Below are 71,798 nucleotides of genomic sequence, written 5' to 3' on the forward strand. Positions count from 1 at the left end.
TCTCAATTTTTCTTAATTTCCCTAGTGATTTCTTCTTGGACTCACCGGTTGCTTAAGAGTATGGTATTTAATTTCCAGGTTGAGTTTCCTTTTATTATTCATTTCTGGCTTTACTCCATTGTGGTCAAAGAAGATACTTCGTAAAATTTCTATTTTTTTCAATTTATTGAGAGTTGAGTTCGGCCTAACATGTGGTCTACCCTGATGAATGTTCCATGTGCAATTGAGAATAATGTATATTTTGCTGTTGTTGAGCAGGGAAAGGATAATCAGTTGCTTTTAAAAACTTTCAGGACACTACTGAGGAAATTCTTTGGCTCTTGAGCATTGAAACAGTGGTCCCTCTGTGAATTGCCAGATAGTTCAGATCACACAATTGTGATTTTTCTGAGATATGCTGCTTGTTGTCCACCTAGCACTAGCAAAGCTGCACCAGGATCATGAGCCACCATCCCTATGGCCGCCTTTTGTGGAGATGGGAGTTAATGAATGGTAACAGCTACCAGTATGCAAAATGCCAAAATTAACCACAAGTTAACAGCCTTACTTCATCAACTACTCCCATGGATGCTACAAGAGTGTCATTAGACTCCATAGTTCTAAAATGGTTTATTCAGACTTCATGTGCCAAGTCAATAATGTTTCGGTATTGGGACTGATTCCTGGATTTTCTTACTTTGCCATCTTTCATGTCAGTCACCTTTGTGTTTTTATTTCAGGTAGTTATAATCTTTTGAAAATTACAAATTTGTAATCTGCCTCATATAACATGTTTAGTGTTACTGTGTATATTCACCTAATGTTTTTTTGAAGATTTTAATGATTTATTTGAGAGAGCAAGCAAGCATGAGAGGAGCAGAGGGAAAAGCAGGCTCCCCGCTGAACAGGGAGCCTGGTGTGGGCTCAGTCAAGCCCTGAGATCATGACCTGAGCCAAAGGCAAATGCTTAACTGACTGAGCTACCCAGGCGCCCCTTAAATTTCTTTTATTTTTTTTCTTTTTTTTTCTTTTTTTTTTATCAGAGAGAGAGAGGGGGAGAGAGAGCGAACACAGGCAGACAGAATAGCAGGCAGAGGGAGAAGCAGGTTCCCTGCCGAGCAAGGAGCCCGATATGGGACTCAATCCCAGGACGCTGGGATCATGACCTGAGCCGAAGGCAGCCGCTTAACCAACTGAGCCACCCAGGCGTCCCTAAATTTCTTTTTTTTAAATGGGGCTTAAACTCACAACTGTGACCCGGAGTTACATGCTCTACCAAATGAGCCAGCCAGGCACCCCTATATTTACTCAACTCTTTTTTTTTTTTTTTTTTTTTTTTTAAGATTTTATTTATTTATTTGACAGAGAGAGATTACAAGCAGGCAGAGAGGCAGGCAGAAGAGGGCAGGGAAGCGGGCTCCCCGCTGAGCAGAGAGCCCGATGCGGGGCTCAATCCCAGGACCCTGAGATCATGATCTGAGCTGAAGGCAGAGGCCCAACCCACTGAGCCACCCAGGCACCCCTTTACTTAACTTTTTGATATGACAAATAATACATCTATTTTGAAGGAAGAAAAAAGACCAGAGTTGTAGAATTCTAAATTTTTTTTTTAATTGCATCCAATAAATCATATTCTTTTGGTGAATTTGAGTCTCTTTAAGACTGGCCCCTTTCTTTAAGTTCCTCTACGCCGTTACTTGCCTGGTAACTTCCAAACATCTCAGAAGGACAAATAATATAGAATGGTGGTTTCCAGAGCCTAGGGGTAGGGAAAATGAACAGTCATAGTTCTGCGCGTTTAAAGTCTCAGTTAAGCAAGATGATAAAGTTCTAGATTTCTACACATTTTGCTATACAAATACTGTACTATACTGCTTAAAAGAAATTCAGGAGGGTTAATCTTACATGTTCTTACCACAATATTTTTTTTAAAGATTTTATTTATTTATTTGACAGAGAGAGATCACAAGTAGGCAAAGAGGCAGGCAGAGAGAGAGAGAGGAGGAAGCAGGCTCCCTGCTGAGCAGAGAGCCTGATGCGGGACTCGATCCCAGGACCCTGAGATCATGACCCGAGCCAAAGGAAGTGGCCTAACCCACTGAGCCACCCAGGCACCCTCTTACCACAATTTTTAATTAAAATGATAGCATTAACAAAAATCCTGGTAGTGAGTTATGCCTAATAAAGTCAGCTTCAAAGAAAAATTGAAGAAGATATAAGACTTGAGGCTTTTTGCTGGAAACAAGGAAAGAGTGCATCAAGATCAGGGAGAACCATGCAACAAGTACTTTTAAGACTAATTATGTAGCCAGTCGAGCCAAGGGAAAACTTGGTGTGAGTGGGAATCATATACTAGGTTTCCGTGGTTTGCTGTGTTTAGCTTCTGTTACCTCCAAGTGCAAAAATTAAATAACAAAAGAAATTGGGGATGAACCAGTGTGATTTCTCACTATATTGATAATTCCTTCACTTAACATTTGCATATAAACTAATTCATGTGTTGAAATGTGTTGTAGCTGAACAATAGTAGTGATTTTCTACCTTTTCTGTGCTTATCATGCCTTTCTTTGCACTCTCAAGCCCAGGTCATTTGTATTATCTTCAGCCATGTGTGCCTTTCTGATCTCTGTTAATTTTTTCTTTATAATGGTATAAGACTTATCTATTGGAAATATTAAATGTGATCAAACTAGTATTATTTTTAGAGTATGGTTCTCCTACTCTTGGTGTATATAGTTCATTCTCCATGGTCTCTGTTTTCATACTTTTTCATTATCCTTTTATTGTATGATACAAGTTTTCTTCACACCACATTTTGGAAAATATGTCCTTAATTTTGTTTTGTTTTAAGATTTTATTTATTTATTTGACAGACAGAGATCACAAGTAGCAGAGAGGCAGGCAGAGAGCGGGGAAGCAGGCTCCCTGCTGAGCCGGATGTGGGACTCGATCCCAGGACCCTGGGATCATGACCTGAGCTGAAGGCAAAGGCTTAACCCACTGAGCCACCCGGAGGCCTCTATGTCCTTAGTTTTAAACTCTAATGTTGGTTACCTTTAGGTCCTCAAATAACCAAATTTAAAGCCTATACATACTAATTTACCAACTTCCCAAAAAATTTAATCAAGTGATTCTATGCTATAACAGATGAGATTTTCAATTTATGTATTTCCCTTAGTGTTTTCCTCTATTTCCACTCATCTTCATCTTCCAGTATTTGTTAGAATACTATGTGGTGGGGCACCTGGGTGGCTCAGTGGGTTAAAGCGTCTCCCGGGGTCATGGGATCAAGCCCCACATCAGGCTCTGTTCTCAGTGGGGAGCCTGCTTCCCTTCCTTTCTCTCTGCCTGCTTCTCTGCCTACTTGTGATCTCTGTCAAATAAATAAATAAAATCTTAAAAAATAATAATAAAATACTATGTGGTAAACCATCCTGACTTTTGTCAGTATGTAATTTAGTAGCTTTTTTCAGAACTATTAAGCTTACATTCTGTTCTAAGACCATAGTAAATTGTCATACATATTTGTGTGTTTAAATGAATTCTTTATCTCTTATTTATTTAAATTCAGCTAATTAACATATAGTTTATTATTAGTTTCATAGACAGAGTTTAGTGATTCATCAGTGCATATAACACCAGTGTTCATTATGTTAAGTGCCCTTCTTAAATGCCCATCACCCAGTTACGTCATCCCTCCAGCCACCTCCCCTCCAGCAGCCCTGTTTGTTCCCTAGAGTTAAGAAGAGTCTTTTATGGTAAGAGTCTCTCTTATGGTTTGTCTCCCTTTCTGATGTCATCTTACTTTATTTTTCCCTCCCTTCCCCTATGTTCCTCTGTTTTGTTTCTTAAATTCCACATGAGTAAAAATCATATAATTTTCTTTCTCTGATTGACTCACTTCACTTAGCATAATACCCTCTAGTTCCATCCACATTGTTGCGGATGTATTCATCTTTCTTTTTTTTGAATGAGTTAAAAGTTTAATTCTGAACCATTTTTATAACTGCATTTTCTCTTGAAGTGTTGTATCACAGCAGGTTATAACAACTTTGGGATAAAAGGCAAATGGTAAACTGTCCAAAACAGGTTCCAAATAACACCTCTTACTGATTTACCCTACCCACATCATCTTTTATCTTTTATTTGATACCACATAAGTCCTTGCTGTACAAAAACCACCGACAAGCTCCATTAGGTTTTCCAAGGCCTAAAAAAACCATTCAGGGGCGCCTGTGTGGCTCAGTGGGTTAAGCCGCTGCCTTCGGCTCAGGTCATGATCTCGGGGTCCTGGGATCGAGTCCCACGTCGGGCTCTCTGCTCAGTGGGGAGCCTGCTTCCCTCTCTCTCTCTCTGCCTGCCTCTCCCATCTACTTGTGATTTCTCTCTGTCAAATAAATAAATAAAATCTTAAAAAAAAAATTTTTTTTAAACCATTCAAACTATACCCATGTATTCACTATACAGACAAAAAAACCATTCAAGATTAATATTTATCACAGGAAATGGAAGAAAATTTCAAAAAGAACTCTCTACCTTCTTGAGAAAAATAAAAATCTTATGATCAAAATGACATTGAAAAGAAAAGGTAGCATACAGAACTAAGGAAAGAGAACAGACAAGACAAATATAACAACAGAGTAACTATATTAGTACAACAGTTAAAGCAGAAAAACCAAGTCATTAATAGGGAACAATTTTGAGGAAAAGCAAGTAAAATGTAAAGAAAAAGTACAGCAATAAAATGGCTGAATACAATGTTATGCAGATTTAGACAAGAGAATAAGAGAAAATATATTAAAGATACAACAGAAATTTCCTGACATGAGGACCTAAATTTGATCAAAAAGTTTCACTGTATTTCCAGAAAAAAGATTTAGTGCACTATAAAGCTATAGAGATTTACCCTTTGCTTTATCAGATTAAAGAACTCCCAGAACAGTGGCATCAAGCAAAAGATAAAGTATCATAAGTAATGGACTTTGTAGCATAAAGGAGGGAGGCATTATTTAAAATGAAATGATAACATATATTTAATCTAACCCCAAATCAAGTGTGGGAAAAAACGTACATTCAAAACATTACACATTCTTAAGGGGTTTACTCCCTCTGGGACACTCTTAAATGGATAATACATGATCATTCAAACTTTCTTATTTGAAACTTCTGTATGGATGCAGACATTTTCAGAAATCTAAGACAGTGAGCCTGAAACTTTAATGTTCATAAGAAACTTGTGAAGAATTGGTTTAAAATCCAGGTATCTGGACCCTCTTCTCAGAAAGTCTGATTCAGTGGATTTGAATAGGATCCCAGAAACCTTTTTAGCCAGCTTATCCTGGTGTAGGTGGTCTGCGGTTTAACTTTGAGTAATGCTATCTTAAGTGTTGAAATAATCAGATTTAATTATGAGATAGATATTTTAGGTAACTAGGGCATTTCAAGCTGTCCCCTGGGTTGAATACCTGACAGCTGCATGGCTCAGCTTCTAGAGGACCTACTACTCCCTGAGATAGATGTTCCCTTCATTGTCTTCTCTTAACCCAAAAGCTTAGTTTCCCAAACTTTGGTATTTTGTGGATGGGGAAATATTCATTTGGCCATTCCACCCCCCAACAAGAAATCTCACATAGGTTTGCCAATTTTTTATTTTGCTGAATTATACTAAAAATAAGGCACAATGAAAGAGGACATTTATAACACCTCCTCTCACCACAACCACCAAAGATATAAATAAATTAAAATATAGGAAGAACATGACCTCATAATACAGATTGTTTTTTAAATTGAGTATATTTAGCTCTAGGCAGAAACCCTCTATTTTCCTTTTTTTTTTTAAACAAAATTTCTTTAGCTACAGACTAATGAATATTTGAATATTTTCTTACAGATGACATTTAAGAACTGCTGTTTATTTGTATTTGGAAGAGTGCATTTCTAAGAATCACCACCTGAATATGATGAGTAAACATACATCTCTAATCCTCTGTTTTCTCAACAGTTCGGTCCTTTGGTACAGAAGACAGACCAACAGATCGTCCCATACCACCTCGAGATGAAGTCTTTGAATACATCATATTCCGTGGGAGTGATATTAAAGACCTCACTGTTTGTGAGCCACCAAAACCACAGTGTTCTTTGCCTCAGGACCCAGCTATCGTTCAGGTAACTGATAGTAAATTTGTTGTGGAGTGCAAGAAAACTTGAAGTATGTAGCTAGTCTTGGCTTTTCTCTCTCTTGCATTTTGGGTTTGGGGTGGGGTGTTTGTTTTTTTTTCTTTCTCTCCCTCAGTTGAATGTTCGTTTGCTTATCATTTCCTGGTTACCTAGATACCTGAAATACCCAGATAATGTCTTCATCTAGGTTTTTTTCTTTAGATCATAAGTTGGGACTCAATAAAGTAAGAAATAGCAGAGGTTTGTTGTTTTATTTTACTATAAAATATTTTCTAATTTTAGCAAATTAAAATAGCTTACATTTATTGAGGTCTAACTGAATGACCAGCACTATTCAAACTACTGCAGATAGAATAAGTCGATCCTTACAATACTCTCTGAGCTTGATACTATAATTATAATATAGCTATATAATTCTCATTTTTACAAGCGAGTAAATTAAAGTAGAGCCATAATTTGGACACAGCCAGAAAGTCTGGCTATGGAATATAGGATCCATGTCACTTACACTATTATCCATATTTGGTTCATACTACAAACCAGGGTGGTAATGGCCATTCTTAGGTAAGATTATTAGGTTCAGTGAAAAAAAGGAATAAATCATATTGGTATCATATTCATACACACACAACATATAATATGCATGCAATGTTGTATAATAAGATAACACAAACATAAAAGGATTTTAACATACACAGGTATGTTGCTCTGTTCTCTAAATAAGGTATAAAAAGGGACCCCTGGGTGGCTCAGTCTTTTGAGCATCTGCCTTCGGCTTAGGTCATGATCCCAGCGTCCTGGGATCCAGTCCCACATCGGGCTCCTTGCTCAGCAGGAAGCCTGCTTCTCTCTCTGCCTGTTCTGCCTGCTGATTTCTTCCTGTGCTCTCTCTCTTATAAAATCTTTAAAAAATATATTTATAATAAGGTATGAAAAAAGAAGACCCAGGGGTGCCTGGGTAACTCCGTGGGTTAAAGCCTCTGCCTTCGGCTCAGGTCATGATCCCAGCGTCCTGGGATCGAGCCCTACATTGAGCTCTCTGCTAAGCAGGGAGCCTGCTTCCCCCTCTCTCTCTGCCTGCCTCTCTGCCTAATTGTATTCTCTATCAAATAAATAAAATCTTTAAAAAAAAATTTAAAAAAGAAAAAAGACCCTAAGTATTCTTAGTAAAAGAAATTAAAAATTTATATTTTATTAAAAACAAATACATGATTCCTAAAAGATTATAAATTATGAACCAAGGAGGGTATTCATTACAGTGCTTGTTTACATGATAATTGGAAATATATAGAAACTGCCTGAATTTTAGTTACAACAACAGAGGAAGCAGATTGACATAGGAGTGTATGCATTTTAGGGCATGGCTGATTAAAAACATATGGCCCCCATGATTTTCTTCTTGGATCTGTTTTCTTCTCAACCCATTTTCTTGTCAGTCTTTGGTTATTTGCACCAAAATACGCTTACTGATTTTTTTTTCTTTAAAGTAATGTAATACTTTCAGATTTTTTAAAAGTAACTTTCCCTATTTTACGCTGTGATAAAATCTTAGTTTTCCACAAAACAGATTCTTAGAGTATATATTATCTTGCATAAGATTTGTCTTCCAGGGCGCCTGGGTGGCTCAGTGGGTTAAGCCACTGCCTTCGGCTCAGGTCATGATCTCAGGGTCCTGGGATTGAGTCCCGCATCGGGCTCTCTGCTCAGTGGGGAGCCTGCTTCCTCCTCTCTCTCTCTGCCTGCCTCTCTGCCTACTTGTGATCTCTCTCTGTCAAATAAATAAATAAAATCTTTTTTTTTTTTTTAAATCATTTAAAAAAAAAAAAGATTTGTCTTCCAATGTTAAAATACCTTATGAACTAAAAAAAAAAAAAATTAAAAAAAAAATTAAATACCTAATGAACTCTTCTAAAGAAATAAATAGGGGTATATAAAATTAAAATGGAAAAAAAAAGAGGGGTGCCTGACTGGCTCAATTAGTGGGGTGTGCAACTATTGATTTCAGAGTTACAGGTTTGAGCCCATGTTGGGTATAGAAATTACTTTAAAATAATTTTTTTTTAAGATTTTATTTATTTAAGAAAACATGAGCACAAGTGGGGAGTAGAGGCAGTGGGAGAGGGAGAAGCAGACTCCCTCCTGAGCAGGGAGCCCTCTACAGGACTCGATCGTAGGACTCTAGGATCATGACCTGAGCTGAAGACCAACGCTTAACCAGCTGAGCCACCCAGATGCCCTAAAAATAAAATCTTTTTTAAAAATGAGGAAAAAAGGAAAGTGCCTTTTGACATTTATTTAATAACTTTCTTGAATATAAGGTTTTTAGTAAGAAATGATTAGATTTATTCTTAGAACATAAACTGGAGAAATTCTCTCCTCTTCTTTCCCCTCATTCCATGTTAAGACTTAACTTTTAAGGAAGTAAGTCTGAATGAGTCCTGAGAAAATGTGAATTTTCTTAAAGGGAGGGAGAAGAAACACATTTTAATAGAGATAGCCTATACCAAGGAGTAGTGTTAGCTGAATGTCTTATATAAATCTTCTGATAATTCTCCTGGGAAATTGTTATTTAAGTTATCAGCTTTATGGAATCAGAAGAACCAAGAAAACATAAGTCAGACTGGTGTTGAATAACTTCTAGTCACCATAAATTTTGACTTTCGACCTTTTGATTCATACAACCAGTAGTATTTATTGAACACCTGCCATGTACACACAGGGTCCTACCATCAGTGAGCTTATATCCTTGGTCAGTAGTACACTTCATATTTGTATTATGAGATATTTTATATTAAGATAAATGAATATATAGTATGCATATTTATGTTCTATAATTTTAGGTTTAGTAAGTTAAAATTTTTGTAAAATGTTCTTTTTTTATTTTTTTAAAGATTTTTTATTTATTTGACAGACAGAGATCACAAGTAGGCAGAGAGGCAGGCAGAGAGACAGTGGGGTAAGCAGGCTCCCTGCTGAGCAGAGAGCCTGATGCACGGTTCCATCCCAGGACCCTGAGATCATGACCTGAGCTGAAGGCAGAGGCTTAACCACTGAGCCACCCAGGTGCCCCTAAAGTGTTCTTTTTTTGAAGACTTCTTAAATTTTATTTATTTGACAGAGAGAGACACAGCAAGAGAGGGAACACAAGCAGAGGGAGTGGGAGAGGGAGAAGCAGGCTTCCCGCTGAGCAGGGAGCCTGATGCAAGGCTCAGTCCCAGGACCCTAGGATCAGGGCCTGAGCCAAAGGCAGACGCTTTACCACTGAGCCACCCAGGTGCCCCTATAAAATGTTCTTTAATTTAATGATACATATATTTAAAGATGTAAATGGTCTTGGGGCTCAGTTGGTTTAGCATCTGACTCTTGATCTCGGCTCAGGCCTTGATTTCAGGTTATGAGTTCATGCTGAACATGGAGCCTAGTTAAAAAAATAAATAGATGAAAAATAAAAATGTAAATGGTCTTATGTGGGGTAGTTTGTTTTTGCATCTCTTTCCTGTAAATTTAATAGCACACCTCAGATGATTGAAATCACAAGTGAGATACCTTGTTTTTGTCAGCACCAGACCTAAAACTCAGCATAACCAAATGTAATTTTTCCCCATATTTTTTCTTCAAACAAAGTTACTTTATTTATTCAAGTAACTTTTCTTTGTAAGTAATCTTTGCAAGTAATCTTTCCTAAGCCTGCTATAAAGGTCTTAACTCTACTTAACTGTAGAAAAATGCATTTATAAGTCACATCAAGTATAATTAGCATGTATATACAAATATTGAAATCAGGAGGTTGTTAAACTGTTTTGATAGTAAATGTATGTTGTAGGTTATTATAATTGCTTTTGTATCTAGTAGTTATAATTTAAGGTTTTCTTTAAAAATGCAAATATTCTAATTTTTTCATTATATAAATGTTGTGTAGAGCCTGGAAAAATAACCCATGATCTTTCTTCAGTCTTCACTAGGCTCATCTACTTCTTCATTCCAGTCAGTGGGTTCCTATGGACCTTTTGGCAGGATGTCAACATACAGTCAGTTCAGTCCAAGTTCATTAGTCGGGCAGCAGTTTGGTGCTGTCGGTGTTGGTATGTTATGCTTTTTTCTTTTTCTTTTCTCTTCCTTTTTTAAAATTTACCTGTCTTTACCATAAATTTACAGACATGTTTGGTGTTCCTTTTGTGTAACATTAATTTAAAGGCTTTATTCAATGTCTTCAGTAAAGGGTAGTTCTACAAAATCTTCTCTCAGAATAGTCACATTTTTCTTTAGTCACATTTTTTTAAAAATCTAGATCTCTTCAGTTGCCAAATATCATTGAGTTTTATTTTAAATTTACATAAGATTTATCCATTTAAAATAAGCATTTATTTTCTGCGGTACATGGCTGACTCAGTTGGGAGAGCATATAACTCTTAATCTCTGGGTCATGAGTTCAAACCCCACATTGGGTGTAGAGATTACTTAAAAAAATAAAATAATCTAAAAAAAATCCTAAAATAAGCGTTTTTCCCCAATAGGATGGGTTTTCAAAAAGAGGATTGGAGATAATGCTAATATTAAAGAAAAATAATGCCATTAAGGGATATTTATATTAGGTAGAATGTGAAAAGATAATCATATATAACATGTTTGGGGGCATGATGCTTCATTTAACAGTGTTTTAGAAACATTAACACTATAAGGAGAAAGCTAGATATAATCAGATCAGCTCGGTGTTGTGTTGTTTTCATAGCTATGCATTTTAGCTCTGCAGTATACCTTTACTGAAATTTTCATACTGAAGAGTACGCTTTAAAATCTCAAATTCTAGCCCTTTATCTTTTTTAATTCAATTGAAATAACAATTTATCAGTTTACCTTGTTTCTCTGCATCACAAATCCGGTTTCAACAAATTTTATTAAAATTAATTCTTTTTTTTTTTTTTTTTTAAGATTTTATTTATTTATTTGAGAAAGAGAGAGAGTATGAGAGGGGAGAGGGTTAGAGGGAGAAGCAGACTCCCCACTGAGCCTGGAGCCCAATGCAAGACTCGATCCTGGGACTCCAGGATCATGACCTGAGCTGAAGGCAGTTGTTTAACCAATTGAGCCACCCAGGCACCCCAAATTAATTCCTTTTATATATATACTTATTTTTATGTGGTTGTGACTTTTCAAGTATCTAAATGTTTTCCTTACTCATAAAATCAAAAAGGATGGGAAAAAAATAAATCCTAAAATTGAATGGATACAAACAGAAATAACTGGTGCTAAGTTTATATCAAATTGATAGTATAACCACACAGAAAAAAAGAGGAATTAAAATAACTTTTACACTTTTTTTTTTTTTTTAAGATTTTGTTTGTTTATTTGACAGACAGATTACATGTAGGCAGAGAGAGAGGAGGAAGCAGGCTCCCTGCTGAGCAGAGAGCCCGATGCGGGGCTCGATCCCAGGACCCTGAGATCATGACCTGAGCCGAAGGCAGAGGCTTAACCCACTGAGCCACCCAGGCGCCCCAACTTTTACACTCTTAATAGGGGTATAAGAACAAATAGAACTGTAAAAAACCCTTGACTTAGGGCTTATAATTAGTAGTGGTATTGGTGTTAATTTTGAAACTGTTTTGTATGTATATAGAATAGGGCAAATAATATAGTGATGTTGCTGGGAAATGCTGTTTTTTCCATGGAGAAGAGAGAAAGAAACATAGGGGTAAGGAACAACCCTGTGATGTTGAATGTAAATTGGAAGCATGAATGTGAACTTGTTTTTTAAAAACTAGTTATTTCCTGACTCTGTTCATAGAAAGGACCTAGAAGCAATGATACCCTGTAGCAAAGAATATGTGTAGACCCAGTTCTTTGGTTTCTAAATACCATTCCCCACTAGAAGGAACATGGGCCCCTTGAAAAAAGAAGGGAAACAGTGCTCTTTTTCTTTTTTTATATGTTTATTTATCTAAGTAATCTCTGCATCCAGCGTGAGACTCAAACTCAGGACCCCAATATCAAGAGCACATGTTTTTCTGACAGGTGCCCAAACAATACTCTTTTTTAACAGAAAAATCCCAGCTAATAAAGAGAAGGAATGGTAGATATAGAAAATCACCATTTTTGTAACATCCAGAGTATTAATTAGTAAGGATTATCAGTGGTTGCTAAAATCATTGGGTGAACAGTATTGGACAGAATATTAAAATGGCCTTAAAGTATCATCCCACAGTTAATTAATTACAGAGGGGACAACATTGTGCCTTTATAATGGAGACCTCTCATGGTCAGCATTTTAATCATCAAGTCATAAAGTTTGGAATTCCCACAATTACCTAATTAAGTGTCTCCTAATGTAATGATATATGAAGGAGGTAAATCCAGATTTATCCTGCTAGCTATAACTGTTAGAATCCTATTCTGAGGATTTAAATAAGGGGCAGTTTTAAATTATCCTTTTGAGATTCCTTTCAGTAAATTGAGTAGTTGGCTAACATTGAGATTATTCCTGCACCTACCTCGTACATTACTGTGAAGTTTGCATGACTTAATATGTGTAAAGCATTTGAATAGGGTCTAGCACATAGTGTTACATAGTAAATAATGTTTCTACCATTCCTCAGAGCCTGCTTTTCTAATCAATATCTATTTCTTATAAATGCTTTATCTAATTTTAATATTATTGCGAGTTGCTAGTTTACTCTTCTTTGGGTATCACAAAGGTAGAGGGTTTTATTTGTATTTTCTATATCAGTTGAGTAATTTTTGCAGTAGATGATTATTTTTTGTTTGTTGATTTCCATATTGGTAGGATAATTTGTGGAATGACTGAAGAGCTATATATAATATTTAGAAGTTGCTAAAATGAGGAGAAGGAGGAAAATTCTTGCATTGATTAGGGTGGTAGGTGATTTTTAGAAAAGGAGTTAACTCAGATATGGTTTGCGTTAGCACAGATTAAGCCAGATTTTAGTCTAAGCCTCTTGTTTTCGATCGCTGGTGCAGTTGACCCTTGAACAAAAATGTATCCGAACTGCACAGGTCAACCTTCACATGGGTTTTTTCCAATAAATACATTAATAAATGTCTTTTTCTACCATGTGATTTTTTTTTTTTTTTTTTTTAAGATATTTGAGAGAGAGAGAGCGCGCATGTGTGAGCAGGGGAAAGGAAAGGGCGGAAGAATCTTGAGCAGACACTGGCCTCAATCTCATGGCCCTGAGGTCATGACCTGAGCCAAAACCAAGACTTAGACGATTAACTCCGCCACACTCCCCCAAATGATTTCCTTAATAACATTTCCTTTTCTCTAGCTTACTTTATTGTAAGAATACAGTACATCATTCTGACTTAAAAAGGAAGTTTAAATCAGGGAAACACTTGCTATTTGGGAAAATTTTTTTCCACTTTAATTTTTATATGTTACAGTCTTTTTTATAAGTTTTTTGCAATTTATATAATGAAGGATTAATATCTGTAACATCTGTAGGGACCTACAGCCCAACAGAAAAAGAGGCAGTTATTAGGAACTAACTAACTTTGTCTTTTTCAGAAATAAAGGAATACAGATGGTCCCCAAATGTGGAAAAATGCTTAAGTTTTGCTTATAAGAGATATACAAAGTAAATCTGTACTGAGGCACCATTTCTGAGGAATTGTCAGTTTGGCAAAAGCCCAAAAGTCTGAGTGTGTGTGTGTATGTATGTATATATATATATATATTATTTTTGCAAGATAATGAAGAAATAGATACTCTCATACATTGAAAAGAATGATACACCAGACAGGATTAAAACATTATTTTTTTAAAGCTGATGCTAAAATAATTCTTAAGTGCAAAGATTAGGTCTTTATTGACTTTGACTTATGGAACCTTAGGAAAAACTAATGACCTCACAATAAAGGAAACAGTAAAACAGCCATGGCATGCTAAGTCTCATAATACCCTGTGGACAAGACAGAGTACTATTGGCTAAATAGACAGGCAAATGGGCACATTTCATCGGGCTCCCTGGATGAAATGTACCCATTTTTCTGTCTATTCAGGCCTCCCTAGTCAGCAGGAAGCCTCCTTCTCCCTCTCCCACTCCTGCTTGTGTTCCCTCTCCTGCTATATCTCTCTCTGTCAAAAATCAGTCTGGGGGCACCTGGGTGGATCAGTGGGTTAGGCCTCTGCCTTTGGCTAAGGTCATGATCCCAGGGTCCTGGGATCAAGCCCTGCATTGGGCTCTCTGCTCAGCGGGGAGCCTGCTTCCTCCTCTCTCTGCCTGCCTCTCCCTATTTGTGATCTTTCTCTCTGTCAAATAAATAAATAAAATCTTTTTTTTTTTTTAATCTTTTTAAATAAAAATTAAAAAAATAAAAATCTTTTTAAATAAAAATTAAAGATAGGGACGCCTGGGTGACTCAGTTCATTAAACGACTGCCTTCAGCTCAGGTCATGATCCCAGCGTCCTGGGATCGAGTCCCACATCGGGCTCCTTGTTCTGTAGGGAACCTGCTTCTCCCTCTACCACTCTGTCTGCCTGTGCTCGCTCTCTGTCTCTCTCTCTCTCTCTCTCTCTGACAAATAAAATCTTAAAAATATTAAAGATAAAAATTTAAAAAAAAATAAACTGTATCCCAGCAGCTAACTAAGGTACCAAAATCTTAATGAGATCATTAGGAGAAAAGAAAATTACAGCCCATACTGTGGACATGTATTTAAAAACCCTTAACACAGTATTAGCAGTGAAAGCCAGCAATTCATAAAAAGAATAGTACAGGGCGCCTAGGTGGCTCAGTGGGTTAAGCCGCTGCCTTCGGCTCAGGTCATGATCTCAGGGTCCTGGGATCGAGTCCCGCATCAGGCTCTCTGCTCAGCAGGGAGCCTGCTTCCTCCTCTCTCTCTCTGCCTGCCTCTCTGCCTACTTGTGATCTCTCTCTGTCAAATAAATAAATAAAATCTTTAAAAAAAAAAAAGAATAGTACATAATGACAAAGTTATCTCAGAAATGGAACAACATTTTAACATTTGAAAATCATTAGTAATTGACCATATGAACAGAGTAAAGGAGAAAAACTATAATCCCAAGAGATAAAGAATAGGCATTTGATAAAATTCAGCACCTAATTTATCAACAACTGAGGAATGGGAGGGAATTTCCTAAATTTGGTCAATGAAATGAAAAGTTTACATACATACAGACAAGGTAAAAAGATACAGAGATTGAAAAGCAAGAACTAAAAATGTCTCTCTTTGAAGGTGACATGATTGTGTATGTAGAAAATGCAAAAGAATATTCAGACCATTGGAATGAATAAGTGAATTTAGCATAGTAAGAGAATACAAAATGAATTATATTTTTTATTCTAGAACAGATGGGTTGCCAAACTGGTCTGTATCCAGTCAGCCTCCTGTTTTTATAAAGTTTTATTGGACTACAGGCACACCCATTTATTATATGTTGGTTATGGCTGCTTTTATACTACACAGGCGGAATATAAGTAGTTATAACGGAGGCCATATGTCCTGAAGACCCTAAATATTTATCGTCCTGTCACTTGTAGTTGAAGTTTATTGACATGTGATCTAGAACAGATTGTTAAGAAATGAAATGCAAAATGCATCACAGCTTGCAGTTAGCACAGTAAAATCAAATACCCAGGAAATAATACAACGGAAGATATTTGAAAACATCTACAACAGTGGTTCTTAGTGGAGGAGGGTTAATTTTACCTTCTTGCTGCAGGGGACATTTGGTAACATATGAAGACATTTTTGGTTGTCACCACTGGGGGAATACTACTAGTATGTAGAGGGTAGAGGCCAGGGATGCTTCCTAACATCTTACAATGCATAGGACATCTCCTCACAAAATGTGAGTAGTACTGAAGTTGAGAAAACTGCTCTGTAATGAAAACCACAGAATATTGATGAGAGAAATTAAAGTTCTAAGTAAATGGAGACTTAATCCACGCTCATGAGTTGGAAAATTCAGTATTATTTTTAAGGTAATATTTTTCCCAAAATTGATTTATAGAGCGAACACAATCCAAGTAGACTTTCTAAAATAGAAATTGATAGGGGTGCCTGGGTGGCTCAGTCGGTTGGGCATCTGACTCCACAGATTTTCGCCTCGGGTCATGATCTCAGGGTCATGAGATCGAGCCCCATGTTGGGCTCTGCACTAGACATGGAGCCTGCTTGGGATTCTCTCTCCCTCTGCAGCCCCCCCACTTGTGCTCTCTCTGAGAAAGAAAGATAAAGAAGAAAGAAAATTGACATACTGATTCTAATATTTATATGGAAATACAAAACCTAAAATAGCCAAAACAGTCTTGAAGAAAGGGGGCATCAGGATGGCTCAGAGAGTTAATGGTCCACTATTTGATCTTAGCTTAGGTCTTACTTTCAGGGTCATGAGTTCAAGCCCTGTGCTGGGCTCCATGCAGGGTGTGGAACCTACTTTTAAAATAAAGTTTGAAGTTTGTATGTGGTTTCAAGGTTTACTGTAAAGTTAAGAGGAATCAGAACAGTGACTTAATGATACAAGGATAGACAGATACACCAGGAATAAAGAATAGAGAGTACAAAAATAGACCTACTTAAATAGTAATTTAAAATAGAGATGTTAGTGCAGTTCAATGGAGAGGGGAAAATCTCCTTAACCAGTATGTATTTGGAAAAAAATAACCTTGGCCCAAGCCTTACACCATATATAAAAAACAACTTGAGGGGTGCCTGAGTGGCTCAGTCAGTTAATTGTCTGACTTTCTGGTTTTGGCTCAGGTCGTGATCTCAGGTTCATGAGATCAAGCCCAACCATGCTTAGCATGGAGTCTGCTTAAGATTCTCTTTCCCACTTCCTCTGCGTCTCCCCTCTCTGCTCATTCTCTGTCTCAAATAAATAATCTTTAAAAAACAAAATAAAAAAACAATGTGAGATAAACCAGGAGGCAAATTAGAGTAAGGAACATGGATGTGATAACAACCAGGAACTCAGAGAAGAGATGGAGGAAATAAAGATACATAAACATATATAGAAGAGTTTGTTAACCAGAGGGCAAGCAGTGGGAGGTTGGAGGAGGTGAGGAAACAAAGCAGCATGCAGATAAGACTACACATCTTCAGAGTGGCTTATGTCTTAATCATTGCCCAGAAATACTAGGGATAATGGGATGGATTTAACTTCCCACAATCATTTTAAGCATTAGTCCCCACATTCCTGGCGAGGTGGGAAGTTACATTAGGCCACTCCTGAGCTGGCCAGGGCTGTATCCTGACTGGATTCCACCTTCAGGGGAGTCGTAGTGATTCTCATTATCTGAAATTCTATGCTAGGTTCTGATGCCCTGTTTTAGAAGGGTATGAACAACTAGGATTTATAAATCGGAGGGGGCAGTGTTAAAGACAGTGGGAAGGTAAGTCATGGTTTGAAGGAACTGGAGTTGCTTAGCTGGGAAATCAGAAGATTGCTAGAATCTGATCATAATTTTCAAATGTTTAACTGGGTCAACTGCTGTGGAGTAGACTGATGAAAATAAGGAAAGTGGTGAGAAAAGAGGTAGACAGATAAGGGGAGGGTCTGATAAACTGAGGTAAGTAATCCAAACTTACATCTTAAGGGCAGTGGAAAGCCATCCCAGGGTCCTAAACACAGTGGTAATGTGGTTATATCTGTATTTCACAAGAGATCTTCTATCATTTTTAGATTGGAGTTAGAGATGGGAGAGGAAGGGCTACTGAAATAGCTCCTACTACAGAAAACCTACATAGATTAAATATTAAGTCAGAAGAGAACACAACGTAAGAAAAGTGAATAATCTGTAAGGACTGCAGAAATTTAGAGAAGATTGACATAACCTCATATAGCAAAGAATTTGGGCCCTTTCTAGGGATTTGTTACTCATACTACCAGAGCTTTTTGTGGTTGCTTTAGCAGAATGCAGCCCCACAGTACCATCCTGGAGGGAAGCATTAAAATGAACTAGAGTCCATTGGCTAGTGCCTTGGAAATGCTGGATAAGCTCTTCATAGACCTGTTGGCTAATTTGGCTGTTTGTGCAGATACTCATTATTAAAATAATTACACCTTAATACTGGTGTAGAACATACCGTTTCTGCTACTTCAGTGTCTAACGTCGGTCCTTGCTGTCCTTCTAACTGCTTAGGACAGTATTGCTCTTAGAAAAATTGTTTGCATCCAGAGATGCTGGGGTATATATTGGTTTGCTTTTTTCATATAGTGTAAAAGATTTCTCATACTATTTTTGATACACTTTAGTTAATTTCTAGGATTATTAATATGCATGTGTGTTGCAGGGGGTAGGAGTGGCAACAGTTATCATCATTAAAATGGTATATTACTTTATATAATTGAAAGTTTTAAATTAAAATTCTTTTTTCTCATTAAAAAAAAATCTCTTAAAGCTGGAAGTTCTTTGACATCCTTTGGAACAGAAACATCAAACAGTGGTACCCTATCCCAAAGTAGTGCAGTTGGTTCTGCCTTTACACAGGATACAAGATCACTAAAAACACAGTTATCTCAAGGTAAGCTGTTTTTTCTTTTATATAAACCATTCCTAACATCTCTAGTGGTTTTTGTCTTTCACTTTGAATGTAAGAGCTTTTGCAGCCTGCAGATCACATGTATCCTTCTGTTTGGTCCTTTTAAGATTTTTCTCCTGGTTGCTATTGTAATAAGTATATTATTGAAAGACATCCACTGTTTAGACTCTTTACAATTCTGAAATCATAAAACTGGGAACCAGTGAACTTTCTCTAAGTTTGACACTTTTTGCAAGGCAGTTATATAACTTGTATGTAATACTTAAATGTATCAAATTAGTCCCAGACTCACCACTGAAAATGAACTATTCTTGATTAACTTGAAATAGTAGCTTTAAAAAACAAGCTATTCTTTGTACTGTTGAGTCTTTCCTAGCATCCGCATAGGATCTAGAGTAGCGGTTCTTAGTGTGGGCCACCCACAACCAAATCATCTGGAGTGCTGCTTAAAAATACAGGGCCTGGGCGCCTGGGTGTCTCCATTGGTTATGCCACTGCCTTTGGCTCAGGCCATGATCTTGGAGCCCCATGATCGAGTCCCACATCGGGCTCCCAGCTCCAAAGGGAGTCTGCTTCTCCCTTTGACCTTCTCCCCTTTCATGCTCTCTCTCTCTCTCAAATAAATAAAATCTATTAAAAAAAAAAAAGTAGGTGCTAATGATTGCTATATCAGAATCCTTGGAATGTGGCAGTGTGCATCGTAATTAGCTTCTTACAGGATCCTGTTTAATATTTTAAAATCTATTTTTTCTACCAGCCAGTTTTATAATCTTTGGTGGTCCCAAGATTCTCTATCTTTTTATCTGTATCTGAAGCATTTGTTACTGACACATTGCTTTATATGGATGGTCACTTTTAAATAAAACAATGTAAAGTCTTTTCAGAAGGATGCTATCTGTAGTCACAGGATGATATTGTTTAAAGCTGTTGAGGGTAAACTCAAGCTAATACTAAACATGATCCTATGTATCTCACTTTAGATATTTTGAAATAGTTACTGTCCTTATTACTGATTTAAATTGATTTTTAATTTTTTCAACAGTCCAAAGATTTGTTATAGATGAATTAGAAATACAGTAGGTGTAAGAAAGAAAATAAAACACCCATAGTCCCACTGTCCAGAAATAACAAGTAATTACTTTTTGTTGTACACACTTCAGGCTTCTTTGTAGGTTAATAGAGGTATATATTTCTCCATAGCTCTTTTGGGGTTTTTTTTCTTTTAAGAATGCTTTCTTACCCTACAGGGAGCCTGCTTCTCCCTCTGCCTGCCACTCTCCCTGCTGGTACTCTCTCTGTCTCTCCCTGTTAAATAAGTAAATAAAATCTTTTTTTTAAAAAAATTCTTTCTTAAATAAAATTCTTCATCTTTTTAAGCATTAGCTTTCTAAAATATAAAATGGGACTTGAGGGGCACCTGGCTGGCTCAGTGGGTGGAACACATGACTCTTGATTTTGGGGTTGTGGATTTGAGCCCCACGTTGGCTCAAACCACATTGTGTAGCAGAGATTACTTAAAAATAAAATCTTTAGGGGCACCTGGGTGGCTCAGAGGGGAGCCTGCTTCCTCCTCTCTGCCTGCATCTCTGCCTACTTGTGATTGCTGTCTGTCAAATAGGTAAAATCTTTAAAAATAATAATAAATAATAAATAATAAAATCTTTATAAAAAATAAAGGGTCACTTGAGTGGCTCAGTCAGTTGAGTAGCCAACTCTCGGTTTTGGCTCAGGTCCTGATCTCATGGTCATGGGATCCAGCCCTACAATGGACTCCGTTCTGAGGGTGAAATCTGCTTTAGAATCTCTCACCCTCCCCCCCCCCACCCTACTCACGTTCATACTCTCTCTTAAGTAAATAAATAAAACCTTGAAAAAATAAATAAGAATAAAATAAAATGGGGCTTTATTGGTAAGTAACTTACTGTGAGAATTACATGTTAAAAAATGTATGCAGTGCTCCTGCTTAGTAGATGTTAACTATTTTAATCAGTGGTGAGCATTAACCTTAATATTGAAGCACTTATTAAAATCATAAGTCAGGATGCCTGTTATCATTACTACTCAGCATCATTCTGAAACTTTTAGTTTAATCACATGAAAACAAAACAGGCATAAATATTGGAATTAGTATTATTTGGCAGTGCTATGACTTTCTACTTGGAATTGAGAATTAACTAAAACTGAAATTAGAGGTAGACTATAAAGTTACACACATAAAAAGCAATAGGTGTTCTAAAACCTAACCCACTGATTATGTAATGGAAATAAAAATATATAACAGATACGGCAAACCTCTGTAGAAAATACAAAATGTAGTAGAGGGACATAAAAGAAGTCACAGGTAATCATAGAAACAGATCTTATTCCTAGATACAAAGATTTAGTATTAGGAAGACCTTGTGTCTCTTCATTAAATTTACTATACTCTTAATAAATCCAAATAGAATAGAAGGAGAACTTAATAAAAGAGATACACAGTCCTAAAAATGAACATGGACATATAGTTAGACATTTTTCAAATAAAAGTAATGACATAGGGCTTACCTACTTGATAATAAAGTACACATAAAGCAGGGCAGGAATAAAAGTCAGAAATCGTTCCAAATATAAATAAGTGATTGATACATGATAAAGCTATTCTTAAATTAGTAGAGGAAAGCTGGCTATCCAGTAAGTAATGTTGGGATAGACAATTGTCTGATAATGTGGGGAAAATATTCGATCTAGATTTCTTCCCTCACATTTAGGACTAAAATAAAATAGATTCAAGTATTTAAAAATTTTTGAAGTACATATTATAAGAAAGAAGTATATTTATATAAACCTGTGACAGAGAAAGCCTGGAACTCTGCATTTAAGTTTCATCAATGAAAACTTACCAACTTTACAAAATTAAAATACATAGAGTTTTCTTTGAACTGGTAAGAATGTGCAGATGAGTGGGCTGTTTTTATTGTGCTGAAACCAGCTTCTGGGTTTATTCCCAAATGGTATGTCTAGCATTATCTGTATTTCCCTGTGGATAACACAGCTGACAGTCTGACTAGAAGACTTCAGTCACAAAGGTTTTGAAAGTACACAGCAGGCAACACCTGGGTGACTCAGTGGAGATCTGTTTCTCCTGCTGCCTGCCACTACCCCTGCTTGTGTGCACACATGCTTTCTCTCTCTCCTCTAATAAATCAAATCTTTAAAAAAAAAAAAAAAAGTACAGAGCAGACCTTGCTTGCTGTGAACACTCCTTCACTTGTGGTTCTGCAACACTTGTGGGTCACAGGATTCTTTTCTCAAAAGCCTCAGTGAGACAAGTTTTAGAGTATAAGATAGGGATGCCTGGGTGGCTCATTCAGTTAAGTGTCTGTCTTTGGCTCAGGTCATGACCCCATGGTCCTGGGATCAAGCCCCACTTTGGGCTCTCTGCTAAGCAAGGGAGTCTGCTTATCTCTCTCCCTCTGCCCCTCCCTGCTGCTCATGCTCTCACTCTGATAAGTCTTTTTTTTTTTTTTTTTTTTTTTTTAAGAAAAATGTATAAAATCATTTAATGTAATATTGTAAAATTGAGGGGCACCTGGGTGGCTCAGTGGGTTAAGCTGCTGCCTTCAGCTCAGGTCATGATCTCAGGGTCCTGGGATCGAGTCCCGCATCGGGCTCTCTGCTCGGCAGGGAGCCTGCTTCCCCCTCTCACTCTGCCTGCCTCTCTGCCTACTTGTGATCTCTCTCTGTCAAATAAATAAATAAAAAATCTTAAAAAAAAAAAAAATATTGTAAAATTGAACAGTAGGCTTTCCAAAAAACTTATGAGTTGTTTTATAAGTAAATTCCTGTATAAGGTGATAAATGATCACAAAATGTTTTCTCATAGGCCAGAACTTCTACAAACCACCATGATTCCTGTTGTAATCAATGGGAACATTGCACTGTTTGTCTTCGTGGTAGAGTCAGCTTTGGAATTAATGGCTGGAAATGGCGATACACATTTGTAATTCCATACTTTAGATAACCATAAACTTGGGGAATTTACTAATAAATGGTCCCTGAAGCATTTGGTGCACAATAACCAGTGTGTTATAAGCACTCACCAGTTCACCAGTGTTTGGAGCCTGTGAGATGCACTGGTGGGTAGTAACATTTGCCACATACTTGGAATTTTTTTTCCATGAAATGAACATAAATCTTCTTAAGCAAAACATCCCATACAGTATCATGGGACAAGAGAGCACCTTGAGCAGAGATTTACAGCAAACAGAGAGACAAAAGGTGATGGGAGCCTGTGATACTACATTCTTCTGTTCATGCTGTGACCAGGCTCTGACCTCAAAAAAAGGGAAAATGGAATTTGTGAGTGCACAACTCAAATAACCAGAAGCTTCCAAAAGATCTTTCAAATGACCAGAAATGAATATGGCGACTTTGTTATTATCTGAAGGGTGTATTTGTTGCTGGCCTTTGAATACTGATGCATGATTTTCCCAAGCCCCCTAGGGTATTGAAGGACTTCACCTGTCTAACTTTCTGGTTCTTTACTTCCTTCATAATGGAAATGCAATGGAGATAGTACTTATAAAAGTACCACTTCAGACATCTCTTCAGAAAGTACTAAAAATTGTAGGTTACAGCCTCTGGAAATAATGGCTTAAGTGTCAGTATAATCTTGGGGTTGTCATTATTGGGAAAAACCTGCGTCCTACCTGCATACAACATGATCTTTGATAATATTCCTGGGACATCTTGCCCAGGCAACAGTTTTTGGAAAATTTACTTAAAGCTTACTGCACCAGGTAGAAATACAGATAAAGTTCCGTTGGTTGGTTGGTTGGTTGGTTGGTTGGTTGTTGGGGGTTTTAGGGTTGTTTTTTTTGTTTTTTTTTTTTTTGTTGTTGTTGTTGTTGTTTTTTCCCAGTGTTTCTCTACTAGCCTAGTGACCCAGCCCACTTAAAATAACCAGTTTTAAACTCTGGTCTAATAAACAGATGAATTCAGATTTGTGCTAAGGATTTAAATTGATAGAAATAAAACTGGAGAATTTTTTTTTCTTTTTGTTTTTTTTGAGGGTCTAGATTATTTTGAAATCCCCAGAGGATAGGGTAGTTTCTTATCTTTTGGTTACGTTTTAGGTCGTTCAAGCCCTCAGTTAGACCCTTTGAGAAAAAGCCCAACCATGGAACAAGCAGTACAGACCGCCTCGGCCCACTTACCTGCTCCAGCACCTGTTGGGAGAAGGAGCCCTGTATCAACCAGGCCTTTACCATCTACCAGCCAAAAAGCAATAGAGAATCAAGAGCACAGGCGAGGTAGAACTTTAGCTATTTACTATTCATTGATTGACTGATCAACATTTTCCATTCACCTTATTTTTCATTAAAAAGATTTACTGTATGTGAATGATCCTAGAAGGTTTAAACTGAACTTGATAGAATGTTCAGTCTTTCCAACTTGACTCAAAGTAGTGATGGTGGTGGGGGTATAGATTTTTTGCTTTTATTTTGGGTTCCTTTGTTTTTCCCATTTTGAACTTAAAGTTTTTAATTTTGTGTCCTGAGCTCATTCCTGACTGTATGTCTTTTATAGCTGAAGTACACAAAGTTTCAAGACCAGAAAATGAGCAACTCAGAAATGATAGCAAGAGACAAATAGGTAAGTTACTTGAATCTGAAAGCCATATTCTGTGCTTCTCAATTAAAAAGAAAATTTGATGCATAATTACTATTAAAAAATGAAAGCCTGGGGCACCTGGGTGCCTCAGTGGTTTTAGGCCTCTCTGCCTTCAGTTCATGTCGTGATCTCAGGGTCCTGGGATTGCAGCCCGCATCAAGCTCTCTGCTCAGCAGGAAGCCTGTTTCCCCCTCTCTCTGCCTGCTGCTCTGCCTCCTTGTGATCTCTCTCTCTCTCTCTCTCTGTGTCAGATAAATAAATAAAATTTAAACAAAAAAGAAAGAAAGCCTGCGGGGTTATTTGGGTGACTCAGTGGGTTGAGCGTTCAGCTCTTGATTTCAGCTTAGCTCATGATCTTAGGGATTGTGGAGTCAAGCCCCATATCAGGCTCTGTGCTCAGCAGGGAGTCTACCTAAGATTTTCGCTCTCCCTCTCTCTCAAATAAATAAATTAAAAAAAAAAAAATGGGGACAGTGGCTGGCTCAGTGGGTTAAGCCTCTGCCTTCGACTTGGGTCATGATCTCAGGGTTCTGGGATCGAGTCCCGCATCGGGCTCTCTGCTCAGCAGGGAGTCTGCTTCCCCTCTCTCTCTGCCTGTCTCTCTGTCTACTTGTGAGCTAGCTCGCTCTCTGTCAAATAAATAAATAAAATCTTTAAAAAAAAAAAAAAAGGCAAAATGAAAGCTTGGAGTTTCACTGGGGAATAGCACTGGGGAGTCATCCTGGGAGTAGCGCTGGGGAGTTTCATTGTTGTAGCAGAGCATTTCTTTATCTTAATTATGGTAGTAGTGGTACAGATGTATACATGTAGCAAAATGTTATAGAACTATATATAAAGAAATACTAGAAAATTAATATCTCCCAAACTGTTGAAATCTGGGGCGCCTGGGTGACTAGTGGGTTAAAGCCTCTGCCTTTGGCTCCAGTCATGATCCTGGGGTCCTGAGATCAAGCCCTGCATTGGGCTCTCTGCAGAGCAGGAAGCGTGCTTCCTCCTCTCTCTCTGCCTGCCCCTCTGTTTACTTGTGATCGCTGTCAAATAAATAAATAAAATCTTTAAAAAACAAACAAACAAACCTGAAATCTGAGTGAGGTTTATAGTATAGTTATATTGTGCTGGTGTCAGCTTCCTGGTTTTAGTAATGTACAGTAATTAAAATATTATTGTTAGAGGGGAAGCTAGATAATGGGCATATAGGACCACTCTGTACTATTTTTTCAATTTTTTTATCTAAATGTTTTAAAATAAAAGTTTTTTTAAAATCACCATTACATTTCTGGAATGAACTCTATTTGATGGGACACAGTTGTCTTTCAGTATATTGAATTTACCGGCCACCAAGATTTATACACTTACATTTGCATTGTTGAGTGATTTCCTCTTTAGTACTGTCTTTTGTGTTGTTTTATGTTTGTCAGTTTCAGGTTAACATTATAAAATTGTTTTCATTGTTTTCTGTGCTTTTAGGAGTGGATTTATCTGTACCTTGAAGGTTTGAGGTGTTCTCATTATAATTATTTAAGCCCTGAGCTTTTTGTCCTTTAAGTAATTGTTCAAGAACTTTTATTTTCTTTCATGATTATTGAGTTAATAAAACTGTACACTTTGTGTTTTGTAATCTATAACATTTATCCCCAGATGCATTTATCAAAACATCTTACCAAAGATAAACTTATGATTTAAAATGTCCAAATTAAAAAATAAAGGCAAGGTGTAATTACCTTGTTTAGGTAATTAGAAAGTGATCTTTCACTTAATTTCAGAAAATGAATACTGAATTTCTCCTGTACATTGCTGTGTATGTTTTTATATGTGCTACATGCCATGGAATTTGGGGGTTTTGGTTTGATTTCCTATATTTCACTTTTTGTATTATGGAGAAGAGAAAACTTCTCTCTTAAAATAAGATAATTTGTCAAAAAATAATAATAAGATAATTGTCATACTACCATCATTTAACGTATAAAGTAATAAGTAAAGTACCTTTCAGTGCACTTCAAAATTCATCCCCCAGAGGTTCATTAACAGAACAGTGACTATTCTTTCAGACTTTTTTTCCTGAACGATTTTACAAACATAATATACACTTAAACTTTTTTTTTTTTTTTTTTTTTTTAAGACGGAAAGATTGTGCTATATTTACTTCCTGGCTTGTGGCTAGGGTGTTTTTAATAGTGAAGTTGAATGTTTAAAACATCCTGCTTACCTAGTTTTAAGTGTCTGGATATGCTGCTATGGGTTTTTCAAACGTGGGCAGTTTGCAAAACTTCAGCAAACACTGAACATAACCTGTTACCGTGTAGTCACTTTCTGATCTTTGTCACTGTGTATTAAACATTTCACTTAAGTATAATCACTGAATTTATATTCCTTTGTGCTCTGTTTCTGTTAACAGAACATGTACCACTCTTCCATATTCCTCTTTTTTTTTCTTAACACTTCCTCTTGTGTTGGATAATTGGGTTCTCAAGTTTTTATTGTAATTTATGCTATTTTGGTATTGCTTTATCATATTTCATAAATCTTGTTAGCACATTTGACAAGGAATAGATACAGGCAGACTTGAATAGTATGAAGTCATTTAGAGGGAGACAAGAAAGATGAAAGAGGAAGTGGTTGAGACCTAGTGATGCTTTTGTGTGTCTATCTGTGATACTTGTGCTTATTAGTGTTCATTTATTTTTTTATTCCAAATCTTGGTTCCTGTGATCCTTTCATAGAAAACTTCCTAAATTTTGAGAACCCACTGTATGTTCAGCACTTTGCAGGAATTAGAACTGTAAGCAGAGCAGAGCCCTTTCCTTAAGGAGTATGACAGTAATTTACTGTAGAAGTCTTCAAAACAGTTTGGTTATGCACTCTGAAAAACATGTATGCGTTTGGGCCCCGTAAGTATAAATTTCATGTGTGCTGTTCTCAGTTCACAGTGTATTAGGTTAGTGAAATTTTATTTCTTTTTCCTTTTTAGAAAAAAATTTTTTAAGGATTTGTTTATTTAGAGAGAAAGCTCATGTGTGAGTGTGGGGGAAGGACAGGGAGATGTTAAAGCAGACTCCCTGCAGAGCGTGGAGCCTGACGTGGGGCTTGATCTCACAACCCATGAGATCATAACCTGAGCCAAAACCCAAGAGTCAGATACTTGACCAACTGAGCCTCCCAGGCACTCCATTTCATTTTTAGAAAAACTACTAATGTAGTAATGTGTATAGAGACTTTTAAAAAGCATTTTTGTTATTGTCCATTTAATAAGACCATAGTAATAGCTTCTGTCTTAAACCAGTTTATTCTTTCTTTATTGACATAGTTCCAGGTGCTCCTTCAGCTCCAAGGAGAGGGCGTGGGGGTCATCGAGGTGGCAGGGGACGATTTGGTATTCGACGAGATGGTCCAATGAAATTTGAGAAAGACTTTGACTTTGAAAGTGCAAATGCACAATTTAACAAGGAGGAAATAGACAGAGAATTTCATAATAAACTTAAGTTGAAAGGTGAGTTTATTTTTCTACTCAGAAAATATTCTTATTTGGCTTATGAATTGTGGATGTTTAATATAAATCTTGACTTTCTGGTATGTGCTTGTTTTTCATTAGAAGATAAACTTGAGAAGCAGGAGAAGCCTGTAAATGGTGAAGATAAAGGAGACTCAGGAGTTGATACCCAAAACAGTGAAGGAAATGCAGATGAAGAAGATCCTCTTGGCCCTAATTGCTACTATGACAAAACCAAATCCTTCTTTGATAATATTTCTTGTGATGATAATAGGTACTGTCTTTTAAGCTTCTCTTATGCTCTTAGGAGGTTGAAGTATCAAATGATTTCCTATAAATTCACTAAGTTTAATGTATACTTAAAAATATCTAAGGACTACAATTATTTAGTGTTTTGTTTTGCCAGAAGAAAATACTCTGTACTTAAATTTTCAATGATATTACTCCTCGTGAAGAAGAAATAACCATATACTTTTGTTTAGAAATGCATTCACATTTGAAAATTAGTGATTAAACCAAAAGCATTCATCTAGCATCTTAAGTAAGGCCTTTACTTACTCCTCTACACTGTAGTTCAAATGAAGCCATGGCCAAAAATGCTAATGTTACTCTGAAGTTTGCTAATATAGTAAAAGTTGGCCATATTGTAGCAAATGTGGTTCCAGAAAATTGTCTGCTTAATTAAAGGAGCCAGCATAGCAAGAGTTCTAGAGTTTTTGCTACCCATCCCAAATTTTCCTTCTCCGAATGGTAGTTTGGTGCCACCTGGTGGCAGTTGTCTACTTCAGTGTAAACATGGGGAGGGTGATGATCTGATCTTAGTCCTGGGATTGTACAGCCATAGGACAGCAGCAGTAGCTTCTGACATCAGGTCCAGGGACTGGGCTAGGAGGATACTAGAAACTTTAACTTTCCTAGCACACTGGGACCTACTTTCCTTCTCCTAGCTTCCTGAGACAGTTCCCTTTCCTGGTTTAGTCCTCCTCTCTCACACTGGGGCTGAGGGGAGGTACAGTCATTTGCCAAGCCTACTGTATTTGAATTCCCATTATATTGGAGGCTGTTATGTTTGTTTCATCAGCTATATTTGAAAGAAACTAGTACTGGTCATATTTTCACGTGATGTTTAGCAATAGTATGGGAACATCCTGCCATGGACAGTTTGTGACGACTTAGATAAGGTGCTTATTTTTATTTGCTCTTGAGGATTTATTTATTCTTAATTTGGAAATTAGTGCGCCGCATAATTTTCTTGGAAAATGTTCTTAAACCCAATACACTAGAGACTATTTGTTCTTATAACAGAGAACGGAGACCAACCTGGGCTGAAGAAAGAAGATTAAATGCTGAGACATTTGGAATCCCACTTCGTCCAAACCGTGGCCGTGGCGGGTACAGAGGCAGAGGAGGTCTTGGTTTCCGTGGTGGCCGAGGGCGTGGTGGTGGCAGAGGTGGTACCTTCACCACCCCTCGAGGCTTTCGTGGTGGATTCAGAGGAGGTCGTGGGGGCAGGGAGTTTGCAGATTTTGAATACAGGGTAAGTATTACATGGTTTGGGGTTAGCATGCAGTTTTATGAAATTCAAAATGGTTTACTTTTATTTATTTTGCATGAATATTTTTAAGCCATTTGTATAACTTCCAATTTGTTTAGTAGTCGGGATTAAGTTGTTTATATAATTTTAAGGAGCAGTAACTTCTTGGCTAGTGGGTCCAAAGTTTTTAACTGCTTTCTTTTCAATTGGAGGAAGTAAGAGATGGAACTACAAGATAGGGGTGGGAGGGGCCTTTTTTTTTTTTTTAATATAAAACCATGGTTTTAGATTTCATGAACTAGTAAAATTATCCCCCCCCAAAATATTAGAAAGTGATATAGGGTTTTTTCTCTTTTTTGGGGGGGAGGTCATGGGGGATTATTAAAGAAATACCCAAAAAGACTATATCATATCACCTTTATTTTATACTACAAAGTGTGTAAAGAGTCAAGGAAGGACATTCTCCAAACTGGAAAGCATCCATAGCAGCCAACATTTATATCGTATTTTGCATGTGTTAGACATCGTTCTAAATGTTTTTCACATATTAACTCACTTAAATCTCACATGAACTCTTTAAAGATAGTTCTTACCACTATTTTACAAAAGAAGAAATAGGTATAGAGATATTAAATACCTTGTTCGAGGTCAGCTAGTAAGTGATGCTGTACACTCATGAGCCTCGTAAGTTTGTTCCTGAGTCCGTGCTCTTAATTTAGTTTTATGGAAAATTCAACTGCATTTTCCCTGGTTTTCTTCTTTTACCTTGATTTTGAAAATATTGTGATATATTGGCATTTGAGAACTGCTGCTAGAAAACTATGTAGCTCTGTATAGTATGTTTATATGTATAGTTAATTTACTAAAAGAAGTCTGTAGATGAAGTCAGAGTCACTCTCCTAGTTTATTGATTTTTAGGTTCAGCAGAGAGGAAGGTTATGTAATCACAGAATAGATCAAAATCCCCTTGTAAAGAGATCTACTAGGAATTACAAAGGGCAGCTGGAAACAAAAAGACCTTCTGGCAGGAATTTTATTGTCCATTATTTGAAACTGCCCATTGTTGAGATCCCCCTTGAAGAATCGATGTTAGTGGCTTTGGGTTCTGGTCTGTTAATTCTGACACCTCTGATATTATATCATCTGACACTGAAAATTAGCTTCAAGTCACTAGCTCAGGCTGTCCAGCCATGGTGGCCTGGTACAGCTACAGGACTTAAAACTTGCAAAATTTCCATTCTAGCTGGGAGACTATGTCTTAGGAGTTACAGAATGCCCACTGCTTGTCACTGTTATTCTTAGTACTGCCCTTGCCAGTGGTCAGTAGCCTTTTCACAGATTTTTGCCCTTAACCCTCCTGAAGTATTTGACACAGATAACCACCCACTAGCCCTTCTAGTTTTTAAAAATACTGTTATTTTTAGGGCATTTTTGTCTTTTTCTTCTTAAAAATAACACGTGTTCCAGGGCACCCGCTGGCTCACTTGGTAGAGCATGCAACTCTTGATCTTGGGGTTGTAACTTTGAGTTCCATGTTGGGTGTAGAGATTACTAAAAAATAAATTTTTTTAATATAAGGTCTTTAAGAATAATATAACAACATATGTTCCTCAACACAGCCTGTAAACACTTCATGATATGCTTCTCAATTCAGAAGTCTTGTACTGGCTCTTTTCCTTTTTGCCATTGGGACTCCCCTTTTCTTTACTCACTCTGCTGCAGATATGTGGATCACCTTCTTGCTCTTGTTCAGTGCCAAGCTTATTCTTATCTCAGGACCTTTTCACCCATTCCTTCTGCCTAGAATGCTCAGTTTGCTCCTTAAAAGCTTTCATGCTCCGGATGCCTAAGTGGCTCAGTCGGTTAAGCATCTGCCTTTAGCACTGGTCATGATCCCAGAGTCCACGGGTCCAACTCCTGCATTGGGCGTCCCACTCCATGGGGGGTCTGCTTCTCCCTCTGACCCTTCCCCCTCTCGTGTTTTCTCTCTCTCTCTCTCTCTCTAACTAAATAAATAAAATCTTTAAAAAAATAAAAGCTTTTATGCTCATGTTTGTGATTGCTCTTCTGCCCCCTTCTTTCTTGACCTTACCTCTCTCCCCTCCCCTTTCTTTCCTCCTCCTCTTGTGAACTTGTTGATACATAGCTTTTAAGGTTCCAGTTTTTAGCTGGGACCTTATGTGCTTCTACCTGCATCTCTCCATCTTTATCTGCTTTATGTCCTTTGACCTTCTTTAAAATGACCTTACCATCTTCTTGGCTTCCCCCCACCCAGCACCCTCACTAGCTGACAGTGTGGTATAGCCCCTTTCCACACTACCGCATTTGTTCCTATTAGCTATCCCTTCCCGCTACCGTAATAACCCTCTGATTGGTCTGCAGACATTCGGTCTCTTTCCTTCACTTTAGGCAGATCAGCTATCTGTTGAAGAACCTGTGACAGCTCCTTGTTGAAGACCACATGGAGTCAACTTGTCTTGAGGAAAAGAATGTTTACTTTAAACTTGGATCCTGATGAGAATTCTAGTGGTTGTTGCCACTGTGACTTCAGTTGCCTCATTAAATCTTTCAGGCCCTCGGTTTTTACATTTTTGGAAGCAGAGTTACGCTTTTATCAAATACACATTTTTTTAAATGTTTTATTAACGTATAATCTATTATGAGTCCCAGGGGTACAGGTCTTTGTCAAATACACATTTTAAAGATCATTAAGGTCTCAGAGTTATAAAGCATCTGAGAAGTCAGAGCTCCTGGCCAAGCTGTGAGTCCTGAAGTATCCCTTTAGGGGCTGCCAGCTTACTTCTAAAAGCATCCATCCTACCCCAGGGGTAGTTCAATTAGTAGGATTCCACAGTGTAGGTGAAGATCTTTCCCCTTTTATCTTCATTCTTAGTTTCACTCTAGCCTTATAAACACACAGAATATACAGACTCCTCCATGATAATTCCTCAAATATTTGAAGCAGCAGCTGTCATCTCATCTCTGAGATTGGACAGTTATTTCTCATTATCTAAACGGTCATCAGTAAATCTTTAAATAACTGCTGTGTGCATAGTACACGCATTTATTAATTTAGACTTTTGTAGCTCTGTCTCTGTTCATCAAATTTGAGCCCCCAGTGAAATCCCGTCTCACACGTTGCAGAACTAGAATTCATCGTAGAAGTTGTCTGCATGAGTCTTTATCCACATTAGTGTATCCTTGACAAATAGTCCAGCCTCTGTTTGGGTGTTTCAAGGCATGATAGATTAACGGAGCCCTAGATGTTGCCTTGGTGGTAAGGTTCTAATGTGACATTGTACTGCCTGCTCTTCTTACTCTGTGCGGATCCCACTGCTATAATATCCAGCCCCGTTTCTCATTGTGCTTTAAGGTGTTTGGTTCAAGCAAGTTGACTCGTGGTCAGTGCTTATACACACTGTCCTTGATTCCAACTTTAACCTCATTTTGTTGACCAAATATAATGAAGTCTTCATGTATAGCATGCACTGTGCTGGATATTAATGGTAAGCAAGATGGGTGCAGTCCCAGCCTTGTTAGTGTTTTAGTCCAGTGGGGAGAGAGACACAGCTAAAGGTCAAGTTTCACATCTTTCACAGTCTTCTCCAAGGTTTGCTCTGTCCTTGGAAACTTCTCTTCCTGCACTGATTTCTTCCTTTTCTGACTCCTGTGGATCTGCTTTCATCGGTACACGTTTTAAATACACTCATGTTCCATATTTCATGTATTTTTGTTCCGCATTTCCAGCTGCATACAAGCCTCTTGACGTTAGTAAACGTGTATTTTACTTTTAATTTTCACCAGCAGACATGGAACCGTAGTGGGCTTAAAGTAAGTGCTCATCATGTTGATTAGTAATACACTACTTCAGCCTTGAGTAAGGTAGGAGGTCCATCAGTGTGATTAGTCCTTGTTTGTCCATTCCAAAGTTAAATGACCCTTACATCTGGCATGAGAGCCCTGACCTCCACATTCTCCACCTTCTAAATCATACCACCTGGCACCTTTAGAGGCGGAAATAGTGATTGATCACTATTAAATGAAGAAAATTCACCTTTAAGGATTAAACTCCTTTCTAAAACTACATCTGAATCTTCTCAGAGAAACGGAGGTTATTGGCATTTACAGCAGCCTTCATGTAATGCGTTGACTTTCTTCTTTGTGCTCTGTTGGCATGAATCGTTAGTTTTGAGGTGCGCATAAGCAAGTCTGGTTGTTGAATGAAAACATAGGCAAGGTAGGATTGTAGATTTTTAGAACTCCTTAAAAATACCAGCTGAACTCTAAACTCTCTCACCCTGCCCCCAGTATATAGTTAGGAAACCAGCAACCCAGAGAGGTTAACTCTCGTGATCTGGGTACAAACTAGTAAAGCCAAAACTTACTCTCTTTGACTTCTAGTCCAGTTTTCCTTGAGGATAATGTTAGAAGCATAAAATTGTGTTAATAAGGTTGGTCCTGTGGTACTTTGTGGGGGTGGGGGATGAGGAGATTAGTTTGGGTTTGTAGTAAGAATATAGTTAGCTCCTATTTTATATGCTGCTGCTGCTGCTGCTGCTGCTACAGAGGTTAAGTAAGCCACCATGGTAGGTGAGACAGATTACCTTCTGTTCGAGTCTGTTTCTTCAGATAGGGTCCAGAAACAAAGAGGTAACCCAAATGACTTAGCATGGTACTCTCTCTCCCTTTCCCCCTTTCATTTTCTCCTCTCTTTCCCTCTACTTCTCTGTATCCCTCTACCCCTCTCTCCTCTCTCCCTCTTTCTTTCTTTTTTTTACCTTTCAGAAAACCACAGCTTTTGGACCCTAAAATAGGTCTGGATTGATCGTACAACTTTCTGAAAGGTAAAAAAAATAAATAAATAAAGTTGGGGCATGTGAAGGTTCACTTTGGTGGGAGATTGTGGGGGTGGGATTATCTTCAGTTTATTCCTTTCTGCACCAATTTATACCATGCCATATGTATTCCAATTTAATGACAATGTGCAAGTGGTTTGGTGCTATATACACAGATAAAGTTAAGTCTTTAACATTGGAAATAATGTATTTCTAACAGTCAGGATGAGAATCAGCAGTAAAAATCAGGTATATGATAACAGTTAGTCCTGAGGAAAATAGTAGCCCCTGGCTCTGGTGTTATGTAAAGGCCTTTTGATTAGGTTTAGCCTCATTGGAAAGCTAAAGGCTCCTTGAGACTTTTGTTTTTTCCCGGTTACTTTTTAAAAATCACCCAGTCAACTCTGACTATCAGAACTTATTTTGAACTTAAAAGTTATCCTTTTAAAATGAATTTCTAAATCATTGCTTTCTCCTGGCATGAAACCTGGGAGAGAAATGTTATTTTACTGTCTGGATATTTTATTGCTCAGTAAAGACATCAGAGACTTCAGGATTTTATTAATCCTTTTCCAGAGTATGTTGTCAATTGTATTTGATAATTTTGACTGCTAAGTTGAAGGTTTAAGTTTGTCATTGTGTTTAAAAATTACTAAGATGCAAGCAAAGATAGTGAGGTATGCCTGTATCTTAGGGGCCTTCTCGCTAGAACCAGCCCACACCACACCACCACTGCTGTAACCTCTACTAACTAGAAAATACAGTTAACAAGTAATGAGCTACTGCTGGGTGTAGAAGGTGTAAAATGTTTCCTGGAAATTAGTGAAATGGATTTATACATGAAAGGGAAAAGAGGGCATATTTGAAAGTAATGAGAAATACACTTAAGTAAATTAGAAGTACTATTTCTAAACCAATAGTTTGAAACATGAGCTAATTTTTTTTTCCTTTTTAGAAAGACAACAAAGTTGCTGCATAGTCTACAAAGAAGTCTTTGAAAATAGGTGAATTTCTAGCTCTCCATGGTCCTGAGAATTGGTTTCAGTCTTTGAGAAGAATGAAGAAGTGAATTTGCTGTATATTTGTCACCAGCACTGGGTTTTTGTTTGTTTGTTTTTCTGCTTAATTTCAAAGATATAATGCAGTTACTTTTGAGGGGGGAAGGCTCATCTTAAAAAATGAGCATTAAATATATTTGGAATAGCAGAAGGTTAAGTAATTTCTTATGTATAGTTAAACTACAGCAGTACTTCAATGGGACTTAATAAGTATTTTTTCATCACTGAAAGGATTTTTCTTATCACTAAATTGTATTTGGCAATTATTGTAAGTTGCCTGCAGATAGGGCCGTGATACTGTGTTTTGAGCCACAGAAGGTTGTGTGTATGTATGTGTGCGTGCGCGTGTGTATGTGTCTATATCTTGCTCTCTTTCTTTCTTTTTGGAAATCCTGTAATATCCCTTTTGAGGTAGCTTATTTCGTCAATTAATTAGGGTGCTGGATGGTAGAGAATTTTGTCAGTCAACTATGTACACACAGTAAATACTGTTTCTTAGGCAAAGGTAACTTTTTTATATAGTTGTAAAATTCCATTATATTCCATTGCCAAAGAAACATTAAGAACTTTGTATAGCTGTATAAAAAGCAACTAATTTTTTAAAGAATAAACATTTTAAAGTCAGCAAACATACTGTGTCCTTGCAGAAGTTGATGTGCTGAGGAGCAGAGCTATGGGTGGTGGGTCTTTTTTCAAAGCTTTCCAGGCTTGAGAGTTTTGATTTTGATTTTTTTTTTTAATGTTTGGAACATAAATGAAGATTTGATACATTCTTCCATTATCTGAAAAGGATAAATTACTCATACTCATTGTAAGAACTTCATTTTATAACAAATGGCATATCACAGGATTTGTCCAAATAATAAATATTTTCAGTATATGAATGTAAATAATCATAGATAAGAATGTACTTAGCTGTATTTTCAAATAAGCACCCCCCCCCTTTTTTAAGACAATAAAACTGGGCATCGATTAACCTGTTCTTCCTGATATGCCTGGAATTTTGTTGTGATATCTTGATTCATTCCATTATATTTCAGGAGGATTCAGAGTGCTAGAAATTATTTTGGCAACCTATAAGATATCCTAACACTGGTCTTTGGGCCTGTGGCCCACAAATGACTCGGTAATAGAGTTCATTGCTAATTATAAATCACTAGTAAATCTTTTTGATATTTTAAGCTATAGTGGAAAAAAAATCTGGCCGCTTTTGTGTTTTTATGAAGGCCACGGAATAAAGGGATCCAAAGATTTAAATATTTTTATCTATTTTGATTTTTGTTAACTTTCTCTTAAGGTATTCAGTAGTGATAAAGATGTGGAAAACTGCACTGTAGGAGAATTGGAGTATTTAAAGATGGTTGATATTTTTAATTTTAATTTTATATCTTTTGTATAGCTCTACAAGGAAATGTTTTGTAATTTGGTTTCATTTAAAGTCCAGTACTTGGCAGGCATAGTTTAGATAATGTTGCTTAATACTGTTTGCTTGCATGTTAACAACCAACCCTTTTGGAGGACCCACAAATCATGATACTGAACACATTTCCGAAGCATTCTGAACATCAAAGCAAGTGCTATGATAATACCTATGTAGACTGTTTGAGATGTCCCAGGCCAGTTTCAAGAAAAGCTGTAAATACCAGTTCTACATGCTCTGAAAGTATGAATTCACATGTTTTCCAAGCCCTCTGGGTCACTGACTAAGGCATTTGGTACCCCAGTAATAACTGGCAGCATGGCAGTGCACCTTACAATATCAAAGCAAGGTTTTTATCCTAAGGCAGAATAAAACTGTTAAATAAAAAATGTTCGTCAAAGTTCTTTCTCTTTAAATAGTAATACCATCTTACCATAGAGAGAAACATAATGAAAGACCTCTTTTAAGTATAAGAATGGAATTATGGTTATGTTTATATTCCCTAAAATAACTAGTTCCTAACATTTTTCCTAAGATTTATTTATTGCTGTAGTGTTGGGAAGCTGGAAACCCCTTTGTTCCCCACTAGGATGCAGAGTGATCTTGAGTTACGATCCCCATCTTGAGGAGACTGAGCCAGCCAGGCACAGGCCAAACTAGAAGCCTCGGGCTAAAATGCTCCCTCCGTGGGCAGGCAGGTGTGAAAGAGGAGAGAGGGAAGGGCTGACTCCAAACCTCATTTGTTGGATCAGACCACATCACCCCCTGAAAAAGCAGGACTTACAGGAGTAGGGAGCAGGGTCGGGAACGTTAATCCAACCAGTGACTCTTAATCAGGGTTTGGACTGACATCCTGAGAGCATTTAGGAGTATGAGGGGATGTAGTTTGTCGCAATGACTAGAGACTGAGTAAGGGCCAGGGCACCAAAATCCTACACTATGCTCCATGGTGCCGCATAATGTGTTATCCAGCCCAAAGTACAATGGTGGCCCTTCCAGTTTGAGAAATACTGGACAAGAAAAGATGAAGAGCGGGGAATTAATTCTTTCAGTCCCTCGTCCCAGATCTTTAAAAACATTTACTGAAGAAAGTATCTTTACATGGAATGAAAGGACAAAGTATAAAGGGACCTTACTTTCCCGTGGCACAGTGTGTTGGAAAGATGTTGCCACAGGAATTACCACTTCATCCTGGTCTCTCTTAAGCGGTTCCCAGATCTCTTGTCCAGATGTGCTGGGGAGCATTTGTAAAGTACAAATTCCCGTGCCCCACACTTCGAGAGTGCGGGTCTGAAGTTCTGTGGAGGACTCTAGACATCAGTCCAACCCCCACAGGTCATTCTGAAAGGTTGTTAGGAAAACAGCTTTACAACAGCACAGCCAGCTCACCTCATCTAGCCCCTCCTTAAAGGGCCTTGGTAAAGTTTTCACCAGATTCCTTTACCATTTCCCCGTCCTTCCAAATCCAGTACATCCAGGTTGTTACTGCAGCAGCAGGAAGATGGAGAGAGGAGTAAGAGGGAGGCGGGGGCATCTCTGCAGGACCCAATCCAGGGGGAAACAGGGTTTGGCTGATTTGAGTACTGAGACTTAGTTCTTTATTCCTAGCATACAGGAAAAGGGCGTGTGTGGTTTCTGTGTCTCCGTTTTACATGGCTGTTGTCCCTGTCTCTGTGGGCTATCTGTCTGAAAGAGAAGCTATGCCTTCCACATGGCTGTGTGCTAATCACTCGGGTCTGGTCATGCCCAGATGCAGTGCAATGGGATGCCCCAGCCCTGTCAGATTAGACAGAGCTGGTTTAAACTGTGACCGTCGGGAGAGGTCGTAGAATAAAGTCATCGAGGTGAGTGAGCTCACTAAGGAGCTCACATGTCAAGTGTCGCTTTACCCATTTTGACTGTGTTTTTAAAAGATAATTTTTTAAAGATAATTATTAATACAGTTGGAAGCCAACTTGGGAAAATAAAGTGGCACTGTCGGTCTCAGAATCTGAGGATGCTAAATTGGGGTTTGCTCAGAGCAGGCTGCCCTAGCTCCTCCCAAGAAGGAGACCCAAGGACAGCTTCTTGGAAGAGGTATTCCCTGACTAGGAGTGAGTGAGGGAAGCGACGGAGTGTAGCTTTGAGCAACAGGGTCTCGGAGGCCAGTGGCAGCCAGGCAGCCAGCTAGGGTGTGCACTGGGAAGCTAGAGGTTCAGGTCCCAAGCATTGGTTTTGGGATAATCCCAAACTTCTGGGGAGGAGTAATGCAAAGGTTCTTCTGGGTTTTTTTTTTTTTCAGAGCCACTGTTAGTAAAAGCAAGCTTGTGGTTTTGAGACATTTATAAATCTGGCTCCAAGAGCACGTGGTGAGACTGTGAATCTAATGTGGTTTCTGTTCTCAGTGATGGTGCAGAGCTGTGAGCCAGTGGTGTGGGTGTCCTTTAAATTCCAGCTTGGTTCATATTTAACGAACTTGGCTGACTGATAAAAATGTTTTCAGGTTTAGCTCATAAACATATCAAAATAGACCTGAATCTGATTCCAGTTCATAATGAATGTTGATTTTTAAGGAAATGCTTTAAAATGTGCTGATGTCCATATAGTGGTTCATAAAGAAAGTAGCACTGCGAGGCCAAACCATATTTCAGCTCAATAATAAGACTTTCTCAGAGTGACTCCATTTAGTAAGCCTTGCCTTTGCCTCCAGACTTGAAGAGTAGTCTGAGAGTGGAAGGAGAGAGGAGAGAATGCCAATGTTGAGGGGGTATGAGAAGCCGGGATCTGGGCTACATTGTAATGAAATCCAGTGGGATTCATTCACCAGGATGGGAACATGTTTACTAGATGACTGGAGTGTGCCTAATCCTGGTACTAACCTAATCCCAGTAGTCCTCCAGCATTAGCCCCACAACAGGATTGTTGATGAGAATGCAAATCCCAACCCTGCAATTCAGGAGTTTGCTTGTGCTGAAATGGTTTTTGTAATTTTTTGTCTTCATGGGTAGCTCCATTCCTTGGTGTTTAATAGCATTGCTCTGTCCCAAAGTGGGTATGTGGAACCTCGCAGGTTGCAGTTTATAAAATGGAAATAGGTATTGCTGTTTTGTTTTTGTAAAAGTTAGACATTTAAAAAGAATATGGGCAGTATGGGGTTCCTGACTGTCTCAGTCAGTAGAGCGCATGACTTTTTTTTTTTTTTTTTTTTAAGATTTTATCTATTTGACAGAGGTCACAAGTAGGCAGAGGCAGGCAGGAAGCAGGCACCCTGCTGAGCAGAGAGACCAATGTGGGGTCTCGATCCCAGGACCATGGTCCTAGTCGAGACCATGACCTGAGCCGAAGGCCAAGGCTTAACCCTCTGAGCCACCCAGGCACCCCAGAGCACATGACTCTTCATCTCAGGGTTGTGATTTCAAGCCCCACATTAGGCATAGAGTTTACTTCAAAAAAAAAAAAAAAGGAAGGAAAGAATAAGAGCAGTATGGTAATGGTGTTTAAAAATAGATAAGAAATGGTTACCCACTAACCATTGTCAACACAGTTCATTCTGTACAGCTATGTGTTCTTCAGCAAGAATGGATTCATAGTATATGTTCTGTGGTAAAACTTGCTCTTGCACTTAGTGTACTGGATAGCACTGTTTTAGTTTTGAAGTATAATATATACAGAGGACATGTATCCTAATTGTAAATAGCACCCAGTTCGGGATTCAGGTTATTAACAGTACCCCAGAAACTCCTCTGTAACTCCTTTCCAGTAGCCCCTTGCCCCTGAGGAGTAAGTACTATCCTGACTTACAACAGGGTAGATGGCTTTTGCTCTTTGTTACTTATAGAAATGGAATTATACACTGTATACTCTTTGTGCTGAGCTTTGTTCAACATTGTTTGTGGGATTAGTCCACATTGTTGCATTTGGCTGTGAACTGTTCTCACAGCAATGGTAATGCTCCATTGTGTTAATAGCCCACAGTTTAGCCATCTTACTGTTGATGCCACATTTAGGTTAATTTCTGCCTTTTAGCTGTCAAAATAATGCTAGCACTGTTTTTTCCTCTGCCAGAGAAGCCAGAACTGGAGTAGATGAGAGGAACACTGATTTGCACCCGTTGAGGATGTAGAGCGTGGTGAGAAGTGGTAGTGCCCACCCTGCTGTGGTGTCACGCCACACCAGCATGCCACTGCAAGAAATTGTTACTGTAGACAGATGTAGATGTAGACAGAGCTGTACAGGTCAGAGCAGATGCAGGGTTAATCCTCCCCTGTGCACGCTCCCCCCACCACCCTCCCATTAGGGACACAAGAGTACTTCTTGCCCTGCAAACCTGTATTCAGGATGTGGGCCTGGTATCCTTGTTCCTCCCCCTCCTGGTGAAACCCCTGCTTACTCTGTTGAGGCTCATGTGATCCTCTCACTCTACTGGTTACGATCATCTAATCATCTCCTTACTATCCGTTCTCTTAAAAAGTCTTGAGACCTGCCTTTCTCTTTCTCCACACTTCTGTCCTTCCAAGTGTCCAGCTCCAATGCGGTTGAGAGACCCCAGGATAATCCTAATCAAGACTATGATTTCTTACAGCAGAAGGATACAGAGCAAAGTTAAGCAACAAGACAACGGGGGCAAAGTCTGGAGGAAACCACGCTCCAACTTTCTGAGGGGGCTTGGAAGTGGAATCACACAGGATGTACTTCATACCCTCTCAGCAATTAGTTGTTACAACACGTGTGGAATGTTGTCTACCAGGGAAGCTCATTAGAGACTTAGTGCCCAGGGTTTTGGTTGGAGGCTAGCTATGTAGGCACCGTCTGCTTGGCATATCCTCAAGTCCCAGACTTCCAGAAGTAAAGCACAATTAAACCATACTGATTATACACACAGTTCAGGCACAGTGAGCCACTCGTACCAGTTCTGGGAATGGTTGAAACCCTCCTGAAATCCAGGTTTCCAGATGTCATCCAAGGACCAAACTTGAAGGCAGGAATTATAAAGGTTAGCAGTCAGGTCTAGTAACTGTCCTGGGCCCACCTGATACCGTGGTTCCTATTCCTTGTCCTATGACCTTTTCCTCTTACCCTCCATCTCTATTCAAAGCTGTGGACACCCCAGGACCCTGCACAGCGACATTAGCTGCATCACTTCTGAATCGTGAACTTAGAAACTCTGTGCCAATCTTCCAACTGGCTTACTTAAGAACTCTAGGAGCACTTGGCTGACTCAGTTGGTAGAGCACGTGACTTGATCTCCAGGTTGTAGCTTTGAGCCCCATGTTGGGTGTAGAAATTACGTAAAGAAAAAATGGGGCACTTGGGTGGCTCAGTGGGTTAAAGCCTCTGCCTTCAGCTTGGGTCATGATCTTGGGGTCTTGGGATCGAGCCCTGCATCGGGCTCCCTGCTCACTGGGGAGCCTGCTTCCCTTCCTCTCTCTCTGCCTGCATCTCTGCCAAATAAAATCTTTTTAGATAAAAAGTAAAATGGAGAGGGTCCTGGGTAGCTCAGCCTTTGGCTCAGGTCATGATCTCAGGGTCCTGGGATCGAGCCGCTACCTGATCAACGGAGAGTCTGCTTCTCCCTCTCCTATTCCCCTGCTTGTGCATATTCTCTCTGTGTCAAATAAATAAAATCTTCAGAAATAAAAATAAAAAGGGGGCACCTGGGGGGCTCAGTCAGTTAAGCATCCAACTCTTGATTTCGGCTCAGGTCATGAACTCCTGGTCATGGGATCGAGCCCCACATCAGGCTCCAGGCTCAGCACAGAGTCTGCTTGTCCCTCTGCTCTTCCCCCTGCTCGCTCCCATGTTCACACTCGCTCAGATAAAATCTTTAAAATAATAATAAAATCTTCATTAAAAAAATAACAGTGACCTAACCATTCCCTTGCTCAGTAACTCTTCTAGCCTGGTGCAAATCTCCAAGTCAAGGATCTTTCTGCTTTTGACTCATTTAGCTCCCTCCTTCCTTTTGCTTTCCCTACCACCATCTCCCACCAGCCTAGACTCCAGGATCCATCATTTATCTTGCCATTATCCTGAACCCCCTTATATCTCTTGAGCTGCTTCTGCTCCTGCCTAGAGAAACTTCAACTCTGAAAGCGTCCATCCTTCCACATTGTCAGTATTCACCCAGAGGGTTGAATCCTGCAGAAGAGAGTTACAATGTAGTAAATTAGTACCACTGTAAATATGATTACTGCTCTCTACTGGGCCTTCAACATTGCCAGCAAGACTGAGTGCTTTCCTTCAGCCACCTCTTTACAGTCAACAAAAGGCCCTGCTATCTCTTTCAAAGAGAACTAGAGGATATTGGATGGAAACTACTACAATACTTAACCACTCTCTGATACTTAACCCACCCCATCTGCATTCAATCTTTTCCTGGTGGCCCTATATAGCAAAAAACACCTCTCCAAAAATTGCTTGTACTCTGGCTTCCTAAACTCCCCTCGTTCCCAGACATAGAATGCTGATTTACCCCTCTCTGCCTGAATCTTCATTATCTTTCTTGATAGGGGATCCTTTCGCTTGGATTTAATTTTGCTGGCATACTATATCCTACTATGTTAATACATATTAATATATAATTGTAAGTATGTAGCATATTATGTTACAAACTTTTTTTTAAAGATGTCATTTATTTATTTGACAGAGCCCTTATCTGGAAGAGGTATAGTTGAAATGGCAAGGTAAGCAGCAGTGAACAAAACGAACCCGGCCCTTTTGGGGGCTTGTTTTGAGGAGACAAAATAAATGAGAGGCAAAATAAGTAAAATATGTAATATGTTAAGAAAATCATTAAGTGCTATGAAGGAAAAGAGGGACATGAAAGGGCATATGGACTGGAGGAGGGATTTCTGCTTTTAATTTAAAATAGGTTAGAAGGGGGTTGCTGAGTGTTTCAGTTGGTTGAGTGGCTGCCTTCAGCTCAGGTCATGATCCCCGGGGTCCTGGGATTGAGCCCCAGGTCAGGCTCCTTGCTTAGCGGGGAGTCTGCTGCTTCCTCTCCCTCTGCCTGCAGCTCCCCCTGCTTGTGCTCCCTCTCTCTCTCTCTGTCAAGTAAATATATTACCTAAGTAATATAAAATAGGTTAGAGGGGTGCCTGGCTGGCTCAGTCATTAAGAGCATGCAACTCTTGATCTTGGGGTTATGAGTTCGAGCCCCACATTTGGTGTAGAGATCATAAATAAACTTAAAAAATAATAAAATGAGTTAGAGAAGCTGACATTTGATAAATGACTCAAGAAGGTAATTGGATATTCAAGTAGAAGAAACTAGCTGCAAAGACCCTGAAACAGGAGTGGACTGCCATGGCTGGAGTGAAGCAGAGGAGTAGAGTATGAGGTTAGAGGGACACCTGGTTTCTCAACTGGTTGAGCGACTGCCTTCGGCTCAGATCATGTATGAAGTTAGAGAGTAAGCAGAGGCCAGGCAGAAAGGAGGAAGCAGAGCCTGGCGTGATTGCTGCTTATTCCGAGGTAGAAGTAAGTGTAGGGTTTTGGACAATAGAGAGTGACGACCTGACAGACAGTTACAGAGAAACTTGGGCTAGTGTGTAGAGAATAAAGTAGCAGGACGAGAAGCAGGAAGACCAGTTAGGAGGCCAGGGCCCTAATCCGGAATGTTTTTCCTGCTCCCTGGTGGTTGGAACGTGCAGCCTAGACTTCCAATACTGAGTGTGCTGCCCGGCGTTCATGGCAAAGTCCTGTGGAGGCCAGCACAGTGTCCCCAGTGGACTGCTTCTCTGAAGTGTATGCATTTCAAAAATAGGATCCTAAAAGGATTCCCAGTCAAAAGTTTTCGTCTTCCTACTGTCCCTCAAACTTAAATTTTAAACCCCCTCTCCATGTGGAGCTAGGCTATTTCCAATTTTTGCTAAGTACAGACTGTGCTGCAATGAAGGACCTTGGTGAATTATTTTCACAAATCGGTGGTGAATTTATCTGCTAGATGATCCAGTCACAGAAATTCTGGATAACAGGAGATGTAGCTTTGTAATTCTTATAAATATTCCTGTGCCCCCATCCACATGAGATGATAGCAGTATGCCTCAGGCAGTTTTTCAGGGTGCCCATTACCCATATAGTCTCCAGGACCGTGTTACCACACTGTTGAGGACCTTTGCCAGTCCGTCTGATAAATGAAAATTGTTATCTCAGAACCCCATGCATTTTACTCAGTGTGTGGCTGGCTGTGTTTTCCTAAGTAAGGTATTAGTACTTCCTTTTCTGTGAACTGTTTATAAATATTCTCTGATTATTTTTCTCTTCAGATATTAGACTTTTCCTTAGTCATTTACAGGAACTCTTTTTTTAATAGAGAAAAAAAACTTTTTAAAGTAATACCCATATATAGTTACTACAAATGAAACAAAATATCTTATAATAAGTCTACTTTTCTTCCTCAGAGGCAAATACTGTTTCTCTGTATTTTTCTAAATAGTGTCCCTCTTCAAATTTGTGTGTGTGTGTGTGTGTGTGTGTGTGTGTGTGTGTACACACTATCTGTGTCTCCCTTTATTAATGTATCAGTTGGAACAGCCTGCATAAACTGTTTTTTTACTTTGGGGTTTTTTTTCCCCCCTGTTTATCAGCTGTGGACCTCCTGATATGAAAACTTTAACCCTTCACACTGAGATTCACACATCTCTCCTGAGTACCTTCGACATACTTATCATAATACTTGAGTAAGATGAATACTTAGTAATACTATAAGTAAATACCATTTATAAATGAGCCCAGTGTATAAATCTGTATTTCCTTTCTTACAAATGTTAGTCTTCCTGGCCGTAAAAATTACCTTAACTTTCACATGTTGGCTGCCTTTTTTTTTTTTTTTTTAAAGATTTATTTACTTGAAAGAAAGCACACATGCACACGAGTTGTGGGGGGAGGCAGAGAGGGAGAAGCAGACTCCCACTGATCAGGGAGCCCAGCACAGGGCTCGAACCCAGGACCCCGAGATCACGACTGACTAAGCCACCCCAGTGCCCCTGTTGGTTGACTTTAAAAGCTGAAAACAAGTAAGTGGTATCCTGCTTTGATTTTATAAGAATTCTTCAGCACAGAGCCAAGTGGTTTATGCCTTCCCTACAATTCTAGTTTTGCAAATACTATGCTGCTCCAAAAAAAATACATTACTATTATCAAGATGAAATGGGTTGTCTTACCTTAGATTCTACCAGTTTCTTAAAATCATCCACATTTTAGGGGTGCTTGGGTGGCTCAGTCGGTTAAGCATTTGCCTTCAGGTCATGATCTCGGGGTCCTGGGATCTAGTCCTCTGTTGGGTTCCCTGCTCCTCTCTCTGACTCTCCTCCCATTCATTCTCTCAGTATCTCTCTCTCTCAAATAATAAGTGACATCTTTAAAAAAGAATAATAATAATTTAAGAATTAAAAAAATATCCACATTTTAATTTGCTTCATGATGGGACATTGCCTTTCTTCTTCAATTTTTTTAAAATATTTTATTTATTTATTTGAGAGAGAGAGAGAATGAGAAAGTGAACATGAGAAGGGAGAGGTCAGAGGGAGAAGCAGACTCCCTGCCGAGCAGGAAGCCTGATGCAGGACTCGATCCCGGGACTCCAGGATCATGACCTGAGATGAAGGCAGTTGCCTAACCAACTGAGCCACCCAGGTGCCCCTCTTCTTCAATTTTTAAGTTGTTTTTCCTTTATCTCTTTCCCTTTCCACATTTAATGTACACAAAAGAAAATGTAATTGTAATATGATGAGGAACTTAAATAAGTTAAATAAATAAGTCTGTTATATAACCCAAAAACTAGTGTTACCAACCACCTGCATCTGTGTGTTACAGCTCCCCTGTTCATTTGTGCTTCACGCAAAAGGAAGCTGCTATTCTGAATTTTATGTGTATTATTATCTGGGTTTGAGTCCTGTTTATAACCCAAATTTATATGATTTATATAATTTACATATAACCCAAATTTATATAATTATGTTTATAATGTTTAACCCTAAAATTTCTGGTTGGTTTTGCAAATATTCTCTCTTGACTCATTTTCTCTCTGACTGCCTCTTGTATTCTCTGTTGCTTAGAATCTTATTTCATTCTTCTTGAGCTCAACAATTTTCTAATATACTTCAGACAGTTTTTTCCTTGGACCATTATTTTCTCTACAGCTCCCCCCCCCCCACCGCCCCAGAATTGCTGAATGTTCTTCTTTGCCTGTATTTGTTGCTTTTATCATATAATAAAGTTTTTCTAAACCCTCAGCCCTGCAATCTTTCCAATTTAGCCTATGAAATTGTCTTTTTTCCTAGAGGCTGTTCTGTAACTTTCTGCCATCCTACTAAAATCTAAACATTGCTTCCAAGGTCTTCAACAAAGTGATGCTGCTGGGATTTCTCCTCATTGCACTCCGGGATGAGAGTCCCAGTTTCGTGGATGCCATGTTTTCTGTTCCGTTGTTTGCTAGAATTCTTCCTTAGGGAGCTTTCTAAAAAAGTATATGTAAAGGGCCAGATAGTATGGTCTCTGTTACATCATCATCTTTTTTGAATTTAACAACCCTTCAGAATATAGAGACCATTCTTAGCTCAACTGCTGACTCTTGATCTAATACGCAGTAGTGCTAAGTCCAATGCCAATCTGACTCTTTTTCATTATAGATGACAGGTTTTTTCCTCTCTGAAAACAGCATTGTCCTTTGTGTTAAGAGACTATAATGGAGCAGGGGGTAGGGGGCGCCTGGGTGGCTCAGTCATTAAGCATCTGCCTTCGGCTCAGGTCATGATCCCAGGGTCCTGGGATCAAGTGCCGGCATCAGTGTTCCCCGCTCAGTGGGGAGCCTGCTTCTCCCTCTGCCTGGCGCTCCCCCTGCTTGTTCTTATGCTCTCTCTCTCTATGTCAAATAAATAAAATCTTTAAAAAAAAAAAAAAAAGAAGAAGAAGTTTATAATGACTTCTCTAGGTATGGGTCGTTTTTGTTTTATTCCTGTATTACCCTGAACAGTTCGTAGACTCTGGATTTAAAGACTTGTGTCTTTCCTTTAACACTTTCTCTTACAACTTACCACTTTTGGGTAATTTCTTTAATGCCACCCACACTGTTCTTCCACTAAATCTCCCTCTTACTCAGAGATAAGAGCTTCAAATGCAACCTCTGTGTCTGTTGTTGGTTTTTTTTTCCCCCCTGTTTTCTTTCCTTACTGACTGTCCGTCTTGGTTTCCTTCCTATAACGTACTTTATTCAAGTATCTGAGGGTTCTTGGTTCTGTCTTATTAGAAGGAGGCAGAATTGTTGCCAGGGGCTCTTTCTGGGGCCGGAATTGTCATCTGGCTGGGTTTGCTGTAAGGTAGTGAACACTCTTTGTCCCTGAGAGCTCTGAATTGCGGAAGGCTTTGTCCAGAGGTGCTGATATTCACAGACCCCACAGATAGAACTGCAGAGAAGAATCTTCCCTTTTGTTTGTTTTCCCAGCAATTTGTTCCCTGATTACAGGTCATTGGGATTGCCGCAGTGAGAAGATTATTCACTGCTTTTTGTACATACAGACCGAAAATTAGCTTTTCTGTCTTCAAACCTCCTTCTCACTCTTGCCCTCTTGTCATACCTGCTGCCTCAGAGTCTGAAGCATTCAGCGTGCAGCCAGGTGGCTTGTGCAACCAGGTGGCTCGTCCACCCACAGCAGCACCCTCAGGCCCATGGTCCCAGGGGCCGCACCCTCTGCTCAGCAGGGGTCACCATGCTTACTCTACATGCTCTAGCCAGTCTAGAAATTTGTTGAAAAATACCTCACAGATTCCTTTTTGCCCGATTCTATTTATATTATAAATAGTAGTTTACTCATTTAATGACCTTTTAATGTAGTCTTTTTTTTTTTTTTTAAGATTGTATTTATTTATTTGCGAGAGCAAGCAAGCACAAGTAGGGATAACGACAGGCAGAGGGAGAGGAATAGGGAGAAGCAGGCTCCCTGCTCAGTGGGGAGCCTGCTTTTTCCTCTCCCTCCGCTGCTCCCCCTGCTTGTGCTTTCTCAGTCTCTCAAATAAATAGTCTTGGGGCGCCTGGGTGGCTCAGTCATTATGCATCTGCCTTCGGCTCCGGTCATGAACTCTGTCCTCGGATTGGGCCCTGCATTGGGCTCCCTGCTCGGCGGGAATCCTTCTCCCACTCCCCCTGCTTGTGTTCCCTCTCTTGCAGTCTTCCTCTGTCAGATAAATAAAATCTTTAAAAATATATGCATGCATATATACAATCTTTGAGAAGAGAAGGAGAAGAAAACACTTATCCTTGGTTTACCATCTTGAACTAGAAATCCATTGACCTCTACTCCAGCGTGAAGCACCTTCAAGTCCTGCATGTGTTACTGCAGTAACGTCCTCACTGGTCTCCCTCCATCCACACTGCACTCCCCAATTCATTTCTCTGCAGCAGCTAGAATGAATTTGGGGGATTATCAAATTATACCCCGCCTCTTAGAGAAGGACCTCTGCTGCGAAGGCCTCAGGAGACTGTCTGACTGGAAATTCTATCACTGCAACTACATGTGATCTGATAACGGATGTGGTCGTGGTATCAGGCAGCTAGACCCATGCTACTCACAAGAGCCAGCCCCTGAGCGGGGCCTCTGCTCTCCCCAAGGCCTCGGTCCTGGTTTAGGTGTCTGAGTCACAGATCTAAAAATAAGGCACAAGGCTGGGAGTTGGCGAGGCCACTGCACACCTCTGGTTCTCTGGCGAGCTGTGTTCCCCAGCGATGAGTCCCCATGTCCAGCACTGCCATAGCTCCAGACAGCTTGGAGATTCAGCTCAGCTCCCACGGGGAGTAGGCCTCAGAGCCGCGCCTAACCTTGCACTGGACTTACCTTAAAGCTGTGAGTGACCAGACCCTCAGACCTGTTCTCTCCAAGTGTCTTGAGAAAACAAGAAATGCCAGGCCCACTCATAGTTTAACATACTTCAACATCTCCCTGGATGTGTCCCGAAGTCAGAGGGCTCTCTGTTCGGTTTCCAGACTCCGTGGGTTGGTTCTGCAGCTTTCAACAGCCCAGATGAGGACATGCTCAAAACACACCTAGTGTCTGGGCCGGCTTACTTTTCTCTTCTAGCTGCTCCTGGCTTTAAAACTGGAAATCCTGGAGACTTCAGACTTCTGGAACTGAGACGAGCCACTGTCCTGGTGTCTATCCCTACCAGTCAGAAGATGGCTGCTTTTTCTTTTCCCAGGAATGGAAAGGAGCTGTCAGACATGCTCATTTTTGCATTATCCCAACTCGAACGTACCTTGTTCTCCCCTAACTTAAGGAGGCAGGGAAGTATAGAACCAAATATTAGCACAAGTCATGTCTGTCACAGCCAACTACCAGCAAAGGACAGCCAGCTACAGATGACCTGGCAAGGGTGAGCCCACACAGATCGTTGGTGGAAAGGCTGGCAATGCCCCCGGAAGTTGCTGGCGTAAGCCCCAGGGTGCCTTCTGGAGCAGCCCGACATCTTTTCACATTGGATTCCCTGCCTCCTTCCACCATAAACCACTGGCGTGCACACAGTCTTAAGCCTTTCGAAAATTTCTTTAATTCAACAAATTAGGAAGAGATGGAAACTTAATCTAGTAAAGGATATTTACCAAAAATGTTAGGCAGTATTACATGTAATGGTAAAACATGGAACTCTCATTTTGAGACTAGTGTCCGGTACCACCACTTACATTTTAGCAATATATTGGCCATCCTGGCTAGTGCAATAAGGTATGAAAAAGAAATAAAGGGGTGCCTGGGTGGCTCAGAGGGTTAAGCCTCTGCCTTCGGCTCAGGTCATGATCTCAGGGTCCTGGATCGAGCCCCACATCGAGCTCTCTGCTCAGCGGGGAGCCGGCTTCCCCCACCCCGCACCTCTGCCTGCCTCTGCCTACTTGTGATCTCTCTCTCTCTCTCTCTGTAAAATTTAAAAAAAAAATCTTGGGACACCCGGGTGGCTCAGTCAGTTAAGCTGCTGCCTTTGTTTCAGGTCGGCTTAGGTCATGATCCCAGGGTCCCGGGATGGAGCCCCGCATCGGTCTTCTTGCTCAGTGGGGAGCCTGCTTCTCTCTCTGCCTCTGCCTGCCACTCTGCCTGCTTGTGCGCACTCTCTCTCTCTCTCTCTGACAAATAAATAAATCTTTTTAAAAAAAGGTATAAAGATTGGGAAAAAGAGAAAACCATCATTTGTAACATAACATGAGGGGATATGTACAAAATCCAAAGCTAAATCCTTACTATTATAATTAGTAAGTGAATTATCAACATACAAAAATCATTTGTTTTTATAAACCAGCACCAAGCAATTAGAAAATGGTAAGTTAAAATATTATGGTTTAGGGGCACCTGGGTGGCTCAGTGGGTTAAGCCGCTGCCTTCGGCTCAGGTCATGATCTCAGGGTCCTGGGATCGAGTCCCGCATCGGGCTCTCTGCTCAGCAGGGAGCCTGCTTCCCTCTCTCTCTCTCTCTCTCCGTCTACTTGTGATCTCTCTCTGTCAAATAAATAAATAAAATCTTAAAAAATATATATTATGGTTTATAATAGTACCCTACCCAAAAAAACAAATACCTAGCAATCTAACAAAAGGTGTGAAAGACCTTTACACTGCAAACTACAGAACAGTTCCAAGACAAAATTAGGGTCTTATTTTTAAGACCTTGGACTGGGCAAAGAAGACACTAACCAAGAAGTGATAACCATAAAAAAGAAAAAATGTTGATAATAACTTCATTAAGAGTAAAAATTAACAGTGAAAATGAGAGCCACAGCCTGGGATAAGGTATTTACATCATGTAATGTTAGCCATCAAAGGGCTCATAACCCAGAATATATAAAGTACTACAAGTCTGTTTTATTTATTCTTTTAGTCCATTTTATTTTTTAAAAAAGACCAGCAATTCAATTTTTTAAAATCCTGAACAGACAATAAGAATATTCAGATATCTGGGGCACCTGGGTGGCTCAGTGGGTTAAGCCGCTGCCTTTGGCTCAGGTCATGATCTCAGGGTCTTGAGATCGAGTCCCGCATCGGGCTCTCTGCTCAGCAGGGAGTCTGCTTCCTCCTCTCTCTGCCTCTCTGCCTACTTATGATCTCTTTCTGTCAAATAAATAAAATAAAATCTTAAAAAAAAAAGAATATTCAGATATCTAATAAACATATGAAAACGTTCTTGACATTTTGTCATCAAAGAAATGCAAAGGCAAACCCCAGGGAGATACCTTTCTACCCCCACAAAAATGACAGACTTCTGAAAACCAGAATGTCAAGTGTTGGTGAGGAAACGGAAGAGCTGGGATTGACACACTTTGATGGTGGCAGTGTAAATTGGTATAACCGCTTTGGAGAGCTAATGAGTAGTGCCTACTAAAGCTAAGTATACCTATAGTTTTGGGGTGTTTATGCTTTTGTTTTTTTAGATTTTATTTATTTACTTGTCAGAGAGAGACACCACACAAGCATGGGGGAGCGGCAGGCAGAGGGAGAGAAGCAGGCTCCCTGCTTCTGAGCAAGGAGCCAGATGTGGGACTCGATCCCAGGACCCCGGGATCATGACCTGGGCTGCAGGCAGCTGCTTCACCGCCTAAGCCATCCAGGTGCCACATATATGTAGTTTTCATCCAGCAGTTTCACTGTTGGGTATGTGCCCAGTAGCTGTGATTGGCTTACGTCCACCAAAAGACGGACAGGATTGTTCATGATCATCATAATAGCCAATACCTGGAAATAACTCAAATGTTATTTACATTTGTTATTTACATTTACATTACATTACATAAAACTCATTTACAATAGAATGAGTAGTGGTATGTTTATCAATGGAATAGAGTGGGAAAAAATTAAAATCAGAATTTGTTTTACGCTACATAAATGAATCACCAGGCATCACGATGAGTGAAAGAGGCCAGGCACAAAGGGTAACCCACTACCTGATCTCATGGACAGGAAACTCAAAACAGGCAAAACTAATCTATAATGGTAGAGATGAAGTAGCAGTTATCTTTGGGGGAGGCAGGGCCCACTAAAGTATATATACTTTTTTTTAAGATTTTATTTATTTATATGACAGACACAGCGAAAGAGGGAACACAAGCAGGAGGAGTGGGAGAGGGAGAAGCAGGCTTCCTGCCGATCAGGGAGCCCAAAGTGGGGCTTGATCCCAGGACCCTGAGTTCATGACCTGAGCCGAAGGCAGACGCTTAGCAACTGAGCCACCCAGGCGCCCCTAAAGTATATATCTTTATTAGGATGGGGGGTACCATATGTATACATGGGTGAAATTTTAAACTGTGCCCTTAAAATCTATGTACTTGGTATAAACTGAACATCAATATAAAAGATCCATGGAAGGGGACCTTGGAGATTCCCTCCGTTGCTCTGGCCCTTTGATACCACACACAGGCCCCTGAGAGCCTTGCTGACTCCTGTCGCCTCTGCCTCTCCACCTGCCAACCATCCCCGCCCTCAGCCCAGTGCTATGGAAACAAAACTTTACATCAAACTCTCCAGTGACTTCCTGTTTCTCTTAAGAAAGAGCCATCCTGCCCAGCCTATCTTATATGATCTAGTGCCTGGGGAATTCCTTTAGCCTTTCTTTGATTCCTAAAATGAGCCACATTCCTTGCTTGGCCTTTGTACAGGCAGTTCCTTTCACCTGGAGGTCTCTGCCAGCTGCCACTGACCCTTGAACACAGTGGAGGTTTCGGGTGCTGACACCCCCCCACACACACACACAGTAAAAAATCCACGTATAACTTTCGACTCCCCCAAAACTTAATAGCCTACTGCTGACCTTAAAAGCCCTACCAATAACATAGTCGATTAACACGTAGCTTATATGTTATTATATGTATTATATACTGTAATCTTACAATACAGCTAGAGAAAAGAATGTCATTAGGAAAATCATGAGAGAAAATCCAGAACTGTTGTAAAAAACTTCACCTGTAAATGGACCCACGCAGTTCAAACCTATGCTGTTCAAGGGTCGGCTATAATTGCTTCTCATTCTTTTTTTTTTTTTTTTTTTTTTTTTTTTTTTAAACATTTTATTTATTTGACAGACAGAGACCACAAGTAGGCAGAGAGGCAGGCAGAGAGAGAGAGAGGAGGAAGCAGGCTCCCCGCAGAGCAAAGAGCCCGACGCGGGACTCGATCCCAGGACCCTGAGATCATGACCTGGGCCGAAGGCAGCGGCTTAACTCACTGAGCCACCCAGGCGCCCGCTTCTCATTCTTCAAATGCCAGTTTAAACATTACATTTTCAAGGATGCCTTCCAGGACCTTCTAGAATGTGTTAAGCTCTCCTTGCAAGTCTTCCTGCATGTTTTTTTCTCCACTGCAACGTGTTCTCGCGCTTGCATGTTTGTGTTATGTCTCTCTTTATGGGTTTTGTTTGTTCAATTCCATCTTCCCCCTCAAATGAGTGGAAGGATCACTTTTGTCTTATTCACCACTCTATCCCCAGTACGTGGCACAGTGCCTGGCCCATAGTAGGTGCTCCGATATGTGTTGACTGAATGAGGTGCTCTATGCAGCACCCAGTGCTGGACAGATAGCTGAGTATGAGACGAACATTGTCTTAAGCTCGCAGTCCCGAAAGGGCAAAACTTAAGTTTCGTGGGATAAATACTATAACGGGGAACACATACAGCGGGGGACTTCAGAGCAGGCTTCCTGGAGGAGGAGGCCCATGAGGTCATGCTTTGAAGAGCCCCACCACCAGAGGCCTGTTCTGGGAGGGAGCCAAACTTGTGACAGCTTCTGGACTCAGGATTCTCTTGGGTGTGCCTAGGCATCTGTCCACACCTGGGCAGATGTGGAATCAGCTTGAATTGCCAATTTTCTGAGATCACAGGTAATCTCATATCTTTTTACTGATCTGATAGGCTTAGTGCGAGGGGGTGTTTTACTTCCAGGGTTTCTTCATCTATGTTGCGGCGTACCTGGCTCCCTTTCACTCAACCCAGTCTCCTCAGTGATTCTGGAGCAAAAGTCAGAGAACGGCAAGTGAAAGGTGGTTTTCATTTTTTTTTTTTTTTTTACATTTTATTTATATTCTTGACAGAGAGAGACACAGTGAGAGAGGGAACACAAGCAGGGGAGTGGGAGAGGGAGAAGCAGGCCTCCCACAGAGCAGGGAGCTCTATGCAGGGCTCTATCCCAGGACCCTGGGATCATGACCTGAGCCAAAGGCAGATGCTTAACAACTGAGCCACCCAGGGGCCCCAAGGTGGCTTTCATTATTTTTGTCAGCTCCCTCTTCAGGCCTCACTGTTGGCTCAGAACTGGATGCTACCGGTTCTCATTTGCTGTGGGGTAGAGTGATTGTGCTTCATTGCTTTGCACTTTGCAGGCAATGTTTCCTGGTCATGAAATCATTGTAGGTCAAAGGCCACATCGTAGTGTATCCACTCAGCCTTTATCCCAATATTTCTAATAACTTGGCTTAAAAATGTGATTTGGTTCTGTCCGGCCTTGCCCCTAAATGGAAGGTTAGAGTACTTGGCAGCTGGGCAGGTTGGGGTCAAGGTTAGGCACGACATTGCCCGGCAGTGGAGAAGCCTGGAGTTCTGGGCCCTGAGCCCATCTCTCCCCGGTGGAGCGAGTGGGAGTGGTGATGGGGGAAGAAGCCCCCTCTCGCCTCTCATCACTCAAACACCCACTGCTCTCTGACCTGGCTAGAACACCTGCTTGTCCCAATGGCACGTGGGAAGCCACCAGCTGTCTGATGCTTAGGGGCTCCTGCTCTCCAGCACCCACATCATCCCACATCTCTCTGGAAGGGAGTCTGGGTTCTGCGGCCAGTTGCCAAGGTCTCACAAATCACCGTTGCCACCAGAAATTCAGCCAGTGGCCGTTCCCGGCCCCCGCTTGCTAGGATTGAAGACCCACTTGAAAAGCCCTAACTGGACTGTAACTAGGGGCAACCACGTGTCAGGTCTCTAAGGGGAGCCTGACAGGAACGTCAGAGTCATCAGGTTGGAGGACTCTGGAAACGAAGCCCCGGCTCCCGAGGCCCTCTTCTGCGCTGCTGCGTCCGAGGGAGCAGGCCAGCCGCAGGCCAGCAGTCTGTGAGTTACTCCCGGGCATCAGGACGCCTGCCAAGGACCGCCATTCTGTGACCACAGTGCCCTTTTTGTTAGGGCTAATAAATCCCCTCTTGTTTCCGTGACAAGGAGTTGGGGTTATTACGTTTTGATAACCAAAAGAAAGTCGCCCGCCCTCAGGAAAGGGGACAGAGTTCTGCTTTCTTCAACCGGATGGACCTGAGAAGGTCTCTCAGGCCCCTCCATTTTGGCCTCTGGTGGGTGTACACATCTGAGAGGGATTTTCATAAATTTAACTGTTCAGAATTCCAACGAGTCTTCAAGTCCAAACTTTCCACAAGGCCATGGAATCAACCACGCAACTCTTCTCTCGAAGTTCTTGGGAGACACGTCTTGCCGAACCAGAACCACAGCAAAGACCTTCTGAGCGAGGGCAGTGCCCATGGCCGGGTTCACATATGGGAACCTGAGGAGAGTAGAGCCTTGGCTCTGTCAGCTGTGGAATGGACCGGAGCTGTCCCAAGCTTTCAGGATAACTTGACCTGAAGGCCCTAGTATCTGTGGCTTCACCAGTATCAGAATCTTGCCTGGTTCCCTCCCGAGCACACTGTCCTTTCCTGCCCATGAGCCCTCTGACCCCCTGGAAGTCTGTGGGGCCTGGACTATATCCCTCTCCACTGTGAGACCTTCACAGCTGATCGCTGGGATGGGCACATCCCTAGTCCGTCCAGCAGCTCCCCCTCCCACCCCTCCACATAACCCAGACACCTCTGTTTCACCCAGCCCCAAAGAGCCCCCAGAGAGCCCCCAGCCACTTGCCCTGCCTGTATATTGCATGTTCCCTAAGATGAAACCAGGTCTCCTGTCCTGGCAACAGGGGAAGGGGCCTGAACTCATGGGGTCCAGCCCCCCACCCCCATCAGGGATCTCCCAGGACCCTGGCTGGCCCCAGCCCTTCAGAACAATGAAAAGCAACCTGGGATTTTAGAGTTGTGGGCGGACAAAAGCAGATGGCTCTGCCCGGCCAGGGCCTCTTGGCCACAGCACCACCATTTCCAGCCAGTGAATGAGGGACAACAGGATGCTCAGATGCTTACACACAGGGGAAAGGGAGGGGTGAGGAATGACTTCCTCAGGGAGGCAATCTGAAGACTGGGGGAGAAGTTTCCCCTTCAGCACATGACTCATGCTGCCCTCACCCCCTTTCCTGCTTGGGCCACGCTGCTCAAGCTAGACTAGACTGGCCTCGCCCCAGCCTCGCTCCATGCCCAGCAGACAGCCGGTTGCTCTGTGTCCAGAACGTCTGGCCAGCCCTCTCCAGACTTGCTCCCCGATCCTGTGGATTCTGGAATGCAGCTACCCTTCCTGGGGCTCCCAGTCCATATGGCAGCTTTCCTGCTCTGCCCAAGGGAGACCAGTAAGGTAGAGGAGAAAAGGTCCTGTTTCCAAACCAACCCCATTGCCCCCTGCCCCACCCCCCAAACTTGGCTGGGATAACCCCTTCCCTGAAGGCTCTTCTTTCAAGCATGCCCGCTAAAACTAACACGGAAAAGCCCAACGTGGGAGCCCTGGCTTCTCCTGCCTGCCACAAAGAATGCACAAACCAACAGTAATAACTGTGGCTGCTTAAGAAAATTAGTTCTCTCATTTCTCCCGGGCCCCTTGGTGTGAATGTCTGTATTCGGCAACCTTCCACGATAGGAATCTGAATCTGCCTTTTTTTTTTTTTTTCTTCCTCTGTGAAGAGAGGCATCCCATGCCAAGGTCAAGATGCATCTCAGGTCCATCTCCCTAAAGCAGAGCTCTTCTGTCACTGAGGAACTCCTGAAATTTTGATCTCACTTCCCACGGTGATGCCCTCCAACGCTCTCCTCCCAGCCACGGGATCTGGCTCCCACCAACGGTGCCTCTGACCAGATACACAGAGGGTGAGGTGGATTCAGAGAGAATCTGAATCCGTTCCCAGCCTGTGCCTTCTTGGCCTCCTACGTGGCAAATGGAGGTGCTGGTCTGGTGGTCTCTAGGCTGCCATCCAATCCCTATGTGCATGTTTAGGCTCCAATCACAGACCTCTCTGCAAAGCTGGAGAATCACAGCTTCTGTCCCTGAAGATGTGGGGGCCCCAGGAGGGCCTGGCCTCCATCTCTAGACTCTGCGCACTCCAACCTCTTTTCTTGGCACTCCTGTGCAAGGGAGCTTGGAAGGGAGAGGTGACATGACATGACAAATGTGTCAGACCTGTGCGGTGAGCACATGGATGTTTTTTCTCTCCTTGTCCACAGGCATGTGGATTTGATGAAGGAAAACAAATCGTTCGAACCTCTAGGAGGGGGGTATGACAGCAGTAGATGTACTCACAAAGCAGGCATGAATGGGCACGATACAAAACGTCCTCAGGGAAGCTTGAGAACTCCAAGACAGCCTGGTGCTCAGAGCACCACAGAAGCCACCAGAAGGGCCCCAAGGTTGACAAGGTTCACATCAAACCCAAATGAGAACTTCATGTATGACCCAAAACTAATATAACACTGTCCGTTAATTATACTTTAATGAAAAGAAAACAAAGGAAAGAAAAAAGAACCACAGGCATGGAGGAATGGGTTTCTAGAACCTTCTGGTCCTGGCTGGAAGTCTATAGGAGGGGCCCGGATGGAGGAAGACTGAAGGAGTTTCCAGCACATCACTCTGGGACCACGAGGTTTGGAGTGAAGTGAGGCCGGTGGCTGAACACGTGGATCAGAACGTGCCACATGCAGAGAGAGCCTCTTTCAAGTCCCACCCAATGTTTACCACGTGCCTCCCTACCTAGCCACTTGAGGCCACTGGGGCCTGTCCTAGGAGCTAGGAGGCCCTAATGGTAGGCCAGCTTGTCTTGGGACTGCAGAAACCACACTCGGACCGCATAGAAGTCAGCCATCACCCCTGGTCCCTTCTCTGGAGCTTCCAAGGTCAGGTGAGCCCAGCACCCAGAGAAACTTCCTCCAACCCAGCTGTCTCCTCCCACCTCACATCCCTCCTCTTGTATCTTGGGTCCCATAGACCAACACGCCAGGAACCCTCCTGCCCCACAACCCGTGTTCAGCTGCCTGGTGAATCCCCACTCCACCTTCTTCACTTTGACCTGAAGGCTGCTGGGGGAAGTCACTTCCTCGGAAGGAGGGCTCTACTCTGAATTAATGACTTTCCACCTGAAACTGATCATCCGTGCAAGTTGTAAATTCTACCATATTTCTCCTTCTACTCACTTTTTTGCCTTCAGACCTTCCTCACTCCTCACATCTTTGTCCCTGAGCTCCCCTCTCTCTTTGATGCAAAGCAATTTTTTAAAAAAGATTTTATTTATTTATTTGACAGACAGAGATCACAAGCAGGCAGAGAGTGGGGGGGGGGGGGGAAGCAGACTCCCTGCTGAGCAGAGAGCGTGACGCGGGGCTCTATCCCAGGACCCTGATCATGACCTGAGCTAAGGCAGAGGCTTAACCCACTGAGCCACCCAGGCGCCCCCGCAAAGCAATTTTTTTTTTTTTTGAGAGAGAGAGAGAGAGAGAGAAAGAGAAAGGACAGGAGGGGCAGAGGGAGAGAGAAAATCTCAAGCAGGCTCCATGGCCAGCAGCACGGAGCCTGATGGGGGCCTGAACCCACAACCCTGAGATCATGACCCCAGCCGAAACCAAGAGTCCGGATGCTCAACCAGCTGAGCCACCCAGATGCCCCTGCTGCAAAGCATCTTACCCCCTACCCTTTCAAGCCTCTTCAGAATCTCACAACCTGACCATAGGTCTCTACTGTATACTTAGCCTCTTTGTGTTAACTAGATCCTCCTCTCTGACATTGAAATATGTTTCAATTTCTTCCACTTAAAAAAAAAAAAATCTCCAAACAGGCACCTGCCTGGCTCAGCTGGTGGAGCATGAGACTCTTGATCTCAGGGTCGTGAGTTCAAGCCCCATGTTGGGCGTAGAGTTTCTTTGAAAGAAAATAAAACAAAATCACATTTAGTGATTTAGTCTAAACTCACCTTCGGCTCCTCCTCACAGCTTCAATGACCACCTAAGCCCCAGGGACATCTCCAGCATTCTTGTAAGCTCCAGAACCTCGCGCTGAGTTTCCTCCTTGCGGCATTGTCCTTGATGTCATGTTCACAGCAGAACTCATGGCCTTCTTTCTATCTTCCACCCTTCCACATTTGGTCTTCAGGAACTTCCCAGCACTCAGTACCACCACAACAATGGTTCATCCCAGAGACTCGAGAAATCGGATTCCCTTCTCTTCCTGACCCTCCAAATCCATTTCATCACCGACACTCATCTGCTTTACTCCCTACTGCCACTACCATAGTCTGTGAGTGTCTTTCCAAGTGAGGTTTACATACTCACTAGTATAAGAAAGCAATAGTAGAGTACAGGAAGAAACTAGTAGAACTTCTATATAGGCTGTTTTCTTTTTCGTCTTTTAAAATTCTTTATTTCTGTTTCATAATATAAATAGAATATGAATAGTCTAGTGGATCTATGGGCACACCTGGACATATTCCAGATTTGGTTCCAGACCACCATAATAAAGCTAATGTTGCATTAGAGTGAGTCAAGTGAATTTTTGTTTTTTCCAGTGCATATAAAAGTTATGTTTACATAAGACTATAGTCTATTAGGTGTGCAATAGCATTATGTCTAAGAACAATGTATATACCTTAATTTAAAAATACTTCATTGCTGGGGCGCCTGGATGGCTCAGTCAGTTAAGCATCCAGTTCTTGATTTCGGCCCACGTTATGATCTCAGGTTGTGGGCATGGAGACTACCTGAGATGCTCCCTCTCTCCTTCTCCTTCTGCCCCTCTCCTCCTGTTCTCTCTCTTTCTCTCTTTCTCAAAAACCACACACACACACACACACACACACAAAGCCCACACTTATTGCTAAAAAGTCCTAACCATCATCTGAGCTTTCTTTGAGTCATAATCACTGATCATTGATAACCATCACAAGTAAAATAATAATGAAAAAGTTTGAAATATTGGGAGAATGACCAAAATGTGAACAGAGACACAAAGTGAGCAAATGCTGTTGGAAAAATGGTACCAATAGACTTGCTCAAAGTAGGGTTGCCACAGACCTTGAATTTGTAAAAAATATTCTTTCTGCAAATTGCAATAAAAGGAAGCATATTAAAATGAGGCATGCTTGTATGTAATTTACTAATAAAATCTAGGTGATATTCAAACTTGTTTTCTAATAGATGCTCAAGAACAACAACAACAAAATTTTGAAAGCCGTGGTCTAAATGAGAATCACTTTTTGTTTGCACAATCAAAATAGCCTCTTGCTGTCTATCCATCTATCTAAAGTATACATACAATTCACCACTTTAACCATCTTAACTGTTATAGTTTTGATGTGGTTGTGAATCATCACTACACTCATCTCCAGAACTTTTCATCTTTGCACACTGAAACACTATACCGATGAAATATAAACTCCCCATGCCCCCCTCTCCCCACTCTCTGGCAACTACCTTCTACTTGCTGTCTCTATGAACTTGCCTCCTCCAGGTATCTCATATAAGTGGAATTGTAGAAGAATTGTAGAATATTTGTCCTTTTGTGATTGACTTATTCATTACTTAGCAAAATGCTTCATAGTTCATATATTTGTAGCATATATTTGTAGCAGCCTCTTTAAGGCTGAATAATGTTCCGTTGCATGGATAGACCACATTTTGTTTATCCACTCATCCATCCTTGGACATCTGGGTTGTTTCCACTTTTTTGGCTATTAAGAATAATGCTGCTATTAACATGGATAAAGAAATCGACATCCACTCTTGCCTGCCCCTCTCTAGTTCTTCCCTGAAGCTGTATCCCTAGTAATCCCTTTAAGCCCACAAGTATGGTAAAATCACCCCTTGCTTAAAACTTAATAGTTCCCCATTGCTCTCAGGCAAGATCTTATTACCCTCGTTTCCGGAACACAAAGCCATTGAAGACACCTGCTGTTTCTTCTGTCCTAACCGTGCTTTCCTCTCTGCTTATCCAAGTTGTTTTCTTCCTTCTTCCCTTTAGGACCTCATCTCCTGCTCTATTTTCTGGGCGAAGAATTCCCTGATCACCCTCCTACACTAGGTCAGGGGACTCTCTCTCCCTCCCTCTTCCACTTTCCCCTCCTACCGCTTGTCACAATTGGCACTGTCTCATCATGTGTATTTGTGACAATTTTATTGTGTTTCCACTAGAGAATAAACCTGTGAGGGTGAGAGCGTTCATTACCCGGTCCCTGTAGGGCCTGTCAGGACCCGGCATCCAGCAAGCACTCAGTATTTTAGTATTCTGTTTCAATAATAAATACGTGAGGACGCAGCTAACCCCTCCCGCCCAGGGGCCAAGCCACAGAGGAGGACCCGGGTGGCCCTGCGGGCTCGGGCTGCCCGTCCTCAAACCCCGCCCTAACGCAATCCCACAGGGCGGTCGCCGGCGCCTGGGGTAGGAAGCTCAGGGCCGCCCCCTCCCGGCTCGCGCCAGGGGGGTCGACTTCGAGCCCTTGGGTCAGCAGCCAGTCCGGCGTCCGCCTGGGGCGGGGGCGGGGCCGGGCTGGAGACGTCACTTCCGGTGTACACAGCCGGTCCGGGCGGTGCGCTGGGGGCCGGGGCGCGTCGCAGGTGAGGAGCGGGCGCGAGCGGGCGCTACCTGGTGCGGACAGGCAGGCGGGCGGGCGGGCTGGGGGGCGGCCAGTGGGCTGCGGCCGGGGCTGGCGTCTGGACGAGCTCGCGGGGCGCCGCTCCTCTCGGGGCCGCGGGGCGCGGGGCCGTGGGCTCCCGCCCCTTGCCCGTCCGCTGTGGAGGACGCCGGGCTCTGGGGGCGCTGGCCGGGCGGACGGAAGCCCGGAGGGGCCTCCCGGCTCGTGCCCGGGACCGGGGGCGCCGGGGGACCCCGCAGACGCGGGACGGGAGAGGAGCGTGGGGGTGGGGGGTCGCTCCCTCGGGCCGCCGGGGCCGAGGAGGTCGTGCTGGCGCGGGCACCCGCTCCCGGAAGCCGGCGGAGCAGTCCGCGGAGGCACGGCGGCCTGTGGGCGGCCGGGGTCCGCCGGGACTGGCTGGAGACGCGGCCCTCACGCCGCCCGGCGGCTGCCGAGCCGGCTGCGCGCACCTTCCCAGCCGTGCGGGGCAGCGGAGGAACACGATTTTCCGGCCCGGCGGAGCCTGCTGGCGCAGTCGGCCCGGGGGTGGCTGTGCGGGGACCCGCCGGGGCCGGGGCGGGGGATGAAGGACCCACGCCTGTGGGGCGAGTGCAGGGTCAGGGGTGTGTCTTCCTGCTCCGCGCGGTGCGAGGAAAGAAGCATGCCTGCTTGGCACGATAAGAATTCTGTTTATACTCGCAAAATTTGCCAGATGAACACTCAGGTTGGGGGACCCCAATTTGAAAGTAGCTTGTTCCCGCCCCTTCACACCCATTATAAAAGCAGTTCTTTCTCCTCACATTCGAGACAACACAGAAAGTATCGTGAGGATACTTTTTCAAATGACAGTCGTCCGCCCACCTACCACTCAGGGGCAGGCATTGCTAACATTTTGTTAATACCAATAAATGGTCTCTTTCACTTGTATTATCACTTATAGAGATTTCATACTTACCGTTGTAGACCATAATGTAACCAAACCCTACGGATGAACACGCAGATTGTTTCCAGTTCGTCACAGGATAATTCTGATTGTTTTAGCATAAATTTACAAATGAGGTCAAAGGTAACATTCATTTAAAAAAATAAGGTATATTTGTTTCCTTTGCTGACATGTTTGGAAAATTCTCCATCCCGATGTTATAAAAAGTTCCACTCATTTTTGCTCCTCATTTCATGGCTTTTTTTTTTTTTTTTAAACTTTCAGCTTAAAAATTTCTACTTAAAATTTCGTCTCGGTGTAAGATACGAAATATTTTCCAAATGCTTGGTTGACCCAGTTTTATCGACTAAGCTCTGACTGCTATTTAGTCATATTTTAGATCTAAAGTTCTCAGTATGTGTTTATAAGCGACTACTCACAAAATTGATACTTGGATTTTGTATGCTTTTTAAATTTCATTCGCAGTATCTTTTATTTTTTCTTAATTTCCTTTACAAGTCTAGGAAATAGTTCATGTTTGAAGGTTTTTTCTTTTTTATCTTTTAAAGTGAAAAGTTTATTGTTTCATTTTCTTTCTTGCTGTCAAGATAACAAACTCCATATGAAGAGTTCAGGTTTGTTGTGGCAACTTTTCAGTCTGGCATTTGAGATTCTAATCTTCCTCTATTTTTGCACTCGAATACGTAGGTTAGCATTGGAGACCAAGATAGAAAAGCTCTCAGATTCCCTTGGCAAGCCTAGATTTTTTCAATCTAAAATTATCTCTGGATTTTTGGAAGACAGCATGTTTTAAGCATCCTTTAAAAAATTTTTTTTAAACAAGTTGCACATGATTCTGCTGAAATCTTACTAAATGTTTATTCTGTTTCAATCCTGGAGCCTAATACACCAGAAGCTTTATGTCAAGCGGGTCTTCCAAGTCTGTAGGAAAATAATTGTATCTAAGAGCTAGTAGGCTGGGGCATCACGTGGGCTGGGTGTCCACTCTCTCTCTTTCCCTCTTGAGATGTTGTCCTTTGTGGAAAATGATGACCTTCCTAGGTGAAGAAAGAATATTGGTTTGAAAAGGAATTACTCTACTTTGGAGTTACAGGAAAAAAAAAAAAAAGGAAAGGAAAGGGAAAAAAAAAGAATGCCTTCTTCTCTTAGTACAAGTTAACATAGAGCCTGAACTTGTGAGGGTTTGTGCTTCAGATGTCTTTATCGCTCCTGAAACTGCTCTTGGGGCCCAATTGATAGATGCAGTGGCTGCTGCTTACTCATTTCCCTTGACCTTGACCATAAATATTTGGCATGGTGAGCCAGATTTTCTTGTTGTTGTCAATCTTCTTTTGGTTGGCCTTCTTGAGTTGGAGCTATTGTGGTCATTTTCTTAACTTGGAGACTGTGCTTTTTCACTTGAGTTTGTTGTTTCTCTTTCCACGTCTGCCTGTGAGCATTTTCTGAGGCCTAGCTTTGTGCCTCTACCTCTTAACCAAAAAACATGCTCCTTCCCACTCATCCAGTATGTGACTTCCAGGCGGAGAACCACTTCACCTCCTCACTCCTGTCTCCACACAGTGACCTCAACTCAGACTGTGCTACAGGTCATTTCTTTATCTCCAGCTGACCCTGGTCATGTTCTCAAGGCCATATTCTGTCCAGCTTAGGGAGCCCTTCCTTGCTTGCCAAGGTGGCCTGTCCTTCATAACTCCAAGGACCTATCCCATCTCCTTTTCCTTCTTGATTTGGGCTGCATACGCCATTTGCTTTCTATGCCTGCAACTTGATTTAGACTTTGTATCTTTGCTCTTAGGGACTTCAGACATAATCTGGTCCCACCCTGGATGAGAAAGATGAGATCCAGTGATTTTATTTATTAATTTAGTTAACTCACATTTATGGAGTCTTTACAGTATGGGCTAGTTACTGTAGTGGAAAATTAAACTACAGAGCTGAAAGGCACAGTCTGAACAAAAAGTTAAAAAAAGCAATTGCCATAAAGTATCGTAAGTGCCTAGAAGTGGGGGACATGTAATGAGTTCCCCCAGGTTTCAGAGATCTTGTCTGTTCACTGCTCCAGGACCTAGAACACACTGTTCTGGAAACAATCAAGTATTTGTTGAATGAATCAGTGATCATCTGAGAATGACATGAGAATAAAAGTGCTGTCTATAGAGAAGATACAAACCAAGAGACATTTTTTATGTGTGGTTTGGAGAATTTCAGGAAAACTTTAAGTTCAACCAAAATGACCCAGCTGTAACCCCAAGAAGGCATGATTGGAATGTGTTCGTAGCCAGAATGCTTAAACTTAATTTTGTATCCTCAGAAGAAAAGACTGCATTTCTAGGAGAGGGTTGGGATGGTATCTGTGGAAATTGGGGTGACAGGTCCAGGAGAGGAATTGGGTGATATGTTTGTAGCACTGCCTGGGGGCCCTGGCCAGGGGAGCTGTGTGCAGTCCTCCAGTGAGCCTCTGCACCGCCAGACAGTTGAGTACATCTCTGTTGATGCCTTTCTAGGCAGGAGAATCTTTCCCTTGCTTTGCTTCCATGCTCCCAGCCAAGGAGAGAACGTGAATGGTTGCGAGCTCCATATCCAAATCGCTCAGATTAGATCCTCGTCTTGGGGCGCTGGCTAATCTCTTTGCCCCTCAATAGAATGGGGAGAATGGTAGTACCTTCCTCTTTGTTGCCTGGCACCTGCTAAGTGTTCAGTAAATATTAGCTCTCATTAATATTTATAAACTTAGTAACTGGTCTTCTGGTTAGTACATAGCCATCTTTAAATTTAGGCGGCCTGACTCAGTTGCCCTGGACCTCCTTGCTCCTGAGTACATTGACAAAGCTGAGAATCAGAGGGGAAGTTGTGACAGATACTTTCTGCCCAGACTGCTCATCCGGAGAATCCACCTGTTGCCAGGAAGGACAGGCTTAAGCTGAGTACACTGGGAGAAGATTAGTACAGCACCACAGTAAGAGGAGAGGCCATGACAGGTACAAAGGAGTAGGGGAACAAGCGGGAGGTGTGTGAGCTGAAGGAGCTTTAGGGTAAAGGATGGACAGGTATAAATATGGAAGTGGAGGGAAATGAGATTGGAGAGGAAGGCGGGGCCAGCTCTTGAAGAAATTATTAATGACAATATGTAACTTATTGGGCACTAACAATGTGTCAGGTGAGATGTTAATCCCTTCCACTCATTATGCGAGCCAGGTTTGGTGCCAAGTGCTTTGTGTATATTACCTTGTTCTGTCTTCACAACAACCTTGTGATGCAGGTGCTTACGTTACAGAAGTGATGTGTCCAGTGTCAGCTGGTAGGTCTCTCTGCCTGGTGATTCAGCCTGCACACTGTTGCAAGGTTAACACCTAGTATCTTTTGTACATTTTTTAAAATTTTGTTTTTTTCAAAGAGTTTGTCAGAGGGAGTGCGCATGTGCACAAGCAAGGAGAGTAGCAGGCAGAAGAAGCAGGCTCCTGGCAGGACAAGAATCCCGATATGGGACTCGATCCCAGGACCCTGGGTTCTGACCTGAACCAAAGGCAGATGCTTAACTGACTGAGCCACTCAGGCGTCCCTCTTTTGTACATTTAAAAGCCTTTATGACTCCTATTTCCTGATGAACTCCACGCCACCAATATCCTCTGACTTTATAGAACCATCTTGGGTTAAAATGTGAAAATATGTGTATCTTAGAATTGAATAAACACAGTTCAGGCGCAAATATGCATCAAGCTCAGAGAAATGTAGTGAAACAGGTAAGATGCAATGTGTATATGGACCCATTTGAGAGAGAGAGAGAGAAACATGAAATAGGTTTCTAAGTGTAGAAAATAAATTCTGGAATGATAGAAAAGAAACAGTGGCTGCCTTGGGATGAGGCCCCAGAAATCTAGGCTGTTAGGCTGACCTAGCTTTGTCTTATATACTCTTTTGTACAGGATGATTTTCTTTTCACTGTATATGTGTATTATATTTTCAATTCAGAGTTAATAAAAACAAGTTTTGAAGTGTTTGCCATGTACGTAGTAGTCACTGAGAGAGGGAGTAGCACAGGCAGTAAGAACAAGGACTTTATCCAGACTGCTTGGGTTTGGTTTCTGTCTCTGCCACCTATTGGTCATTCATCTCTAAGTCACTCAACCTCTCTTTACCTCCTTTTACACTCTCTGAAAATGGGGGTGGTAACACGCCTCCTGGACTTATAGTGGGATGTTAATGACTTAATATTTGTGAAGTTCTTAGACCATTTCCCGACTGGCAGCAATATGGGTAGGTGCTGGGCACCACAGTGTGAGCAAAGAGGAGATCAGCCTGTCGCCCTGCACTGGCAGTTCTGTGGGAGGGGAAGCCATACAAAGCGAGGCTAGTGTTGAGCAATGGCAGCGGGGGCTGCAGGGGCTCGAGACAGACTCCGTGGGGACTGAAGGGGCCCAGGATGGTTTCATCCAAACACTGAATCTTAAATGTGGGTAACTTCTACAAAAAGAGAAAAGGGCACCCAGGGACTGGTTCCAAGGGTGATGTGTGCCCCAGACAGACTGAGAAATGAGACAGGAAAGAGCCTGAGGGGAGCCCGAAATTGGGATCTAGCTTGTGATGACAGGTCATCGTTATATGGCAGTTTTTCTTACCTATATAAAATAATGATGTGATTTATAATGACATCTTAGGCTTGATGAGATGTGGTAGCTGGACCTTGATCTTTGAAATGGCCAGGAGATGTCCCTTTGTAATTTACTTAATGAGTCCCTTAATGCAGCACCTGTGGGCCACTTCCAGGTGGTGCTTACAGACTGTGTTGCCCGTGAGTATCTCTGATCTCTGCCTCTACATTTACTGAGTCTGTTGCTAGGACTCATTTCTAGATGGTATCACTTTTTTTTTTTTTTTTAACTGTTTTGTCTATGTTTCTTGTGTCTGGGTCACTGTCTGATCTGTGCTTTTTCAAATTGGTAACTGCAAAGAACCTTTTTTTTTTTAAAGATTTTATTTATTTATTTATTTGACACATACAGAGAGAGAGAGATCACAAGTACACAGAAAGGCAGGCAGAAAGAAGAGGAAGCAGGCTCCCCGCTGAGCAGAGAGCCCGATGTGGGGCTTGATCCCAGGACCCTGAGACCATGACCCGAGCCGAAGGCAGAGGCTTAACCCACTGAGCCACCCAGGCGCCCCAACTGCAAAGAATCTTAATGGAAAGTTTTTCGGGTTTTTTAAAGATTTTTTTGTTTGTTTGTTTATTTGACAGAAAGAGAGAGGAGGAAGCAGACTCCCCACTGAGCAGAGAGCCCTATGTGGGACTTGATTCCAGGACTCAGATTATGACCCGATCTGAAAGCAGAGGTTTAACTCACTGAGCCACCCAGGCTCCCTTGAATGGGATAGCTTTTGAGTGCAGAATTCGAGCTAGAGATTACCTGGGAAAAAATCCAATTTTCTTATCAGGAATAATTTTGGGATTAGGTGCCAGTGAGGTGGCATTTATGACGGGGAACGTGGGACTACCTGAGTCTTCCCTCACCCCACCCCCAGGTCCCAGAGGTGGATGCGTTTGCCTGGGAACAGAGGCAGAGGGAAGCTGGCTTGGCTCCCAGACCTGAGTGCTGCAGGCTGTGGTAACCTAGGCAAGGGAGGCAAGGGAAGAGCAATCTCTCCCCAGTTCCCAACGACCTATCCCATGCCTGGGTCTCAAGGTCGCAGAGAATGCCGCCACAATTGCTTTGAGCCTTGTCCTTGCCTGTCTTCCTTCAGTTTGGGGCTGGCACAGGAGGGAGTGGCCGGCAGGGAAATGGGAGGAGCCTTGACCTCCTTCCCCTCTGGAGGACACAAGGCAGTCCTCCTTTTACTTTGTTGCCAGGACCTTGAGAGTTGGGGCCAGAACAGCAGGAAGGTAAGTAATCTTTTTTAAAAACTTGGTAGATTTGTGGTATTTTGAGGAGGAAGAGTTTGGTTTTTCCCCCCATGAATGGTAGGCTGGCGTGAAGTATTTCATTAGAAGAGAAAATGCTTTCCTCTGACTAGTGTCCAGCTTCTTTCAGAGCAGATGGCCCCAGTTTCTGAGTGAGACTCAAGGTGTGCCAAGTGCTATGGTTTATGGGCTTAAGCCTCACCACTGTACTGAAGAAACTGAGGCACAGAGTTCAGAGAAACAGAGGCGTAGAGTTAATAAGTGCCATTCTCGTAACTGATAATTATTAAGAACTGGGATTCGTATCTAGGTCAGTCTGACTCCCAAACCCGTACCATAACTACTGTACTTTGTCAGTGCCTGTTTCCAAGAAATGTCTTGATACTGTTAGCACCTTTTCTTTTCTTTTTTTTTTTTCAAGATTTTATTTATTTATTTATTTGCCAGAGAGACAGTGTGTGGGCATGAGCACAAGCAGGGCGAGCAGCAGGCAGGGGAAGAGGGAGAAGCAGGCTCCCCATGGAGCAGGGAGCTTGATGCAGCACTTGACCCCAGGACCCTGAGATCAAGACCTGAGCCGAAGGCAGTCGCCTTCCAGGTGCCCCATGTACTTCCAGGTGCCCCATGTAGCATCTGACCTACAAGGTAAAAGCATGAGCTTTTTCTCCCATGAGGTTGTAAGCTCCCAGAGAGCAGGACTTATGTCTGTTTCATTCACCCCGCTACCCCCAGTGCCTGGAGCAGTGTCATGTACATAGTAGGACCTCGGTAGATGCCTCAGTATGTGAAGGCTCATGGTGTGGAGAAGCGGCAGAGTCTGAAAGTCAGATGATGGTAACCTGCTGCTGGGAATGGGGGTGGGGGGTGCTGGGGAGCATCAGGGCCTTTTCATGCTGTAACATACTAACGAAAATAAACTCGTGGTTTTTAATAGAGGTAGATTTTTTGGGTTTGAAATAATTACCTCAATGCTTGTGGCTTTTAGAAAATGATTTTTCTCAGTCGACTATACTTCAGTTTAAAAAAAGAAAAGGATTTACTTTAAGTCATTCTCCTTAATTTATCCCCTGATTTCTATCAGCATCACAATTTGTTGCTGTGAATATGTTCATTGTGTTTGGCTGTATTGGATGTGAAAACTTCTAATGGTCCAGCACCATTTTAGTTCATCAAAAATCTGGTTTCACCTGAGCAAACTTTTTCAAAAGCTTCAGAACCAAAATCATTTATCCTTTGGTGATAAGTGGTAGTCATTTGTAGATAAACCTTTCCTTGGCAAGGCGGTGTCAACTGCCCCCCACCTTCTGCTTTTAGCTTCTTTGGAATATTTTTATTTAATAAAGTGTTTTGGCTCAGAGTGTTCCTCTAATAAAATTCTTTGAAAAGTTGTAATATTTGTTTTGTTTTAAAGGCAACAGGTTTTGGGTTACTCTTTTTTTTTTTTTAAGATTTTATTTATTTTAAATAAATAAAAAAAAAAGATTTTATTTATTTATTTGACAGAGAGAAAGATCACAAGTAGGCAGAGAGGCAGGCAGAGAGAGAGGAGGAAGCAGGCTCCCTGCCGAGCACAGAGCCGCCTGACGTGGGGCTCAATCCCAGGACCCTGAGATCATGACCTGAGCCGAAGGCAGAGGCTTTAACCCACTGAGCCACCCAGGTGCCCCTTGGATTACTCTTTTGATTTTATAAGAAAACTAAACACAAGCCTTAGAATACAGCAGGTTGATTTTATCACCAGAAAATTCGACAAATAGCTAGATCGGCCCTCAGCAGGACCGGCAATGGATTCTTTTTCTCCCACTAAATGTTCACCACTTTTCTTGGTATGAAACTGAATATATGGTGATTACCATCCATTTCATTTACTTTTCTACTTTTCTACTAACTATTTAAAAAATAAACTAGACTTTGATCTTCCTCTTTTTCTCCTCACCCCCAAAATACCCTCAATTTAAACAAAATTACACTTCATCTTGTATAACTGTTAACACACTCGATCTTTTTTTTTCCCCCACCAATTTGTGCTATTTGGGGGATGCCTGGGTGGCTCAGTTGGTTAAGTGTCTGCCTTCGGCTCAGGTGTATATCTCTCTCTCTCCCCTTTGTTTTTTTACACAAATGGGCCCATATACACATTGTTCTGCATCTTACTTGTTTCACTACATTTCTCTGAGCTTGATGCATATCTGCTCCTGAACCGTGTTTATTCAATTCTAAGATACACATATTTTCACATTTTAACCCAAGACGGTTCCATAAAGCCAAAGGATCTTGGTGGGCTTGGAGTTCATCAGGAAATAGGAGTCATAAACACTTTTAAATGTACAAGAGAGGGACACCTGAGTGGCTCAGTTAGTTAAGCATCTGCCTTTGACTCAGGTCAGAACCCAAGGTCCTGGGATCAAGTCCCACATCGAGTCCCACATCGAGTCCCACATCGGGCTCCTTCCTCAGCGGGGAGCCCGCTTCTCCCTCTCCTGCCTCTCTGGCTACTTGTGCGCTCTCTCTCTCTGACAAATAAATAAATAAAATCTTAAAAAAAAAAAAAAAACCTGTTCTATTTTGAAACTAAATTTTAACTCTGTTGACTTTATGGTTAGAAAATTTTTTCTTCT

General features: G+C 41.4%; 2 protein-coding genes across 4 annotated transcripts in view; both read left to right on the plus strand.

Moving 5' to 3' along the window:
• The first annotated feature begins 5,979 nt into the window (after positions 1 to 5,979).
• Positions 5,980 to 36,227, plus strand: LSM14A (LSM14A mRNA processing body assembly factor). 3 transcript variants are annotated; one of them, XM_082708646.1, is made up of 10 exons: positions 5,980 to 6,144; positions 10,109 to 10,238; positions 18,539 to 18,661; positions 23,794 to 23,970; positions 24,248 to 24,313; positions 27,636 to 27,818; positions 27,921 to 28,092; positions 29,124 to 29,355; positions 34,138 to 34,196; positions 35,143 to 36,227. In XM_082708646.1, the coding sequence occupies exons 2-9, from the start codon at positions 10,172 to 10,174 to the stop codon at positions 34,159 to 34,161; spliced, it is 1,044 nt and encodes a 347-aa protein (XP_082564772.1). In that variant the 5' UTR covers positions 5,980 to 6,144; positions 10,109 to 10,171; the 3' UTR covers positions 34,162 to 34,196; positions 35,143 to 36,227. The 3 variants fall into 3 exon arrangements, with proteins under 3 accessions (XP_082564772.1, XP_082564773.1, XP_082564774.1); XM_082708647.1 differs by lacking the exon at positions 34,138 to 34,196; XM_082708648.1 differs by lacking the exons at positions 23,794 to 23,970; positions 34,138 to 34,196 and having other exon boundaries at positions 5,985 to 6,144.
• Positions 36,228 to 69,093: 32,866 nt separating this feature from the next.
• GARRE1 (granule associated Rac and RHOG effector 1) overlaps positions 69,094 to 71,798 on the plus strand; it is a 71,191-nt gene continuing 68,486 nt past the window's right edge. The window contains 1 exon segment of the mRNA XM_082708619.1: positions 69,094 to 69,162. The gene's annotated coding sequence lies outside the window, so the exon portion shown is untranslated.

The sequence above is a fragment of the Mustela nivalis genome (assembly GCF_964662115.1).
Source record: "Mustela nivalis genome assembly, chromosome: 18".
NCBI lineage: Eukaryota > Metazoa > Chordata > Mammalia > Carnivora > Mustelidae > Mustela > Mustela nivalis.

What these genes read in the sequence shown, in the direction of transcription:
- LSM14A (XM_082708646.1), top strand. Translation starts at nt 10,172, where the DNA reads ATGTCAACATACAGTCAGTTCAGTCCAAGTTCATTAGTCGGGCAGCAG. An exon ending in GTTTGGTGCTGTCGGTGTTG is followed by an intron (nt 10,239 to 18,538) that starts GTATGTTATGCT and finishes AATCTCTTAAAG; the next exon opens with CTGGAAGTTCTTTGACATCC. An exon ending in ATTTCTTGTGATGATAATAG is followed by an intron (nt 28,093 to 29,123) that starts GTACTGTCTTTT and finishes TTCTTATAACAG; the next exon opens with AGAACGGAGACCAACCTGGG.